This window comes from Triturus cristatus, chromosome 8, assembly GCF_964204655.1.
Source record: "Triturus cristatus chromosome 8, aTriCri1.1, whole genome shotgun sequence".
NCBI classification, from domain to species: Eukaryota; Metazoa; Chordata; class Amphibia; order Caudata; family Salamandridae; genus Triturus; species Triturus cristatus.
This window is the reverse complement of record NC_140591.1, coordinates 596,670,089-596,742,177: the sequence shown is the minus strand read 5'-3', so window position 1 is coordinate 596,742,177 and position 72,089 is coordinate 596,670,089.

Sequence of the window (72,089 nt, the reverse complement as noted above, 5' to 3'; positions counted from 1 at the left end):
TAACATTTCCTAACTACTTTGGATAGCTAAAGGAATATGCTAAGCCTGATGGCTCAGTGGACTAATTCACCCACGTCTGGAATCTGTGTGTCACCTCTTGGTCACATGTTTGAATCATCCCAACAGGTTCACTAATGTTTTCATCCTTTCAATCTTCATAAAATGGTTTCCACTGAGATGGGTAACAATAAACATCTTTTGTTTGTGTGCACCTGCCAACATACACTTCAGCGTGAACATGAGCTTTACAAATGCTGATGTTATGTTAATAAGAACAATGCTTAAAATGAATTATAAAATGGGACAAGGGAACCAGGAGATATGCATTTTTAAACTTTAAGATGCAATGCTCCTACAAAAAATAGGGCACTATTAAAATATGTCAATCAAGAAAGGAGACACTGTTCCAAAGAAGTAGAGGAAAGGAAACCGGGAAAAGAAGGTCCTAGGCTATATGAGACCCAAGGGTTGGGAGGGGAAGCAGAGCTTTTCTCTTGTTGCCCTCACACACCCCGGGAGGTGTCATGCTTCATCATCGGGCATTTTGCTCCTCGTCGGGCCGGCGCTGCATTGCCCTACGGGTCCCCCGAAGGGTCACTTTAGCGGAGATCTTTTTAGAGAAAACGCCGTCTGGTGCATGCGGGTGTGTGATTTGGGTGCTAAAACAAATAGTGGTGCAGGAGTGTGTGTAACGTGATATATTAAAATTGTCTAAGGGTTGCTCAAAGGGAATTATTTAATAGAAAAGAGGGAATGGCACCCTTGACAGGCTAAAAAACCCGTAGGTTGGACTTTACCTTAGTGGGCTTAATGTTCCAATAGGTAACTACAGTCTGGTCAATGTGGTCGACATGTTTCGTGCCCCTGCTGTCCAACCGGATCCGTGGCGCTTCCTCAGGACCAACTACAAAGTGAAGTGTGCATGAATGTGATCTGGGGAGTAATACCCACAGTGTATATCCGGGCGTGCAAGGCCAAAATGGCCCTGCTGTCAGTTCTGTCAGATTTTTAAGGTCGCTCCTGGATATATGCCTAGGTAAACATAAAAACAGAAGAAAAAGACAAAAGGACGATATGTCAAGGTTTTTTGGGGTGCAGGGAAAGGTAACCTTGCCCCAAATCTGTCCTTAAACGAAACACAAATAGATAAAAACTGAGTACGAGACAGCGGTGTGCAAGAAACATAAATTCCCCTCAAGAGAGGATGGGATGTGGGGTCTCAACGACAAGCAAACAGGGCGACTATCCACAGGATATAAGCATCCTGGTGTGGGTGGCCTCCCGCCGCCAATCGGAGTCACCCACTGATCCCAAGGTTCTCCCGTGGAGGGTATGATAATATCCAAAGCACCCAACATTGTCATACAGGTGAGTAGTAAGTGGCGATTGAGTAGGGGTGATGGCAACTCACCCCCCATTAATATCGCTGAGCCAAACTGCGGAAACCCCACATGTGCACATCACAACACTCACCTAAGTTTAAAAAGTAAGTTGCTCCATAGACTAGGGGATGAGCGTTCACACCTTCTTGGGCTGAGTGAGGAATAAATGGATGCCCCAGTAAGTATCGACATATGGATAGTTTTAGACCCTGTGGTCTAAAAATTGGTAAAGTCAAAGACTTGTGCCCTAAATTCAGCCTCAGGTGCAGTGCTACTTACAGTTTTGCTCTAGTGTGGCCTCTTCCGAACCTACCCCTACCGTCCTCCTGTCTGGAATGGAACCGCGTCTTGATACAGGCTCCATTTGTAGTCCCGATGAGTTCCGTTAAGGCGGTACCAGTATCCGGTGACGATCTTCAGCAGGTGTGTGTACGGGTGTCTTGCGATAGTGCGCATGCGCGATGCCCAGACAAACGGTCTTCGCGCCTGCGTGGCAAGCGTGTGTATGCGTGTTCTCGGGTCTACCTCCTTAATAAAGTATAGTTATACAGTCAATTCAAAATGTTAAAATACAAGGAGGAGGGGAAGAAAACCAAGGGAAGTTCAACTCGAGCAGATGTACGGTGTCATATCAATCTTGTTTGGAACGTATTGTCTGATCGTATAGAATGCTCCCAATTATGCGCATGTGTGATGCCCAGGTCTCCGGTTTTTAGCGTATGCGCGGTAAGCGCACGCGTGTATGTGCCCTTGTTTGCTTGAAATAAAGTTGCATATTTCAATCAAAATACTACGGAGGAATGGGGTATGTGGAGGAGGGCAAGTGTAGGGAGAAAGGAAGGTGTGAGTGTATTGGCAAAATACAGAGTAAAATGTATCGAAAAACCACAGCATGCAACTCTTTACTCCATGCTAATAGTGCCCACCCAAAGAGTCAAATCAATGCCATACCATTTGGTGAAATGCTGCGGGCTCGCAGAAATTGCAGTAGAAATGAGGACTTTCATGGACAGGTGAAGGATATCGCGTGCAGATTACTTGCTAGGGGGTACTCACCTAAAACTATTGATAGGGCGAAGAATAGGGCTATGCGACTTACTAGGTCTGATACCCTAAAGAGCACCCCTTATAAAGACAGAAAAGAAACCGAATCCTTAGTAAGATTAGTGACTAATTGTTAGAAATGGGGGTCTCTAGTTGGCAATGGCTGGCCACTGTCCAAGTAGAGACCCTTCTTCCTAAGTCAGAGTAAGCAGCCTACACCCTTTGACAACCCCTGCTCAACCCTGTGGTAACGTAGCACGAGCAGCTAGGCTTATCTCAGAGGCAGTGTGTGAAGCAGTTATGACCATACACAGTAATATAATGAGGAACACTACAAATGGACACCACTCAAGTAGTTATGAAAAATAGGTATTTTTATATAGACTTAATCACAAGACCAATAACAGTAAAAATCCACAATACTATAAAAATATAATTACTTTAGAAATGCTGCAAGGAAAAATAGTTCAGGATGCACAAAATGATGTTTAGTTCAAGGCAGGGGTCTCTGCGACCCTTTTACTCACAAAGTATCTGGTTCCTGGAGCAAAGCAACAAAAATGTCGCTAAGGCGTTGTAGCGATAAAGTTCCTCACGCTAACCAGCGATGCGTTGAATCCTTACCGCAAGGGAGGATGATGCGCTGGGTTGCGGGCAGGACAAAGCGACAAACTTTCTCACGCTAAGCCGGTGATGCGATGAAATCCTTGCCGCGAAGGGAGGATGATGCACCGAGCTTGTTGCGTGTGCGATCTTGCTGCGTTGACAAAGATGGCGCTCCGCGAGGAAGCGACGATCCGGATTCGATGCGGGAAAAAATGGCGAATGCTCGGCGTCCGCGCTGCGATGATCCTGTTGCGATGATTTCCAGATAGCGGGCGTTTCCAGGCCCGCAGACAGGTGCTGCGACGATCTTCGGATAGCGGGCGTTTTCAGGCCCGCAGACAGGTGCTGCGACGATCTTCGGGGTTAGCGAGCACTCGGCGACAGCGGAGCGGCGATTTTTCTCACGCTCACCAGCTGCAGCGGCTCGCTAACGGAGGTTAGCGACGATTTTCAGCGCTCTCTTCTCAGCAGTAGAGATAGAGGTCCTGGAACACACAGGAGCCTCACCTGCAGATAGTAATCCTCGATGGGAGGAAACAGGAGGCTGATGGTGGAGTCTGATGTGCCTTAGACTCCTGCAGGAGGCTAGCTCTCTCCTAGCCCTTGGGTAGTTGCTGTAGCAAAAGAAATAAAAGTCCAATCAAAGTTCTTTTCCTCTTCTTGAAGTCCAGTAGTAACAGCTGCAGGCCAGTCCCAGAAACAGCACACAAGCACAAGGACGGTCCTTCTCCTGCAGATTCTTGTAGTCCCACGGACAGAGGTTCTTCTTGTTATCCAGGAGCAATACCATTTGTAGGGGTTGGTGCACAAATATTTATACCCCCAAAGTCTTTGTTCTTAGGGGTCCCAAGTCTCTGAACCCAGCCAGAACCAGTTCTGCCCAGCCCTGGAGCACTTTGTTGATCAGGCTGCATCCTTCCTTTCAGAAAGAGGGGGTCTGCCTCAGACGCACAGTGGGAGGTGGAGCCAGCATTCACCTTGCCAGGCACAGTCCTATTCAAGTGCAGGAGCTACCCCTCCCCTCACACCAAGGCAGGTCGCTCTATTCAACCCAGGTCTGACTCAGCCTGCCCTGTCCCTCCAAAACCAGACAGCCAATACACATCATAGCAGAGCAAACTGGAAGGCTTAGGCAAGAAAGTACCTATACTCTAAAAGTGGTAGTTTCAAACACAGAATATAAAAATAACCTTCACTAAAAGATGTATTTTAATATTCTGAGCTCAGGCATACTAGATTCGTTTTTCTACCATGTTCTGTGGGTCAGTTAGGACTATAGAATGTAATAGCCCAGACCTCCCATTCTGGCCAATGGAGAACAGGTAGCCTTACAGTAGTGAAAAACGAAATGGGGTGTAATTCACTACTAGGACGTGCTACATACATCAGGGCATGTCCTACCTTACACATACAATGCACCCTATCATAAGGGGGGCTTACAGGATGCCAAGGGAAGGTTTAGGGGCTGGAAAGTGGGTGCACTTCACAGCCAAGATGGCAGTTCTGGACTGCACGCAGACACTGCAGTGGCAGGTCTGAGACATACTTTACATGCTGCTTCTGTGGGTGGCACAAACCAGTGCTGCAGGCCCACCAGCAGCATTCGGTTTACCAGCCCTGGGCACACACAGGCCACGCTACTAGGGACTAACAGGTAAACCAAATAAGCCAATCATGGATGTACCAATTCATATGTCATCTTTACAAAGGGAGCATTCGCGCTGTGGCACTGAATGGCAGTGGCACAGCGCCCAGAGCATCTATAACCAGCAAAAACAGAGGAGACACAGCGAGAAAATGGAAGGGAGACTCACGCCAATGGTGCCAGGTCTAACACACGTCCCCTCCAGCTGAAATGTGGGGAGAACTACCCATCCCCTGGGATGTTCTCATCACTAAGGCGGAAAAATCTGGACAGACCATCAGCATTGGCGTGTTCTGTACCAGGGCGGTGTTCCACCGTAAAGTCCATACCCTGTAGGGAAATGGACCACCTTAACAACTTGGGATTCTCACCCCTCATCTGCATTAACCACCTGAGGGGCCTGTGGTCGGTCTGAACCCGGAAGTGAGTCCCAAACAGGTATGGTCTCAGCTTCTTCAGCGCCCAGACCACAGCAAATGCCTCTCGCTCGATCGCACTCCACCTCTGTTCCCGTGGAAGTAACCTCCTACTGATGAAGGCTACAGGTTGGTCTAGTCCCTCCTCATTCATCTGTGACAGAACAGCCCCCACCCCATGCTCTGAAGCGTCTGTCTGGACAATAAATTCCTTAGCAAAGTTGGGCGCCTGGAGTACGGGTGCTGTACACATGGCAGTCTTGAGAGCATCAAAAGCTTTCTGACAGGTGTCAGTCCAGTTCACAATCTTGGGCTGCTTCTTGGAAGTCAGCTCAGTCAAGGGGGCAACAATGCTGCCATACCCCTTGACAAACCTCCTGTAATAACCCGTGAGTCCTAAGAAGGCCCTCACCTGGGTCTGGGTCCTGGGGGGCTCCCAAGCCAGGACGGTCTCAATCTTGGGCTGTAGAGGGGCCACCTGGCCACTCCCTACCTGGTGTCCTAAGTATACCACCGAACCCTGCCCAATCTGGCACTTACTGGCCTTGATTGTGAGGCCTGCTCTGCGCAGCCCCATCAACACTTCCCAGAGGTGGCGTAAGTGGTCCTCCTATGAGGAACTAAATACGGCAATGTCGTCCAGGTAGGTGCACTGAAATCCTCCAGCCCAGCCAACACCTGGTTGACCAACCTCTGAAAGGTGGCAGGGGCATTCTTCATCCCAAAGGGCATCACACAGAACTGGTAGTGCCCATCTGGGGTGGAGAATGCGGACCTCTCCTTTGCCCAATCAGTTAAGGCGATCTGCCAGTACCCAGACGTTAGATCAAACGTGCTGAGGTACCGGGCAGCCCCCAACCGTTCTATGAGCTCATCAGCTCTGGGGATGGGGTGCGCGTCGGTCCTCGTGACCGAATTGAGACCTCGGTAGTCCACACAGAACCTAAGTTCTGGCGTGTCACCAGGTGCTGCAGCCTTTGGCACCAAGACCACGGGGCTGGACCAAGGGCTGCTAAAGGACTCAATCACCCCCAGGGCAAACATTTTGGAGACCTCCTCCTTAATGCAGGCCCTTACCCTGTCGGTCACCCTGTAAGCCTTGTGCTTGACAGGAGGACTGTCCCCGGTGTCTACCTCATGGACGCACCAGTCAGTGACACCAGGTACCAGGGAAAATAAATCTGGGAATTGCCCCAACAGTTGGTGGCAATCTCTCTGCTGTTCTGGGGTCAGTGTGGTGGAGAGGACCACACCCTCCACTGACCCATCTTTCTCTCCCGCACACAGGAGGTCAGGAAGAGGCTCACTCTCCTCCTCCATCCCTGCATCTGTGGCGAGGAGCATGCCCACTTCAGACCTCGCAAAGTGGGGCTTTAGGCGATTCACATGCAGGACCCGCAGGGGGTTCCTGGGAGATTTAAAGTCCACCAAATAGGTAACTTGACTTTTTCGCTCCACCACCTCGAATGGACCGGTCCACTTATCTTGGAGTGCACAGGGCTCCACTGGGGCCAGTACCCAAACCTTTTGACCAGGTTGAAACTCGACCAGAGTGGCATTCTGGTCGTGCCAACGTTTCATCTTCTCCTGGCTGGCTTCCAGATTTGCCTCAGCAATGTTTCTGAAACGCCGAGTTTGGTTCCTGAAGGCCAGGATGTAGCTAAACACATCCTGGGGAGGTTTCCTGGGAGATTGCTCCCAGCCTTCCTTGACCAAACTCAGAGGCCCTCTTACCGGATGGCCATAGAGCAGTTCAAAGGGGCTGAACCCTAAGGACTTCTGTGGCACTTCACGGTATGCAAACAACAGGCATGGCAAGAGGACGTCCCACTTATGCCTCAGGGGCTCCTCTAGGCCCATGATCATGCCCTTAAAGGTCCGGTTGAATCTCTCAACCAGACCGTTACCCTGGGGGTGGTAAGGAGTGGTGAACTTTTAAGTCACCCCACACTCCTTCCACAGAGACTTCATATACTGGGAGATGAAGTTGGTCCCCCTGTCGCTCACCACCTCTCTGGGGAACCCCACACGGGAGAAGATCCCCATCAGTGCACGTCCCACCACGGGGGCCGTCACTGTCCTGAGCGGGATGGCTTCAGGGTACCGTGGGGCATGGTCCACCAAGACCAGGATGTACCTGTTGCCCATGGCTGTCTTGGGGTTCAGAGGCCCCACAATGTCAATGCCCACTCGCTCGAATGGGGTGCTAACAACTGGGAAGGGTTGGAGTGGGGCTTTGATCTTCCCCCCACTCTTCCCACTTGCCTGGCAAGTCTCACAGGTCCTACAATACGTATCTGAACTCTTGCGCATCTGGGGCCAATAAAAGTGGGTGACCAGCCTTTCAAAGGTCTTGGTCTGCCCCAGATGTCCTGCCAATGGAATGTCATGAGCCAACCCCAGTAGGAAGGTTCTGAAGCACTCGGGTACCACCAGCACACGGGCTGACCCCGGCTCAGCAACCTTAGGCTCGCTATACAGGAGACTGTTCTCCCAATAAATCAGATGTGAACCGGACATATCACCTGCTGCCTGGGCTGCAGCCTGTTGCCGCACACCCTCAAGAGAGGGGCAAGTTCTCTGCTGTTCACAAAACTCCTCCCTGGTGGGCCCCCCTTCCTGCTGCCACTGGGTCAGCTCAGGCAGGTCCCCCAGGTCGGTACTCTGCTCTCCGGTAGGCTCCAGGGCATCCCCCTCAGGGTCTGCTCCCTCCTGGGCCGTGGGAACCAAGGGGGCCGGTTTCCCGCGCCCCCTGCCCTCTCCCTCTAAGGCAGGGACCTGGGCCATATTCTCAGGCTCCAGGTCTTTCTCAACACTCTCTTTGGCTGCTATGGACCGAGTGGTAGCACATGCCCACTCAGGCAGTCCCAACATTTGCAAGTAAGCTCTCCTCTCTACTGTAGCCCACGGTGAGTTCACTAAATCATTGCCCAACAGACAGTCCACAGGCATGGCGGGCCTCACAGCCACCTGAAGAGTTCCTGACCCCCCCCCCCACTCAAAGGGAACCTGAGCCACCTCACATTGGCTCTCTGTGTTGTCTGCAGACACTACTGGGTAGAATGAGTGGGGCACAACCTGCTCTTTGGACACCAACCGGGAGCTGACAGCAGTTACACTGGCTCCTGTGTCCCTCAGAGCCTCCACTCTATGGCCATTGATGGTTACCCACTGCCTGTATTTTTTAGTGTTATCAGGCAGTGCAGGCTTAGGAACCATTTCAAAGTCTCCTAGTGAGACAAGGGTCAACTCTACGGGGTCCCACCCACCTGGGGCACCCATCTCCTCCTCCCCCAGGGCTACACTAGCAAGCTGGCGGGGCGGTGCACGGGGTGGTGCAGGAGTATCCTTTTGGGGACACTGGGGGTCAAAGTATCTGTGGCCCACCTGGCCACACTTAAAACAAGTAGGGGGCCTCCTTGGAACAGGATTACCTGTTGGAGGCACTGGCTTCTTCTCTGGGGGAGGCTGGGATACCACTGCCTGGTTCCCTTGGGAATTATCTTGGGGCCCTCGGTGGAACTCCCTTGGTTTACCCCTGTCCCCCCACCTCTCTGCTGGGGACCCTGCCCACCTTTGGCGAAGTCTCCCACTGGACCCTTGCGAACCTGGGTGCTCACCCAGCGGTCCGCCTCCTCAGCAAGCTTCCTAGGGTTAGTCAGCTTGCAATCTATCAGATGCTGGCGTAGCTCAGGAAAACAGTTACTAGAAAAATGCTCCCATGCAATCAAGTCATACAGTTGCTCAAAAGTTTCTACTTTGCTGCCTTTTACCCAGCGCTCCATTGCTCTGCCAAAAAAAGACACATATTCTACCCACGTGGTACCCTCTATCTTCTTGCAGGTTCTAAATCTCTGCCTGTACATTTCAGGGGTCAAACCATAGCAGGTAATCAAAGCTTCCTTCATGTGGGCATAAATCATCCTACTTTCTGGGGGTATGTCCAACAAGGTATCCCTCCCCTCACTCACTAAGCGTCCCCACAACCCCGCTCCCCAATCCTTCTCAGGGACCCGGTGGGACACCATAGCTAATTCATAAGCGGCAAACCATTGCCCAATATCCTCACTTTTATGAAAATCCTTAATAACATCTTTAGGGATATATACTCTACTCTCAGTATGCACTACTGGTATGCTGCCACCAGAGGGGGAGATCTCAATACTCTTGGCCTTAATCTCCAATTCCCTCAAAATTCTCTCATGTTCAAATTTCATCTTCATTATCTCAACTTCCAACTTCTTATTCTCTAGGTCCTTCTGACCATCCAATTTAAGTTTGGCCATCTCCATATTATGCCGCCTATCTCTCTCCCTGTCCTCCATCTCTTCTGGAGTCAGGCCCCTTGAGGACACACTAGTGCCCGGGCTGGAAACTGCTTTATCCCCTACCAAATCTACAATTTCGTCCTGCGGCTCTCCTGCATTCTCTCCCCCCTCCACAGGCTCTTCCACATTCCTAGGGGCATCCATGGCTTCTAACCAGGCCTTCAGCGCCTTGTAATACTCTTCCCTTCTAGTGAGACCTGTGATAGGGACTGTGAAGCGTTTGCAAAAATATTTGAGCTGCTTGGCATTGTAGGTGTCTAATTTCTCTTCTTCCCAGGAGAGATCCTCAGAGGCATTGGATCTGGGCTTGCCCATTGTGGCAATAACTGGCAATAGCGATCAAAAATAGAATCAAAAAATCTCAACGACGTACATGGTTATGTTATGGTCTGCACTCACTAGTAGTGTACACTATAATTACTGTATGCAATCATAAATGCAAGTCCAGTTCCTCACCGCTGACCATCAATGTTAGAAATGGGGGTCTCTAGTTGGCAATGGCTGGCCACTGTCCAAGTAGGGACCCTTCTTCCTAAGTCAGAGTAAGCAGCCTACACCCTTTGACAACCCCTGCTCAACCCTGTGGTAACGTAGCACGAGCAGCTAGGCTTATCTCAGAGGCAGTGTGTGAAGCATTTATGACCATACACAGTAATATAATGAGGAACACTACAAATGGACACCACTCAAGTAGTTATGAAAAATAGGTATTTTTATATAGACTTAATCACAAGACCAATAACAGTAAAAATCCACAATACTATAAAAATATAATTACTTTAGAAATGCTGCAAGGAAAAATAGTTCAGGATGCACAAAATGATGTTTAGTTCAAGGCAGGGGTCTCTGCGACCCTTTTACTCACAAAGTATCTGGTTCCTGGAGCAAAGCAACAAAAATGACGCTAAGGCGTTGTAGCGATAAATTTCCTCACGCTAACCAGCGATGCGTTGAATCCTTACCGCAAGGGAGGATGATGCGCTGGGTTGCGGGCAGGACAAAGCGACAAACTTCCTCACGCTAAGCCGGTGATGCGATGAAATCCTTGCCGCGAAGGGAGGATGATGCACCAAGCCTGTTGCGTGTGCGATCTTGCTGCGTTGACAAAGATGGCACTCCGCGAGGAAGCGACGATCCGGATTCGATGCGGGAAAAAATGGCAAACGCTCGGCGTCCGCGCTGCGATGATCCTGTTGCGATGATTTCCAGATAGCGGGCGTTTCCAGGCCCGCAGACAGGTGCTGCGACGATCTTCGGATAGCGGGCGTTTTCAGGCCCGCAGACAGGTGCTGCGACGATCTTCGGGGTTAGCGAGCACTCGGCGACAGCGGAGCGGCGATTTTTCTCACGCTCACCAGCTGCAGCGGCTCGCTAACGGAGGTTAGCGACGATTTTCAGCGCTCTCTTCTCAGCAGTAGAGATAGAGGTCCTGGAACACACAGGAGCCTCACCTGCAGATAGTAATCCTCGCTGGGAGGAAACAGGAGGCTGATGGTGGAGTCTGATGTGCCTGAGACTCCAGCAGGAGGCTAGCTCTCTCCTAGCCCTTGGGTAGTTGCTGTAGCAAAAGAAATAAAAGTCCAATCAAAGTTCTTTTCCTCTTCTTGAAGTCCAGTAGTAACAGCTGCAGGCCAGTCCCAGAAACAGCACACAAGCACAAGGACAGTCCTTCTCCTGCAGATTCTTGTAGTCCCACGGACAGAGGTTCTTCTTGTTATCCAGGAGCAATACAATTTGTAGGGGTTGGTGCACAAATATTTATACCCCCAAAGTCTTTGTTCTTAGGGGTCCCAAGTCTCTGAACCCAGCCAGAACCAGTTCTGCCCAGCCCTGGAGCACTTTGTTGATCAGGCTGCATCCTTCCTTTCAGAAAGAGGGGGTCTGCCTCAGACGCACAGTGGGAGGTGGAGCCAGCATTCACCTTGCCAGGCACAGTCCTATTCAAGTGCAGGAGCTACCCCTCCTCTCACACCAAGGCAGGTCGCTCTATTCATCCCAGGTCTGACTCAGCCTGCCCTGTCCCTCCAAAACCAGACAGCCAATACACATCATAGCAGAGCAAACTGGAAGGCTTAGGCAAGAAAGTACCTATACTCTAAAAGTGGTAGTTTCAAACACAGAATATAAAAATAACCGTCACTAAAAGATGTATTTTAATATTCTGAGCTCAGGCATACTAGCTTCGTTTTTCTACCATGTTCTGTGGGTCAGTTAGGACTATAGAATGTAATAGCCCAGACCTCCCATTCTGGCCAATGGAGAACAGGTAGCCTTACAGTAGTGAAAAACGAAATGGGGTGTAATTCACTACTAGGACATGCTACATACATCAGGGCATGTCCTACCTTACACATACAATGCGCCCTATCATAAGGGGGGCTTACAGGATGCCAAGGGAAGGTTTAGGGGCTGGAAAGTGGGTGCACTTCACAGCCAAGATGGCAGTTCTGGACTGCACGCAGACACTGCAGTGGCAGGTCTGAGACATACTTTACAAGCTGCTTCTGTGGGTGGCACAAACCAGTGCTGCAGGCCCACCAGCAGCATTCGGTTTACCAGCCCTGGGCACACACAGGCCACGCTACTAGGGACTAACAGGTAAACCAAATAAGCCAATCATGGATGTACCAATTCATATGTCATCCTTACAAAGGGAGCATTCGCGCTGTGGCACTGAATGGCAGTGGCACAGCGCCCAGAGCATCTATAACCAGCAAAAACAGAGGAGACACAGCGAAAAATGGAAGGGAGACTCACGCCAATGGTGCCAGGTCTAACACTAATTACCACTCTTGGTCACATAAATTATATGCGATTTTTAAAGACAACTGGCACTTACTAACTGCGGACAAGGGATTGGAACACTATATCTCTAGATCTCCTAATATAACCTATAGGAGAGGGAAGACTATTCAGAGTATCATTAGTCCAAGCTATCCCAAACAGATGCCAACTAAATCAACATGGCTTTGCCAACTCAATATTGGATCTTACACATGCGGTAACTGTAGCATGTGTAAGTTTACTAAAAAGGGAATAAAAGACTTTGAATACAATGGATCACGTAGATTTCGAATCTACCATCATATTGATTGTTTGACCAAGTATGTTGTATACGTGATCCTGTGTAAGTGCAGCATGATTTACGTAGGTAGTACCATCCGTCCTCTTAAGGAACGGATGGCAGAACATTTCCGTGCTCTGAAAAATCTGGACATTAGGTACCCTATAGGCAACCATGCTTCTATATGCCGAGAAAGAGGATCCTCATTGGGATTCCTCTTTCATGGAATTGAAATTGTAAAAATTGATCCCAGAGGTGGCAACAGGGAATTAAGGTTATGCCAGTGTGAGGCACGATGGATTTTGAAACTTCGTGCAGTCGATCTGGGTATCAATATCGATCACGAATTACATTATTTTCTGGATATGTGATTTGTTTTGTGATATGTCTGACAACTCTTATGTTAATGACTATACTACCTATTTTCCCTTGTATATGATTGTCATCATATATTGCATCATATGGTATTGCCTAATGATCATGTTTGAACTGCTTTTCTGGATAGATAATTTTATACTGTTTATTCAGTTTGCTGTTTACTTGAACTTATCATTAATTATGTTTGATTGCAATTATGTATTTCATGTTAGTATCATCTACTTGCAACTTGTTGGGTTTGCTAAACATGGAGGATATGCAAAATATTTTCTCTTTATTCTTGTTTCTATATGCACTTATCATTGATGCCGTTTTTAATTGATTACTTTCCAAGCCTTACTGGCCTTAATGATGTAGCCTGATTTTCATTCATGTTTACATGCTGCACTGTGAACACCTTTTCACTTTCTGTGCTTTTTGTGGAATTTTTCAGATGACAAGTCTGCTCCTTCCTCCTCTGGTACATTTGGCCTTTAAATCTGAACACAGATGCTTCTCCTCCTGACCAATTAATATCTCTCCTTCCTACTCTGTCTTCTATATGTCTGCCATTGTGACTTTTTTTGACTTGGACTAGATTTTCTTTATACCCAATTTGTGTATAGCCTAATGATGAAGGCTTCTTGGTTACTGTATCGTTTCTATTCTCGATTCTTATATCTATTTCATATTTGCGACACATTATGGTCCTCTAGGAATTCGGCTTTCCAGGAATTCGAGATCCACTTTAAAAACTGACGAACGCATATATGCGGTAAAATTATTAAAACTTAGAATTTACATCTTACATATCTTTAAGATGGCGACTCCGATATTACATTAGTAATGGAGATCTTATGGTTATTGGATCGTTTTTAATTGTATTTGGGCTTAATTTACTTACTTTATATTTGTGACATATGATGGGCTTTTAGCAATTTGATAGTCATTTCATATCTTGACAAACACATATATGAGATAATATTAATTTAGTTTAGTGCGTGATACCCTATACCTCTTCAAGATGGCGACCTTGATAATACACGCTTTACCTATAGTCCTTTTTCGAATCTCTTACGAATGACGTTATTACCGAGGACCGGGCCTCGTATATATTGAGGACTACTATGGCGCCTGCTCATTTACTTGCACCTGAGCTTGGATACCAATCGGAGTACTCTCCGCGCGACGGGTATGTTACTGTTTGTCCGACCGTAATGTTCGTATAGAGTTAACTCGTACTTTGGAGCCTTCGAGCTTTGGTGTTATTATCTACTGTGGCCTTATATCATAAGCAATTGAATCCAAAGTAACATAACAATGTTGGATTTTACCATTTGACTCCGTAGCCCTGTGTGTGTGCTCGTATTCTCGCTTGAGCCCCTCTTTTTTTTGCTTATACTGAATCGTTATACGCATTACTTGCATAGGAGTTTATCAACAGGAATTTTATGTGTGATCCACGGTTTGAGTCTAGATTTCTCTGAATATTCTATTTATTGCTTGTTTACAGAATTTCTATTACTGCTGACCTTTAAATTTGATTGTGATATACTCCCGGAATCTTACTAGAGGTAACTCAACTACTTTTTTCTTTTATTTGTTGGTACATGTCTTACGGATTAGTGCCATAGAGGTTATTCTCCTAGAAGCAACTTTTATACATTGGGAGTTTACGATATATAATTACCGTATTCGTTAACGAGATTGTGATAAGTCTGTTATTATTATTAAAAAATAGGACTTTAGAATATACTTACCTATATTGGCTTACATTGACCTTGCAAATTATTCTCAGTATTACCAGATATCACCTTGAGGAACCTCTGATTAAATTATTTGTCTCTATTTGTGAGATTTATTTCCTGCCCTACACGTCACCAGATCGAAAATATATTGCTAATGGTGAGTGTTATTTTTCGCCTATTCTTAGACAAGTTCGCTTGCTGATATTCTCCTTGTGTGTATGTTTGTACATATGTAGATCCCAGTATGTTGACCTAGGGGACTCTAAGCAGTTATTTGTTGAATCTTTGTGCTCGCTTCGACAAGTTATAGTGTATCTTAATTCTTGAGGTGTGATTTCAGTGGCTTATCTCGGTATGAGTTATATTCCTCAAATTTCTTTTCCGCGTATTTATTACTTGGTCCTGAAACACTCCTCTTATTATTAATTTCACCTTTTTCTCCTTTCTTATTCACACGTATTCTGATCTTATTACCACACTGACCACCTATTTTATTTTTGCTACTTACTTATATTTCTTTGTCGTTTTGGTGGATGTCCTCTATATGCACTTCAGCGTCTATAGTGTGACACAATTGTTTTTGACTTTAATCAACTATTCACCGTTATTATTCTTCCTCCCTTTTTTTCTGGGTTTTTTTCTGGGTTGTTCTTTGACCTATGTTGCGGCTTTTATTATGGTCATCTGTTCTGAGATGTTATGACTGAGTTATACTCATGATAAAATTGTAACAAAGTTGTATGATCAGTACTTTTTCATCACTTTGTAGCCCTGAGGAAGTCTTTTGGGCTTTCCGCCCTTTGACGAAACACGTGTTGGCTGCAAACATCTATGAATCAACTTGCCATTACGATTTATTCTTAACATCTACAACAACGGAAACAATAAAGAAGACAATCCACTTACTCATGGATGGGACTCTCTTTTTTGTAAATTATTATACTTTGGACTAATCATCATCACTATTGTCTGCTCGGGAATAACTCAGTGTTTGTATCCCACAAAGTAGGTTCCTGGCGGTTAGTCTTGGATCGTGGCCTGGTATTGATCAATTGGTCACGTAAGTTTGTGGTTCTTTTGAAAGCAAATCTGGCCCGTTCTATCGTCAGATCACCCGTGTTAAGAATCTTCCAGTTGCGATTCACAATGTTCTTGATTTTATTAGATAATGGTGTGAAAGTTTTCATGCATGTGATGATGTTGTCGGGTTCTTTGATCCTATCCTTCAACAGTGTTTGGCGATTATTGTTCCTAGCTCGTTTACGTGCTTGCTTCACAATAGTTTTCGGGTAGTTCCTCTGCTCGAGGTTCTTCATCAAAGTGTTGGCCTGGGTGTCATATTCACAGATGTTGCTACAATTACGGCGGGTTCTGAGAAATTGTCCATAGGGTAAGTTTTCCCTCAGTGCTTTGGGATGTTGGCAATGGAACCTCAAAAGGCTATTACGGTCAGTGGCCTTTCCGTAGATGGTGGTATGGAGCTTTCCTTCCTCCAAGGAGATGAGGAAATCCAGGAAGGGGATTTCCTTCTCACTCTCTGTTTTATTGAAGCTTAAGTGGGGGTTCAGGTTGTTTATCCACTCGTAAAATTCTTGGCAGGTGTCAACATCCCCTTTCCACAGGATGAGCACAACATCGATGTACCGTTTCCTGGTAACCATTTCTTCTTTTTAGGGTTTGTTGTCCGTGAAGATGTTACTGGCCTTAAAGTGTGCCATGTACAGTCCCGCCAGGCTCAGCGCGAAGGTACTCCCCATGCTGTTCCCTTGTATCTGATGGTAGATGGTAGTTTTGTATATGAAGAAATTATTCTTAAGGGCTATCGTGATAAGTTCCGTGGTGAATTCCGCTGGAGTGTTGGTAGGGAGGTCAGTCTCGTGGAGTAGTTGTTCTACCACTTCAATAGTTGCGTCCTGGGGGATGTTCGTGTATAATGCCTCCACATCCAAGGTCAGGAGGAGATTGATGGTCTCTGTGTTGTTGTCGTTGATCTCCTGTATGAGATTGAGGACATCTCTGGTGTCTTTCAGGTAAGCTGGAGTGGCTTGAACTAAAGGGCGTAGGAAAAAATCGCTAAACTTGCTAAGCGGTTGCAGTAGGTAGCCTATGCCAGAGACAATAGGACGTCCGGGAGGTGGGATGATGCCCTTGTGAATTTTGGGTAAGAGGTAGAAATACGGCATCCTGGGGTCCTTATTAATCAAGAATGCCGCTTCATGAGGTGTGATCCAGCCTTCATTTGTTGCTTCGTTGACCAAGATCCGTATACGTGAAAGTAGACTATCAGAAGAATCTGTCTCCAGTTTTTTGTAGTATTCGGTATTACCGAGTTGTTTGGAGCAATTTATATGAGATCAACGTAAACACACAAACTGTAACACCAAGAATTGTGTTTATCTTATTACCTGTCCGTGCTCACTCCGCTATGTTGGGATGACTACACGACAAAATGAGGATCAGTGAACACAGAAGTACGATCAGGAGGGCAGAACGGCCACAAGACTAACCAATCATTACATTGAGAAGGGACATTCGTGTGACGACTAGGGGTGGGCGGAATTTGCGGAATTAACCTTCGCAAATTATCGCGAAAATGTTTAAAATTATCGCAAACAAGCAGAAATATCGCGAAGATGCGGAAGTTTTTTTCCGGCATGTTCGCGAGATTTTCTGCATGGTTGCGGGTCGCCAACTTACCCATGTGGTTGCTTGCGGGCGCGGCCATCTTGTTTTGAGTTGTTCTCGCGGTGCATGATCGCAAGAAGAAAGACGTGATCGCGCGACGCATGACGTCACTGCGGGCGCGAACTGTCGCGAGACAGTGCAAATGGCTAAAAACAATACAACATCTCATGGAGAACGCGACCGGATCAAGAAAACTTGTCGGCGAACGCAGGGATTCAGGTAAGGCGATCGCGCGCGTGCGAGAATGTATTATTTTACAGCGCGAGCAAGAAACAAATTATCGCCAAGCTGCGGAAACCGGAATTTTTGACATTTTCGCGCTCTCCGCGGAACGCGAAAATGTCAAATTATCGCAATTTCCGCGAACGGAACGAAATTTTTGCCCAGGCCTAGTGACGACAACAGATGGATAATACTGGAAAGTAACCAGCTGTGGAGTAATACCTCTTTACTACGCCGAGAACAACGATGGGTACACTGCTTACGAACAAATGAACAAGGTCTCAATGATGAGATACCATGGACTGAACTATAAATCAATCACACACTTAAGACATCATTCAGCTGATATGCCATCTATATACATCTCTGGCCACGAACATCACATACGAGCCATATTCCCCACTCCTGAGTAACACATAAGACCTCCCTTTACTCCTCTCTGAACATACCCCTGGATGCAAGTCTCTAGAATTGCATACTCAACATGAGGACATTACCTTGCCCCGCTCCTGGACCCAGGTCATTTACATCTACCAGCATCATATGACCGGGAGCAGTGTACACGCACAGACATTGTGTCTCGAACAAGACCACACATTTGCCCCACACTCACACCTTCCTTTCTCCCTACACTTGCCCTCCTCCACATACCCCATTCCTCCGTGGTATTTTGATTGAAATATGCAACTTTATTTCAAGCAAACGAGGGCACATGCACGCGTGCGCTTACCGCGCATGCGTTAATAACCGGAGGCCTGGGCATCACACATGCGCATAATTGGGAGCATTCTTTACGATCAGACAATACGTTCCAAACAAGATTGATATGACACCGTACATCTGCTCGAGTTGAACTTCCCTTGTTTTTCTTCCCCCCTCTCCTTGTATTTTCACATTTTGAATTGACTGTATAACTATACTTTATTAAGGAGGTAGACCCGAGAACACGCATACACACGCTTGCCACGCATGCGCGAAGACCATTTGTCTGGGCATCGCGCATGTGCACTATCGCAAGACACCCGTACACACACCTGATCCAGATCGTCACCGGATACTGGTACCGCCTTAACGGAACTCATCGGGACTACAAATGGAGCCTGTATCAAGACGCGGTTCCATTCCAGACAGGAGGACGGTAGGGGTAGGTTCGGAAGAGGCCACACCAGAGCAAAACTCTAGGTAGCACTGCACCTGAGGCTGAATTTAGGGCACCAGTCTTTGACTTTACCAATTTTTAGACCACAGGGTCTAAAACTATCCATATGTCGATACTTACTGGGGCTTCCATTTATTCCTCACTCAGCCCAAGAAGGTGTGAACGCTCATCCCCTAGTCTATGGAGCAACTTACTTTTTAAACTTAGGTGAGTGCTGTGATGTGCACATGTGGGGTTTCCGCAGTTTGGCTCAGCGATATTAATGGGGGGTGAGTTGCCATCACCCCTACTCAATCGCCACTTACTACTCACCTGTATGACAATGTTGGGTGCTTTGGATATTATCATACCCTCCACGGGAGAACCTTGGGATCAGTGGGTGACTCCGATTGGCGGCGGGAGGCCACCCACACCAGGATGCTTATATCCTGTGGATAGTCGCCCTGTTTGCTTGTCGTTGAGACCCCACATCCCATCCTCTCTTGAGGGGAATTTATGTTTCTTGCACACCGCTGTCTCGTACTCAGTTTTTATCTATTTGTGTTTAGTTTAAAGACAGATTTGGGGCAAGGTTACCTTTCCCTGCATCCCAAAAAACCTTGACATATCGTACTTTTGTCTTTTTCTTCTGTTTTTATGTTTACCTAGGCATATATCCAGGAGCGACCTTAAAAATCTGACAGAACAGAGAGCAGGGCCATTTTGACCTTGCACGCCCGGATATACACTGTGGGTATTACTCCCCAGATCACATTCATGCACACTTCACTTTGTAGTTGGTCCTGAGGAAGCGCCACGGATCCGGTTGGACCGCAGGGGCGTGAAACATGTCGACCACATTGACCAGACTGTAGTTACCTATTGGGACATTAAGCCCACTAAGGTAACACCCAACCTACAGGTTTTTTAGTCTGTCAAGGGTGCCATTCTCTCTTTTCTATTAAATAATTCCCTTTGAGCAACCCTTAGACAATTTTAATATATCACGTTACACACACTCCTGCACCACTATTTGTTTTAGGACCCAAATCACACACCCGCATGCACCAGACGGCGTTTTCTCTAAAAAGATCTCCGCTAAAGTGACCCTTCGGGGGACCCGTAGGGCAATGCAGCGCCGGCCCGACGAGGAGCAAAATGCCCGATGATGAAGCATGACACCTCCCGGGGTGTGTGAGGGCAACAAGAGAAAAGCTCTGCTTCCCCTCCCAACCCTTGGGTCTCATATAGCCTACGACCTTCTTTTCCCGGTTTCCTTTCCTCTACTTCTTTGGAACAGTGTCTCCTTTCTTGATTGACATAGACGATACACGGAGCACAGACACTGGACCATAACAAGCTCCTGGTCCCCCCTCTTTCTTCATATAGACACTTTTAAAATATACCAGTTTGTGGTTGAATGGGACCTATGTATGATTGGAGTCCTTATTGGAGCAAAGATCATATACATCAAGCTCACCTTTCTGGTTTTTACATTGTGCCTTAGTCTACAGTTTGTAGTTCAAAATCTTCCGGCGGAGCAAGGTCCAAGGCCAAAGATAGTGATGATCCCTCAAAGTCAGATCCACTCCTACTGAAGCCATTTAGCAGCAAAGGTTCTGTGCAAAGCTGGATTTTGTCATCACTAAAAGTCGCTTTGCTACTTAGAGACATTATCCACCATATCTTGGTTCAAAGTTTTTCATTGAGTCTTATGCACTTTTTTGATTCTCAAAATCCTTCAGGATAGCAGGGCTGGAAACTATAGTAGCACAAGGTTCCATGAGGCTGAATATCTTTACCACAACATCACAATGAACATGTTGGCAGCATGACAAAAAGTTCAGAGCAGGACAATCCAGATTTTCTTTCCTGCCTAGGGTGTGACATTCCTGGGCAAACCTCAACACTTTTTACCGGTCCCACCTTTCTCCCACTGCTAGGAAAGTTCTTTCTGGTCATTCCTGCAGCACCCATGTTTTCCTGCAAGTTTTTCTTAAGCCAGGGCTTCTACAGGGTATGACCTACAGTGGTGAAGTGATCCTTCTTGGAATCGGAAGTCCTGCTTTTTATATTAATAAAAATGCAAGAAAGAGGCCAACCACTTGACCATTACAAAGCAGTTCTAGTCCCTTGGTGCCAGCAGGATTTAGGAGTCTAGAGCCTTTTTTCTTCCAGCAGGGCCCTCTTCTTCAGATTTAGGGCCTTATTATGAGTTTGGAGGGCCAACCGCCGTAGAAACACATCCATCTCGGACAACAGCCCACGGTGCTGGTGGTCCAAAGTCCTCTGTATTACAAGTTGACCATGGGGCCTGCGGTGTGGAGGTGGGGTTTTTGCGGTAGTGAGTACTTTTTCCAAATATATCAATTCCTGTGTGTGCATTTACTACCTATGTGTAGGATGCACAGATATGCATGATATAGATAGAACAGTACCATATACCCATTACCCGGATTCGGCCCATATGTGGGCAGTCCTGCCAATGGGTATATGGTACATAAAAGACTCACCTGCATATCGCCGCACACAGGGTCATAAGCCTTGGGGTGAAGATCTTGCTGTGAAGGGGGACATGGAGACAGAGATCCATGTCGGACTGTGCCTGGAAGAATTAAAAAGAGGTGAGTACACACCCCAAATCCTTTTCCACGGCCACCTTGCAATTGAACCACTGTGGTCTGCTCATAGATCAGGCAACTTGTAGTATGCATGGCGGTGCAGCTCCCCCATACCACCCTATAGCGGCTGCCTTTTCCCGATCACAAACCTGGCAGGCTACTGTTGGTCTCGGCGGTCCAGCAGCGGTCTTCCCAAAGCCAATCCGCCCTATTCATAATACAGCGGTCGTACTGCTGATCTCTCTATGCTGGAACTGCCACTGCCAAAGTGGCAGTCCATGGGACAGCCAAACTTGTAATAAGGCCCTTAGTCCTCCCAGATTCAGGAATGATCTGAGGATGCGGTGGAGTAGTGCCAGTCTTAGCCTGTGTACTAGCCAGTGATTTTTCTCTACACAATCTGGTCTACTTTTTGACCCTATCTCGATGTAGGGTTTATAGTGAAAACAGGAAGCTTGGCGCTCAGGCTAATATGCGTAATGTATGTTATGCTGAAAGTAAGCACGGTGCTACCAGGTCGGGGGAAATAACCCCCGTAAATTTAAGAGCCGTAAAACCCACACCAGTAAATGAGAACACAGTCCTGGGCACACGTTACGAGGATATAACACTGGTAGAAATGTCTTGTTTTATACCAATTTAAGTGGTCGACACCAGTATATTTGTTTGAAAGTATTTAATGATGCAACAACACAGAAACAACCAGCCGACAAGTGTTTCGTCATATGTGGGAAGTATCCTGTGACTCTTCAGGGCACGAGGCCGGTGGAGGATTAAAGCCGGCCAGGGGGTCAAAGGACCACGCGGTCCAAGTCGGAATTCTTTATGGGGGCGGCCTGAAACAGTGTGATGCCAAAGAAAGCAAGGTGTGCCTATTTGGAGCTCGAGACACGTCTCGGTGTGACGTGAAGGGAAGGAGGTAGAGTCCCCAGGGGGGTGTGAGACGCCTTGGGAGAAGTGTGTGCTTCTTAAGTCCAGGTGAAGGAGGAGGCAATTGGGCGGGTGTGCCCTATTGCAAGGGAGAGCAAGATGCCAGAGTGGACAGTGTTCAGACAGTCCAGTGTCTGGAGTGGGCAAAGGGCGGGTATGCCGGCCAACTCGAGTAGGTCGGAAAGGAATGTCAGACACTGGGTCCGTGACGATATCCGGATGCTTTCCGACCCTACACCCACCTCCTTTTGCAGCACTTCTGTTAGATCTGGGGGTCTCTAGTTGGCAGGGTAGGTACCACTGTCCAAGTAGGGACCCTTGCTTCTAGTCAGGGAAAGGGGGATACACTGTTAAGATAACCCCTGCTCACCCTCTAGGTAGCTTGGCCTGAGCAGTCTAGGCTATCAAAGGCAATGTGTAAAATATTTGTACCCACACTCACAGTAACACAGTGAAAACACCACAGATTTACTCCACACCAGTTTTAGAAAAATAAGGTATCTTTACTAAAAACTTCACAAGACCAAATACTACAGACAAACCAACATATAATTCAAAAAGGTTACTTTAAAGATAGTTCAAGAGTTTGCAGAAAGTACTCCAGGATGTAAAAGTCAGTGTCTTGCACAATGCGACTCTCAATGCACGAAATGCGAGACTCTCGTGCCCAACAGTACCTGTAGTTGCGATAAGGTTCCCAAAAGCTATAACAAGGAAGATGGCAAAGGCGATGCGATACTCCTGAGATCCTGGGGAGGCTTTGCAGCAGCCCTGCTTCACGCAGCAGAGGTGGATGCGCCGGCTCCGATCTGTAGGGGGAGGATGCGATGACTTTGGCTTTCGTTGCGTAGGTTTCTTAGGGGGAAGCTTCACGCACAGGTTCGATGCGACACGCTTCGATGTGGCACGATGCGCGGTGCAGCGTTGACTTCCGGCGCCGCAACTCTCGATGCGCCACGGAACGGGACTCTGCGTCGACGCACACGATGACTGGAGACTTTCACGCACCGGCAGTGGTGCGGCTCGCAAACTGGTTCTGCGACGACCCTCGCAATGTCAGGAATCTTCACGCTTCGGGACGATACCCTGCGTGTTGCGATGGTGCCGCGATTAAATTTTCCACGCACTCTCGTTCTTGCAACACGCAATCGGATGATGCGTTGGGTACCAGTTACTCTTTTCACGCTTCTGCTTCCCAGCTCCCAAACACAGCAAAACGACCTCCTGAGGCCCCGAGACTGGGCAAGCACTCCAAGGCAGGTCAGAACTCCTTCAGCAGAGTTCCAGGGGAGCTGGTGGTGAAGTCCTTTTGTTCCTGGGACTTCTTAACAGGGAGCCAGCTCTTCTCAGGCCCTTGGAGATCAGAATCAAAAGAAGGGGACACAGCAAAGTCCTTCCCCTCTCCTTGGCAGAAAAGCAAAACAGCAAGCAGGCAGTCTTCTCCTCTTCAGTCCTTTTCAGCTTTCTCCTTGGCAGAGGTTTCTTCTTAGTTCCAAAGTGATCTAAAGTTTAGGTGTCTGGGGTCCTCTTCTTATACCCCCTCCAAGTCTTTGTCTCTCTTTGTTCCAGTGGGGGGATTCCCCTGCTCAAACCGGTTCCTGGGTGTGCTCTGCTCTGGAGCACCTGGTTCCTTTCAGAGTGAGGGGCAGGGTCGTTAGACGCTCAGCAGGAGGTGGAGCCTTCTTTGTGCCAGCAGAGGCAGAGTCCTCAGCCTGGCCAGCAGGGGGTGGAGCCAGCTTTGTGCTGGCAGGGGCAGCCCTATTCAAACCCAGGGACTACTCCTCCCACCCATCTAAAGCAGATCTCCCTATTCACCCTGCTGCTGACTCATCCAGGCTCCTGGAGCCACCTGGCCCATCACATGATACCAGTCAGCCAACCAGCACACAGGCACACAGGAAGGTTAAACAGGAGAATAGCTACTTTCTAAAAAGTGCTATTCTCACACAGTGAATTTAAAAACCATCTTGCTAAAAAGATGTATAATTAAATTCTGAACACAGAGATACCAAACTTGGATTTTCTATCTTGCCCTTATGGGAAGATAGGCATGTAAACAGCCTTCCCCATTCTATCCTATAAGCAAGATAGCCTCTCAGCAGTGAAAAAACGAAAATGGCTGTAATTCACTACCAGGGCATGTTACACACCTCAGTACATGGCCTACCTTTCAGATACACTGCACCCAGCCCAGGGGGGTACCTAGGGCCACCATAGGGATGCCTGACATGTACAGAAAGGGAAGGATAAGGCCTGGTCAGTGGGTGCACTGGCCAGGTCGACATGGCAGTCCTGGACTGCACATAGGCACTGCAAGCAGGCCTAAGACATCATTTTAGCGCTACTCCTGTGGGTGGCACAATCAGTGCTGCAGCCCACTAGTAGCATTTGAATCACCAGCCCTGGCACACGCAGTGCACTTTACTAGGGGCTAACAGGTGAAACAAATATACCAATCATGGATAACCAATCAATATAACAATTTATACAGAGAGCATATGCACTTTAGCACTGATCAGCAGTGGTAAAGTGCCCAGAGTCCTATTGCCAACAACCACGGGTCAGAAAAAATAAAGGAGGAAGAAGCAAAAAGTTTGGGGATAACCCTGCAAAAAGGGCCGTTTTCAACAACTTCCTTTTCACATTACTGTGAACATTTCCAGAAGCCACAAAAGGGCTCTGTCTCTCACTGAGAAACTCTGCAGTTTAGATGATATCTCCACCCTATGACAGGGTCGAGTATTGTTCCTCCCCTGATGGAACTTGACCGTAGAGGCTAGAAAGGCCCCTGGAATAAATAGAAACCAATTATTTCAGGTCATTTTACATTTCCAATTCCAAAGCGGCAGTGTGAAGGTTTGCTTTTAACTTTTCGTGTTCCCCACCCAGATGGCTAATTACAGCTAAGTGGGGATTTCTAACTACACCCCTGCCTTTTTTGGCAAAAAATACCAGGCTGCTGTCCTCTGTAGGGCAGGGTTGTTAACAAGAGCAAGAAATGTCTATCGGACCTCTAAGAGAGAGACAAGTGGCAAAATTGCTTCTGAATGAGTACATTTTTATAAAGTTGTGTTTCAACTGAAGTTATCACACATCGACTTTCACCCGGAATTTAGATTTTTAAAATGTAGTAGATTTTTTTTTTCCTTTCATTTTCTTAGTATTTGCTCAGGCAAATATATACATTAAGGGTTTTAATTATACCTAGGCCTGGTCATGGAGGATCTACCCTGACCTACACTGGGGAAAACAGCGTTTATTTAGATATTAAGGGCCATATGTAGAAAGGCAAATTGCGATCGCAAATGCAGAAATTCGCAGAATTTCAGCGTTTGCGATCGCAATTTGGGCAGTATGCTATGTAGGGAACAACAACCCACATGCAGAATAAGGAATCGCAAAATTTGCGATTCCTTATTTTGCAAATGCATTTAAGGAATCCCAAATAGCGATTCCTTAAATGCAATGTAGAAAGCACCCAAGTTGTGCTATTTTGGCTTAAGGAATCGCAAATTACCACCAACTTCAGGTTGATGGTAATTTGCGATTTCTTTTAATAATGCAGTTTTTTGCATTATTCAAAGTGCCATGTGGCACACATACATGCCCTTAGGGCATGTATGTGCGCCACATGTGCACCCATGCTCATTACAGGGGTGCAAAAGGGTGTCATGTTGACACCCTTGCACCCTTGAAATTGCATTCTCAATTTGCGATTCTCTAATTGAGAATCTCAAATTGAGAATGTCTTCCTATTCATTCCTATGGGCCTTTTAGCCCATAGGAATGAATGGCAAGGTATTCCTTATTTGCGATTCTCAATTAGAGAATCGCAAATAAGGAATAGGTGGGATTCGCAAAAAAAATTGCTAATCCTACCTACATAGCGTTTTGCTATTCTCTAATTGCGATTCCCTAAAAATTGCAATTAGAGAATCGCAAAACACAGCCTACCAACATATGGCCCTTAATCACTGTGATGGTACACTTTTTCTAATATGCACTTACCCACTTTTTATTTATTTATTAAGCATCCAGCGCTGTGGGCTTACATGGCATACTTTAGCAATGACTTATAAATAAATAAAAATAGTTTTTGATGCACTGCATATACACTTTTCTTGTCCAGCTGTTACTGTAGTTCTTTAAATGCAGTCCTGCAAGAGCAAAATTTGTGCTCCTAACAGCTAATCATTTTTTTCAACATGTGCGTGTTGAAACTACACATTGCAGCCACATATTACATTGGACTTCCACACCACTGATGCAGTTTCTTCAACGCATATCATGACCTAACAGGAAAAGAAAATAGACCAACTTGGTACAACAAATTTTGATGGCACCATTCAAGGACCAGAGTGCCCACGCTGTAGCACTATATAGCAGTGTCACAATGCCAATAAAAATTGGATCCAGAAAAATGGCGAACTATCCAGGGTGAGTTTGCAGAAAAGGCTACTTTGCTACAGCCAGTTTCTGGGTGGCCTATCTTTTCTGCCTTTCTGAGTAGCGTCATAACAATTACTTATGTTCCCTAATGGCTTAGACCTTCCACCACAGATTGTCCTCCAACTATTATTTAGTTTTCACTTTAATTTTTTTCAAAATATTCACCAAACTGTGAAAGTGGCAGCAGATGTCAGACATACACTATGCATGGAATAAATGACCACTGAATTTTTTTATTTTATTTTAATCTCTTTTTACAAAGCTGCTTTCCAAAGTGGAGTTCTGACACAGTATAAAAAGGTCACTTTTATCCAGCTGTGAGAAAGAAGCGACCTTTGTTGTCTGACAAAAAAGCCTGTCAAAGGCTTGTTTTGAGCACCAGTAGCGTCCCAAGCCATAATACCCATTTGTTCTCCTAGATCAAAGATAGTCATGTCTGCAAAAAGAGTAAAGAAAGGACAGCATTTGCAAATATTGGGGATATGGCGCCGTCTTCAGGAAGGCAGGAGAATTATAACAACACAACAGGGTACCCTGTCCCGTATGTTTTAGAGTTACAGAGTTTAATAATAACAACGTTGATTGGAATTGGCTCAAGATATGTTTATCTGATTTTTCATTTTTTTAAATTGTGAACTAATACATAAACTCATTGGTTCAGCGCTGATGTTGCCTTAGCTCGAGAGCCTTAGATGGGATTTTTTTATTATCACCTTGTTAATTAGCCTGAATAGATGGGTCTCAAATGAGCAACTAGTTACTATGAAAATGGGACACATGAGTAGTATGGGGCAGCTTCAGTGAAATGGAGCACCCTGCTCAATACCCCATGTCATCCTGAAGGTGGCAGACACCTCAGAAACCAACGACAGTGATTCAGGGTATTGCGGGCAAGTAGACAAAACATCTCAGACTTTACAGTTGTGGAGACATCTGGGAGGAGGGAGAAATTAAATGCACAGGACGACTGCAATGGCGTCCAATTGTATTTTTGCAAATGTTTTAAATGTACTAAAACAGGAGAGAATTATATTTTATATACGTTTGATCAAGTTGACAGAAGGTTAGTTAGACGAAGAGAAAACCTCCTACCAGCTTCAGAGAAAACCACTCAATTGTTGTAAGTTGATAGTAAATCGCTGTTAGAAAGGGTAGACGGACCGGGAGGGTCGGCCGGGGTCAGGAGGAGAGGTCTCCGGGGAGAGCCGTCTCCAGCGATCGTACAGACAAGTAACTTCCCCCCCACAGACAGATACCACGCACGGATAAGGTTCAGTGTTCTTTATAAGCACTTCTTAAGGTACGGTTGAATGGTACAAGGAGGTCTGGACCCAGGGGTCCCCTCGATTCAAGTCTCTCAAAGCAGGGTAAGGGGTAGCGGGACAGTCTGTCTACCAGTCAGGTAGTTCGGATGAGATGATGACTAGCTCACAATCCTCGAGCTTGGTGGTTTAGTTGGTACGGGCCGCGGCAGCGCCAGCAGGTCCCGGTTGAGATGGTCGGTACACGGTCCGCGGCAGCGCCAGCAGGTCCCGGAAAGGTTGTCGATGTACGGTCCGCGGCAGCGCCAGCAGGTCCCGGTGAGGATGGTCGTTACAACGGGCCGCGGCAGCGCCAGCAGGTCCCGACGAGGATGGTCGTTACAACGGGCCGCGGCAGCGCCAGCAGGTCCCGACGAGGATGGATGTTGCAGAAGGCCGCGGCAGCGCCAGCAGGCAGGAAGATGGTTCACAAGAGCGGGCTACGGCAGCGCCAGTAGTCCGTCAAGGCTGAGTTCTCTCGGTGTCTCTTGACTCCAGGATACAACTGCCTTCCTGCTCCGGAGTTGCCCCAGTTATAGGGCAGGCGCCCTTTGATGTCCGGACCCTCGCACTTGGAGGTCGGAGGGCCCGGGATGAAGGTGTCCAGACACCCAGCAGGGGGTGGAGCCAGCGCCTGGGGGAGCTGGAGGCGATCGGCACCTGGCGGGGGGAAGAGCTCTTGACACTTCGTTCTCCCATTGACCTGCCAAGTGGTCCGCTCACCTCCTGGGTGGAGGGTGGTGCCGGGATGTCGGGGCCGGCCAGGCCCGGGGTTAGGGTCGGGCCGAGGCCACGCGGCCTCGTGGTGCAGGGCCCAAGATGGCAGCTTGAACCGGCCGGGGGAGCCGGTGGGGCTGGGCCCCGTGATGAGTAGAGGTCCGAGGGCAGAAGATCCGTCGGGAGACGGGGTACAGGTGCTTTTCGTGGGTTATGCCTGGTGGGCCGGAGCTCGGGCCCTGTCGTGCGGGGAGGGAGCAAGCCCTTCGTGTGGCCTGTCCAACATGCGTCCCCCCCAGCTGAAGGCGGGGAGAGTCACCCATCTCCTTGGGGACTCTCTTCGTCGAGGCGGAAAAAGCGGGACAGGCCATCCGCGTTGGCGTGGTCTTGGCCTGGTCGGTGCTCCACAGTGAAGTCCATTCCCTGCAGGGAAATGGACCAGCGCAAGAGTTTTGGGTTCTCCCCCCGCATCTGCATCAGCCACTGCAGGGGTCGATGGTCGGTTTGTACCCGGAAGTGGGTACCGAAGAGATAGGGCCGGAGCTTTTTGAGGGCCCACACCACTGCGAAGGCCTCCCTCTCGATGGTGCTCCAGCGCTGTTCTCGGGCCAGGAGACGTCGACTGATGAAGGCCACCGGCTGGTCATGACCCTCGGGGTTTAACTGAGAAAGGACGGCCCCGATGCCGTGGTCGGAGGCGTCGGTCTGTACCACGAATTCCTGACTGTAATCGGGGGCCTGGAGCACAGGGGTGGTGCACAGGGCGGCCTTCAGCTTCTCGAAGGCCGCTTGACAATCGGGGGTCCAGTTAATCCGCTTCGGCTGGTTCTTGGACGTGAGACCCGTGAGGGGCCCCACGATGCTGCCGTAGTCTTTCACGAACCGCCGGTAGTAGCCGGTGAGCCCCAAGAAGGCTCGGACCTCGGTCTGGGTGACGGGGGGCTGCCAGGACTGGATGGCAGCAATCTTAAGTTGTAGCGGGGCCACCAGCCCGCTTCCCACTTGGTGCCCAAGGTAGGTCACAGACCCTTGGCCAATTTGGCACTTGCCGGCCTTAATTGTGAGGCCGGCCCGCTGGAGGGCCTGTAGGACCTCTTGGAGGTGTCGGAGGTGGTCGGGCCAGTGGCGGCTGTATACAGCGATATCGTCCAGGTAGGCAGCGCTGAACTCTTCGAGCCCCGCCAAGACCTGGTTCACGAGGCGTTGAAACGTGGCGGGGGCATTCTTCATGCCGAAGGGCATGACCTTGAATTGGTAGTGGCCATCGGGGGTAGAGAAGGCTGACCGTTCCTGAGCCCTGGGTGTGAGGCCGATCTGCCAGTAGCCCGCTGTTAGGTCGAAGATACTAAGGTAGCGGGCGGCCCCCAGCCGGTCGATCAGCTCGTCTGCTCGGGGAATCGGATGAGCGTCGGTCCGGGTGACAGCGTTCAAGCCCCGGTAGTCGACGCAGAATCTCAGTTCAGGTGTGGTGCCGGGGGCAGCGGCTTTGGGAACCAATACAACCGGACTGGCCCAGGGACTGTCTGAGGGCTCGATGACCCCGATTGTGAGCATCTTGGCCACTTCCTCCTGTATGCAGGCCCGTACCCGATCTGGTACGCGGTAGGCCCGGTGTCGGACAGGGGGACTGTCCCCGGTGTCCACGTCGTGCAAACACCAAGAGGTGACCCCGGGGGTGAGGGAGAACAGGGTAGCGAACTGCAGCAGGAGGTTCCGGCAGCCCTGGCGTTGCTCCGAAGTGAGGGCGTCAGAGAGCCGGACCCCGTCCACGGAGCCGTCATTCTCCTGAGTTTTCAGAAGATCCGGGAGGGGTTCAGAGTCTTCCTCTGCCCCACTGTCCGTAGCCATCAGGAGGCTGAGTTCTGAGCGCACAAAGTGTGGTTTGAGTCGGTTGGTGTGGAGGACCCGGAGGGGGTTCCGGGAGGTCCCCAGGTCGATGAGGTAAGTGACGGGGCTTTTGCGCTCGACCACTTTGAAGGGCCCCGTCCACTTATCTTGCAAGGCACATGGTTCGGTGGGGGACATCACCCATACTTGTTGTCCAGGCTCGAACTCAACGGAGGAGGCATTGTGATCATACCACCTCTTCATGTCCTCCTGGCTGGCCTCGAGGTTCGCCTTGGCCATCTCTCTGAAGCGCCGGGTCTGATTGCGTAGGGCCAGGATGTATTTGAAGACGTCTGGAGGGGTCTTTAGGGGGGCCATCTCCCAACCTTCTTTTACTAGGCTGAGGGGCCCTCGCACAGGGTGCCCGTACAGGAGTTCGAAAGGGCTAAAACCGAGGGACTTCTGGGGAACTTCTCGGTAGGCGAAGAGGAGGCACGGGAGTAGTACATCCCACTGGCGACGGAGGGGCTCTTCCAATCCCCCAATCATCCCCTTGAGAGTGCGGTTAAACCGCTCCACTAGTCCGTTCCCTTGGGGGTGATAGGGGGTCGTGAATCTGTAGGTGACCCCGCATTGTTGCCAGAGGGACTTCATGTATTTGGATATAAAGTTCGTGCCTCGGTCGCTGACGACTTCTCGGGGGAAGCCTACCCGGGAGAAGATCCCCATTAGGGCCCGGCCAACCACCGGAGCTGTCACGGTCCGTAGGGGCACCGCCTCGGGGTAGCGGGTGGCATGGTCCACCAGTACTAAGATGAACCTGTGTCCTTGTGCCGTGCGGGGGTCCAGAGGCCCCACAATGTCTATCCCCACCCTCTCGAATGGGGTGGTGACCACAGGGAAGGGTTGCAGAGGGGCTTTCAGCTTCCGACCACTCTTCCCGCTGGCTTGGCATGTGGGGCAAGATCGGCAGTGGTTCAGGACGTCGTTCCTCATTTTCGGCCAGAAAAAGTGGGTCACTAGGCGGCTGTACGTTTTGTCCTGGCCCAGGTGTCCAGCCAGGGGGACATCGTGTGCCAGGTTGAGCAGAAAGTCCCTGAAGCGGAGAGGTACCACCAGTACTCGACCGGCCCCCAGCTCGGCGATTCTTTGCTCGCTGTATAGCAGGTCGTTATCCCAGTAGACCCAGTGAGTTCCGGTGGAGTCCCCTGCGTTCTGGGCGCTGGCTTGTTGGCGGAGTCCCTCGAGGGAGGGACAGGTCTTTTGTTCCTGGCGGAACTGTTCTTGGGTGGGCCCCCCTTCTTGACGCCACTGAGCCAGGTCAGGAAGGTCCTGGGGTTGCGCGTCCCCTTCGGTCGTCGGGTCTGGGAGGCTGGCCTTGTCGTTGTCTTCTACTGGGGCGACCGGGGGCGGAGGTGCCGGCCATTCCGGTTCTTCTGATCGAGGGACGGCACGGGCGGCCATGGACCGGGTGGTTATGCAGGCCCAGTCCGGGAGGCCCAGCATCCCCAGGTGCTCTCTTCTCTCAACGGTGGCCCACGGGGAACTCTCGAGGTCATTCCCCAGGAGGCAGTCCACGGGGGCATCGTCCCGGACCGTCACCTTCAACAGGCCGGAGACCCCTCCCCATTCGAATGGGACGCAGGCCATTTGACACATACTTTCAAAGTTGTCTGCCGAGCGGACGGGGCAGAGAATGTTCGGCAGGATCTGCTCGGGCTTCACCAGGTGACAGCGGACGGCCGTCACACTGGCGCCTGTGTCACGCAAGGCCTCGGCTCGCTGTCCATTAATGGTCACCCACTGACCGAATTTCCTGGTGTTAGCGGGTAGGGGAGCCCGCGGGACCATGTCTCTTCCCCCTAAGCACGCCAGGACCATGGCGGCCGGTTCCCACTCTTGCTGGGCCGGCTCATACTCTTCTGGTTCCTCCGATGATCGCTCTTCCCCCAGGGCGGCGGCAGCTACCTGGCGGGGCTTGGGTGTTTGGTTCTGCGGGCAGCTCGGGTCATTGGCGTAGTGGCCGACTCGCTGGCATCGGTGGCACGTGACGTTGGCTCGGACCCCAGGACGCCACGGGGGGTTGCCCCGGCCGGCCGGAGGCGGGGTGCTGGCCACGGGTGTTGCTGGCAAGGCGTCTCTCCCTCGCCCCTGGCCCCCTCCTCCTCCCCGAGGACGGTGCTGGCCTGGGTTGCTTCTGTTCTGTTCGTGTGGCCCCCTCCGGCCCACTCGGGTGCTTTCCCATCGGTCAGCTTCGGCGGCGAGCTGCCGGGGGTCAGTCAGCTTACAGTCGAGGAGGTGCTGCCTGAGCCCGACGAAACAGTTGTTCGACAGGTGCTCCCATACCATAAGGTTAAAGAGTTGTTCGTAGGTGGTGACATGGCTCCCCTTTATCCAACCCTCGAAGGCACGGCTGAAATAGTTCACGTATTCTACCCAAGTTGTACCTGGGATCCGGGTGCAATCTCTGAACCTCTGGCGGTACATCTCGGGTGTGAGGCCGTAGCGGGTGAGGAGGGCAGCCTTCATGTGGTCGTAGGACGACATTTGGTGATCTGGGAGCTGCAGTAGGGCATCGCGACCCTCGTTGATAAACCTCCCCCAAAGTCCGGCTCCCCAATCACTCCGGTCGATCCGGTGGGAGGTCATGGCGATCTCGTAGGCTTTAAACCACTGTTGTATGTCGTCTTCTCGGACATACTCGCGGACAACATCCTTGGGGATGTGGACTTTTTTCTCGATTGGCCCCGGGGTGTGTGGTCGCTCAGGCACCCCCAGTTCTTTATTTTGTTTCCGAAGTTCTATCTCCGCTAGTTGGCGCTCGTGCTCGAGCGTTATTTTTTTCTCCTCCAGCTCTCTCTGTCTCTGCTTCTCTTCTCGTTCATCTCGGAGCCGCATATGCTCGAGGTTGAGTTTCTGTTCAGCTAACTTGAGTTCCCCATCCATCTTGAGTCGTGCCATTTCCAACTCGTGCAATCTGGTTCTTTCTCTTTCTCGGATCTCCTCCTGCGAGAGGCCCGTTCCCCGCTCCTCGGGAGCCGTGGCGTTCCCCTCTGGTGTGATGCTGCTTTGGTCGGAGGGTCCGGCGACCCCAGTTTCTGTCCACGACTCTAGGGCGTGCTTTAGATCATCCTTGGTACTCAGGCCGGTGGTAGCAATGCCAAGTTCTATGCAGAATTGTCTCAGTTCGCGGTGGTTGTATTCTTCTAATTTATCCATTTGGAAATTCTCGGTGGAGCTGCTATCTTTGGCTGACATCGTGTTTTTGTCGTGGGGTGAGCTACTCTCTGTACGATTACGCGTTGATTCGGATCGCGCCGCTGGCCACCAATGTTAGAAAGGGTAGACGGACCGGGAGGGTCGGCCGGGGTCAGGAGGAGAGGTCTCCGGGGAGAGCCGTCTCCAGCGATCGTACAGACAAGTAACTTCCCCCCCACAGACAGATACCACACACGGATAAGGTTCAGTGTTCTTTATAAGCACTTCTTAAGGTACGGTTGAATGGTACAAGGAGGTCTGGACCCAGGGGTCCCCTCGATTCAAGTCTCTCAAAGCAGGGTAAGGGGTAGCGGGACAGTCTGTCTACCAGTCAGGTAGTTCGGATGAGATGATGACTAGCTCACAATCCTCGAGCTTGGTGGTTTAGTTGGTACGGGCCGCGGCAGCGCCAGCAGGTCCCGGTTGAGATGGTCGGTACACGGTCCGCGGCAGCGCCAGCAGGTCCCGGAAAGGTGGTCGATGTTCGGTCCGCGGCAGCGCCAGCAGGTCCCGGTGAGGATGGTCGTTACAACGGGCCGCGGCAGCGCCAGGAGGTCCCGACGAGGATGGTCGTTACAACGGGCCGCGGCAGCGCCAGCAGGTCCCGACGAGGATGGATGTTGCAGAAGGCCGCGGCAGCGCCAGCAGGCAGGACGATGGTTCACAAGAGCGGGCTACGGCAGCGCCAGTAGTCCGTCAAGGCTGAGTTCTCTCGGTGTCTCTCGACTCCAGGATACAACTGCCTTCCTGCTCCGGAGTTGCCCCAGTTATAGGGCAGGCGCCCTTTGATGTCCGGACCCTCGCACTTGGAGGTCGGAGGGCCCGGGATGAAGGTGTCCAGACACCCAGCAGGGGGTGGAGCCAGCGCCTGGGGGAGCTGGAGGCGATCGGCACCTGGCGGGGGGAAGAGCTCTTGACACTTCGTTCTCCCATTGACCTGCCAAGTGGTCCGCTCACCTCCTGGGTGGAGGGTGGTGCCGGGATGTCGGGGCCGGCCAGGCCCGGGGTTAGGGTCGGGCCGAGGCCACGCGGCCTCGTGGTGCAGGGCCCAAGATGGCGGCTTGAACCGGCCGGGGGAGCCGGTGGGGCTGGGCCCCGTGATGAGTAGAGGTCCGAGGGCAGAAGATCCGTCGGGAGACGGGGTACAGGTGCTTTTCGTGGGTTATGCCTGGTGGGCCGGAGCTCGGGCCCTGTCGTGCGGGGAGGGAGCAAGCCCTTCGTGTGGCCTGTCCAACAATCGCAAATGAGAATTCAGTGGGAATAATTGAACTATCCTGTGATTTTGCCAATCCTACTTGCTCTAAAAAACAAGCAGCCCAAATGGTGGTGAAATATGCTATTGGCTAGGAAACATGCTTGAACCTTTCACTAATCCTGCTGCCACCCTTTCAATGTAGTGCTAAACAGTTTGCTATCAACATCGTGAAGATAACTTGTGTGGCCCAGGAAAGCAGACATTGTTGATTGAATATTGCTTGATAGAGTTGGGGAAAAGAGCAATCTGACATATTCCCCGGCCAGTGGAATAATCTGGGGGCATATTATCAACAGCCAGCAATAATTATCGCTGGCCGTTCTTAGCGTGAGAATTGTTATCACCGGCTATCGCTGATAATTATCGCCATGCTAGCGCTGTATTAACAACGCATAGCGCAATGGCGATAATTATTCCAGCGATAGCGTTGTTTTCCATAGAACATCGCTGGTTTTCCAGCGATGTTCCATGGAAAACGGCGATAAACTTGCTGATACGACCCTGTGGTCGTATCAGCATAATCCTCCTTCAATATAAAGTATAGGTAAGTCAGCATTTTTGCGGACGTTAGTTTTTGGCAGAAACCGCGGTTTTCGCCAAAAACGAACGTCTGCAAAAATGCCTGGGCCTCCTTGTAAATATCGCGATGTGCACATCAGCGATATTTACAAGGTTGTTCTGCCCAGTGACGGCCACTTTGCATCTCATTAGAGGCGTCGGGTAAAAGGGTGCTAACATGCGCTAATGCGTGTTATCACCCTCTTGGTAATAGAGCAAAAACATTATCTCTGCTTTTTTGGCTTTTAAAGCCAAAAAAGCGGAGATAAGGCCCTTGATAATATGCCCCCTGGTGTTTTAAGTGGCCCAAGCTTGCCTTTCTGTTTGGTGTTTAGGTAGCTGGAAGTGCCAACTAAAGCATGGTAGATACACGCACAGTCCTTCAGACCAAGAGGTTTCAGACATGACATTAAAGAAAATTATTGCAAAGAAACTAAAGTGTGTACTTGAAGCACAGATGTCACATTTAAGTGTTATACTCAAAATCTCAAGTGGAACTGAACATTGACACAATATCAGTGACACGCATTGTAAAAAGCACTCAGACATACCATACATAACTTTTCATAGGTTTGTGCTTTCTGTAAGGCTGACTTCCACAAGACCCCCAAACATTTTGGCAGATTTAGTAAATTAAACAATTCGTACAGTTCACTAATCACTGAGGGAACTTCCTTATACATCCTTCAGACTTGCAACTTCCACCGCCAGTAGTCTGCAATTAATGTTGCTCCATTGCTTGGGTTTTTCCCATTTGAATTGATTTGCCACATGCAAAGTCAGCACGAGCTAAACAAATTAAGCTTCTCTGAAGAGTATTAATGAAATTGAAAGTCATGATGTCAGGAAAGAAATTCACTGAAAACTAAAATACACAACATTTTCAAATTAATATATTATTGCAAATTCATCATTGTTTTAAGTCTAAAAGGAGAATATGAAAATATCAATATCAGTTATTACCATGCATACATTTATAACACATATAATACAATGTGCTAACCTTTACAATCTTTATATTGCATTGCTGTTCTGTTACCCTGCAATACTGGTGGTAAGTATATATATATATATATATATATTATCTACTGGCGGGCGCCAGTAGATAGTTATAGTTAGGACCGTGTTTCCATAGGAAATCCGCAACATTCTATTTTGAATAACTTTGGTGCCGATTGACGAATCCTCGCGAAATTTTCAAAATAGGTGGGGCGCTCCGCTCCGCTCCTTCCCTGAAAGTGTTGGGGGGATTCGTCAAGTGGGGGCTGAGAAAAAGGGGGGGTCCCAAAACGCGTTTTCCCCATGCATTTTTCCATAGGACCTTTAGTCCAAGCTGCAGCCCGAACGGCTGAACAGAATTACTTGAAATTTGGCAGAGAGGTAGTCCTCAGGTCAGGGATGTGCCTTTTGCAGGTCTGGTGTAAATCTGTTCAGTATTTTCTGAGAAAATAGCGTTTAAATCAATATATATATCTGTGGGCGCGCTCCGAGCGCGTACCGTAAGCTTACCGTACGCGCACGCTGCCGTGCGCGAGCGTGATTCTGATTGGTTGTTAGATCTTAGTAAACATTCGAATCGGTCGAAACCAGGAAGTGTCTGCCGCCATTTTGTCTCTCGCAGTCTGAGGGGGTGAAAATCAAAGGTGGATAACGTGAAAAGGGGGCAGGCTGGACAGTTCCTGACCCCCTAGCCTTGGTCAGGGGGTCCCAGAAGGACCCCCAAGGGCAAAAATGTATTTTAATTTTTTTAAGAAAAATCGCCGAATGCGCGTAGTGTACGCGCACGGTAGAAAGGGAAAAATTCCGCGAACTACGTAACGTGGGCGCGCGGTGCGCAAAGCGCACCGCGTGCGTACGGTACGCGCACGGTGAAAAAACTTTAAATAAATAAATAAATAAATAAATTAGCATTTAAAAAACCGTACAAATTCACTGAAAAAACCATAGGTTTCACACACCTTATAGTTAGGAATTAGCATTTAAAAAACCTTGCAAATTCACTTAAAAAACCATAGGTTTCACACATGTTATAGTTAGCTGGGCATTTCACTCGTGAAAAACCAATGAAATTCCCCCGTTATAGTTAGGTCAGATAACTATAACTCACGCGCCCGCAATCCAGTGCTCATGACGTCACATATTACATCACTCATGACATGGTCAGTGGCATTACTCATGACATCACCGATGACATCATACTTGTGATAGAGTGGCGGTCGCGCGAGTTATAGTTATCTGACCTAACTATAACGGGGGAATTTCATTGGTTTTTCACGAGTGAAATGCCCAGCTAACTATAACATGTGTGAAACCTATGGTTTTTTAAGTGAATTTGCAAGGTTTTTTAAATGCTAATTCCTAACTATAACGTGTGTGAAACCTATGGTTTTTTCAGTGAATATATATATATATATATATATATATATATATATTTTTTTTTTAAACAAAGGTGCCCTGAAGCATTAAGAGGTCACTCGACCGTGTTCTCCCAATTGGGTTTCAAATGCAGCTTCAGGGCACCTTTGTTTCAAAAATATATATATATATATATATTCACTTAAAAAACCATAGGTTTCACACACGTTATAGTTAGGAATTAGCATTTAAAAAACCTTGCAAATTCACTTAAAAAACCATAGGTTTCACACATGTTATAGTTAGGTGGACATTTCACTCGTAAAAAACCATTGAAATTCCCCCGTTATAGTTAGTTCAGATAACTATAACTCGCGCGACCGCCACTCTATCACAAGGATGATGTCATCAGTGATGTCATGAGTGATGCCGCTGACCATGTCATGAGTGATGTAATATGTGACGTCATCAGCAGTGGATTGCGATCGCTTGAGTTATAGTTATCTGAACTAACTATAACGGGGAAATTTCAATGGTTTTTTACGACTGAAATGTCCACCTAACTATAACATGTGTGAAACCTATGGTTTTTTAAGTGAATATATATATATATATATATACATATATATATATATGCAAAGGACTTGGGGCCTCATGTAGGTAGCCAAATACCGGTCGGTAACGGCCGATTTTCGGTAAATATGCCGTTACCGACCGGTATTCAGACAAGTGAGATGTAGGAGTCCAAAAACGACTTTTCGGTAAATATGAGGCGGTAAATACCGAATCATATTTACCGAATTCCAAAATACCGAATCAGATTTACCGAATACATACTTAACGAATCGGTAAATATGAAGTGGTAAATATGAAGTGGTAAAAATTAAAATGACATGTAGGAGCACTCGGTAATTAAGAAATCCAAGAAAATCGGTAAATAAGAGTCGGTAATTAACACGGATTGAAAGCAGGTTGTAACCATCAACAGTGCATATAAGCAATCCCAAAATGCAACAGCGTGGACAACATGGCCGCTATGTATGTCATTGCAAGGCGCCTACGTCTACAGGCAGCAGGACTGAGGGCTTGGCGACGGGAGGAACGCATCTACAGACAGCGCATCACACTATTCCAGCTGACTGATGCAGAGATACATGAGAGGTACAGGCTACACCCCGAAACCATCATGGACTTAATCAGGGACCTTCACCCACTCCTGGACCAGCCAATAAGAAGGGCGCACGCCATACCCCCACATGTGCAGGTGCTCTGCAGCCTACATCTGCTGGCATCCGGCAGTTATCAGGTGGTGATAGCTGCGGTGGGTGGTGTATCCCAGAGTTGCCTGTCACGTTTCCTCAGGAAGTTCCTGGATGCCATGATGCAGAGAATGCACCACTACATCAGCTTCCCCAACACACAGGCTGCACTGCAGAAAACAAAAACAGACTTTTATCACATGGCACAGTTCCCCCATGTCATCGGCTGTATTGAGGGTACACACATCCCAATCTGTCCACCAGCTGACACAGAGCACATCTACAGGAACAGGAAGTCCACCCACTCCATCAATGTGCAGGTGATCTGTGATGCAGGGAACATCATCACAGATATTGTTGCAAAGTTTCCTGGGAGCACCCACGACTCGTACATCTTCCAGAATAGTGGGATCTACACACGACTGAGTGCCGGAGAATTTGGAGAGGGATACCTGCTAGGTGAGTAACAGTGACGCCCCTTGCAACCTGCAAATCATAGTGTAAAGAGGCATGTGACTGATGTTTCCCTTTTACTCATCTAGGCGACAGTGCATATGCATGCCGGTCATTCATCCTCACTCCCTACCTACACCCAGCAACCCAGAGTGAGAGACGATACAACGTGGCACACAAAACAACACGCAATGTGGTGGAGCGCACGTTTGGACTACTGAAGAGCAGGTTCCGCTGCCTCCACAAGAGCGGAGGCGCACGCCAGTACACACCCATCACCTGCTGCAAGATTATTGCCACTTGTGCAATGCTGCACAACCTTGCCACGAAAAAAGGTACAGATGTGGAACTAACATATTTTCAGGACAACGAGGATGAGTCAGGCCAGCCACAGGGCAACGCAGCTAGAGTGCCAACTGCAATCGATGGGAGAGAGAGACGGACAGAGATCACATGCAACTATTTCTGAGTAAGTAAGGGGACACAGCCAGTTGTGATTAGTCATGACGTAGTTTTAATGTGGCACCACGCCATGAACACATGAACAAGCCAATCTGGCAATATACCATCTATACAAGGAGTATGTCCAGGGTTACGTCACCCATTGGGAAGTGGCTAAGCAGGGCCACATCAATGTTTGCGCATACGCGCTGCAGTGGTGGATGGCACGGCCTGTGCATCCTCACTAGAGCCAACCCCAAGCCGCCTGCTGCTCCTGCGTCCTTCTGGGACGGGGGGTGTGATGCTGCTCCTGCTGCTGGTGTCGATGCTCTCCGCAGCATCCCCTGCAGCAGTTGTCGACGCCTGACTAGTTAATAGCACCCCTAGTGCACTTGTCACCTGCACCATCCCCCGAGACAGGTCGCTGCAGCAGTGTGTTAGGCCCTCCTGCATCGTCACAGAGCACCGGCACAGTAGAGAAGTCGCAGTTGCCAGACGGTTGAGTGCCCTGTTGGTAGTGTCCCTTCTCTGCCGTTCCCGGCGCCGTGCTTCGATGTCAGCATCTAATTTGCTGCACAACTGCTGGATTGACTGGGACATGTCCCGAATGCCCGCAGCCATGCCGCTGATGTTATTGTCCATGTTGACTAATGTAGTTTTCATCACCCGCATGTGCCTCTGGACTGACATGACTGCCTTTGTTTGCAGGCGCTGTTGTTTCAACATTTGGCCCTCGAGACCCAAGAAGACACCATGGCCGTCAATGGGTGCTGGTGGACTCTGGACACGCGACCTGCGGCGCCCTCTTGCTCCCGTCTGTGCTGCCTGTGAGGTGTGGGGCACAGTGGCATGGCTCCCTTCCTGGGGCCTGGTGAGTTCTTCAGGGCCCATGCTGTCGTCTGACGAGGTGTCTAAGGCTCGTAGCCTGGCTGCTGGACGCCTCCTCATTCCCACACCTGCAAGCGGAGATGTGGCCGGTGATTCAAACATGAGTGGCGATGCTGGCTCTGGGTGAGGTGATGCTGGCTCTGGGTGAGGTGATGCTGGCTCTGGCTGCGGCGAGGCTGCCTGTGTTGGTGGTGCGGCTGCCAGTGGGCCTGCTCCCTGGTCTGAACTTGTGCTGGCTAGAGGTGATATTTGTGGCCGGTGTGCCGTCTCTCCTGCAGCATGCCCTGTCCTGCATGATGTCACATCTGTGGACAGAAATACAACATTGGCTCAGTGTCCCCGAAGGGCTGCATTGAAAGCGTCACAATAAATCATTTCACATTCCAAAATGTCCTCTGTCTCCTTGTGCCTCGAGTGCGTGACATGCCTTGTTGCCCTGTAACATTTACGTCATGGTTGGTGTTTCCCTGACTACATCTCCCGGAATGCATTGCCTGTCTGCACTGACACGTGTGGACTGCAGTGTGATTCTCGTTTCACAATGGGGGATGTGGGATAGGGATAGGGGGTGCTACATTGCTGTGCTTTCGTCTTACCTTGTTGTGTGGCGGCTCTGGCAGAGCTGTCGGCGTCCCCAAGACCCACGACGCTCTCTTGCTCGATTGTGGCCCCCACCAGCTCCTCCAGTTCGGTGAGGGCAGGTGCCCTGTTGGTTCCACCTCCAGTCTGGCTGGCCTCCTTCTGGATGTCGCCCATCTTCCTCTTGGTTACAATCCTCAGGTCATACCAGCGCTTCTTTAGGACCTCTATGTCCCTGTGGGTCACTCCCACAGCATTCACCTGGGCCTGGATGGCCAGCCATATGTTGCGCTTTTCAGCCTCAGGCACTTGCAGGGATTGCCTTCCAAACAGCTTCTGGTGCTGCTTCACCACCTCCTCCACCAGCACCTGGAGTTCCTTGGGGCTAAATTTCAGCTTCCTCCTCCTTTCCCCTCCGTCTCTCTGTGTTCTCTGGCTGGACATGATGTTCGTTTTCCCGCTCGCACAGGCACCGGCTCCCTGCCTCTCCTCTGCACTCCAAGCCTCTCCAGGGTCGGCTAATTATGTACACCTGCCTGGGTGTGGCCACTTCCTGGTTGGGTGGGCTGTGGTTGCACAGGATTAGCTGTTTCGTCAAGTCATGTGATTTTATTTACCGATTCCGTACATACCGATTCGGTATTTTCCGATTCGGTAAATACCACCTCGGTATTTTCCGATTCGGTAAATACCACCTCGGTATTTACCGATTCGGTGAATTCCGATTCGTGATTACCGAATGTTACCGAATCGGTAACTGTTACCGAATTTTTACCTACATATAACTTACCGATTCTAATTTACCGATTCGGTACGGCTCGGTATTTAAGAAACGGTAAAATTTATTTACCTACATGAGGCCCTTGATCTCCAACTCGCAAAAATCATCATGCAAAGACGAACATGGACCCATTGATTGGTGCAACCTATTTATTCAGTCCAACAATAACGCACCTCCGCCATGACGCGTTTCGGCCTACTGGAGGCCTTGATCACATGTCACTGTTGGTGGAAGCCTGATTTTTTAAAGTGCCAGTGCAATATCTCGTGCCCGGAGAGGCAAACAGACATAGAAAAAATTCCAAAACCAAATTTTGTACAAAGTTTGTAACTGCATTAATGCAGAAAATTCTGGACATTTGTGAACTCGAAATGGCCCATATTTGTAGCATATTTACACAAATGACTTTAAACAAATTACTTGTGAGAAATATACTCAGGTTAAAAGGGAACATACCGATATATATATTAAAAATCTATAAATGCTTAAAAATATAAATATTTAGATCTGTGTGTTTGAGGCATCTGCCTTAAAAATTCAATCAAATCTGGCAACAACATCATAGAGCTAAAATCTTGCGTGTTATGCATACACAAATTTTGAGCACCACTGCGTTTAGTGTATAATTAACTTAAGACAGATAACAACAACAATACGTCCAACTGTATAATCAATACTAGTTATACGTCATTGGCAGACATAAATTGAACCTACTAACCCGTGAAGGTAAAACACTGTTACAAAAGACATGTAGTGTCTAGATTTCATCTATTTTACCTATGGTACCTATGTCCAAAGATACCTAATGAAACCCAAGCGGGTATATGTTGCCATATGAAATGAATCATGCTGGACCGGGTTAGGGTTTGCATGTGTCGCTATGTGCCTAGATGTAAACGTAGTTGACCTCTTAGAAGAATTTGTTTGTATATATGCTACTTTGATGTATTGCTATATACCCTAGGCTACCCAGGGTTGCACACAAAAGAAACCTACCAAAAACAAATATATATATATATATATTACCTACTGGCGGTCGCCAGTAGGTAGTTATAGTTAGGACCCTGTTTCCATAGGAAAACCGCAACATTCTATTTTGAATAACTTTGGCGCCGGTCGATGAATCCTCGCGAAATTTTCAAAATAGGTGGGGCGCTGCGCTCCACTCCTACCCTGAAAGTCTCGGGGTGATTCGTCAAGCGGGGGCTGAGATAAAAGGGGGGTCCCAAAACACGTTTTTCCCATGCATTTTTCCATAGGACCTTTAGACACAGCTACAGCCCGAACGGCTGAACAGAATTCCTTGAAATTTGGCAGAGAGGTAGCCATAAGGTCAAGGAAGTGCCTTTTGCAGGTCTGGTGTAAATCTGTTCAGTATTTCCTGAGAAAATAGCATTTAAAAGCATATATATATGTGGGCGGAGCCTAACCACACATCTCGTCCTGAGATCTGATTGGCTGTCAGCACTTCATCCAAGAAGTGTTGGCAGCCATCTTGGGACCAATATACATGATAGCACCTCATTAAAAAGCATTGCAGTTAATAGAAGGTTTTAAGACTTTAGTTACATTATAAATCATTTGTTGATGGTACCATACTCATTTTAGGAATTGTGGTATGTTCTAAGGTGATTTCACCATGTGAAAAAGCCTTCTGCTGGGATATCATGATTGAGAGAAAAATATTTACTCATGCTTTTACCACAGAGGTTTGGAAGGTGATCTATAAGCTAAACTGAGAGCTTATTTTCTGTAAATTCACATTATCTTTCTCAGTCATGTGAGAATGAAGTCTGACATTCTCAGTAAAACATGTACATCCAACAAGGGCAGAGACTGTCAGTTGATTCCTTTGTGTTCTACTGCAGCTTCCCAGAGTGTTCAAAGAACTACTAGAGCGCTAACAGCCCTACTTATGATAAACGTATGGCACACCTGAAGCCATCTTGCTTGGATTAAAGTGGTAACTCTTAAAACATTTAATTTAAAAAGGAACAAAATGAGGGGGTTCATTTTTCCATAAAAAGTATGATTAGTGCTGCAGAAAGAAAAATTAGGGCACATTTTGAGTGACTTCTCAAATCCTCTTCTATTTCATTAAAAAATTCTGACATGCAGACTGAAACATGCATTTTCAATACCAGCAGCAGTTTTCCCTGGTGAGCAGTAGCTTTACTACAGTGATCTAATGAGCAAAAAGAGTGCTAACATTCTGAATTTATGGCAAATGTGTGACACATCTGAATGCCTTCTTGATGGAATCAAAGTAAAAAACTGAAAGTATTTCCTACTGAGGAGACTGCAGTAAATGAGGAAATTAGGAAACTTCATAACAAAGAAGTCTCCCAAGATGGCCACCAGAGACAAAAGAGCCCAAATGTAGCCCAAATATCACCCAGATGTAGCCCAAGTATAGCCCAATGACAGAATGTCCCAGAATGTTCTTAAAAACAACTAGAGCGCTTACTGTCTTCATTATGACAAAAGTATGGCACACCTGAAGCCATCTTGATTGGAATAAACTGGTAACACTTAAAACATTTAATTTAAAAAGGAACACAATGAGGGGGTTCATTTTGCCATAGAAATTATGATTAATGCTGAAGAAAGAAAATGAGGGCACATTTTGAGTGACTTCTCAAATCCTCTTCTATTTCATTAAAAAATTCTGACATGCAGACTGAAACATGCACATTTAATACCAGGAGCAGTCTTCCATGGTGAACAGTAGTTTTACTACAGTGATCTAATGAGCAACTAGAGTGCTAACATTCAGAATGTATGGCAAATGTGTGACATATCTGAATACCTTCATGATGGAATCAAAGTAAAAAACTGAAAGCATTTCCTACTGAGGAGACTGCAGTACATGAGGAAATTAGGAAACTTCATAACAAATAAATCTCCCAAGATGGCCACCGGAGACAAAAGAGCCCAAATGTAGCCCAAAATCACCCAGATGTAGCCCAAATATAGCCCAATGACAGAAGTGTGCAAAACACTTATTATTTTGTGTTTTTGCAGTGTTATATAGTGCAGACTTGTCAGGTATTGGAGTGCTTTACATGAGCATTGGTTACATCACACAAGAACAAATTCATTTTGGTTGTAGACATGGGGAAACTAAGTGATTTGACCAGAATCACAGAATGTCGAGCTGAAGCAGAAACATCAACCTGGTTCCCCAGTTGCAAAGTCTGCAGTTCTGGAAGTAACACCACATCCTCTCCCCTAAGTGCAACATTTAATCAAGTGGTCAACTGGATAAAAAAACATAAAGATAACAAATAATTTAAAAGTGCTTTGTCGCTATTTGAAAACTCAGAAAATATGTCCTTATTTTAGTCTTTTAGAGCACTAACCATAATTTTGATGCCAATAAGACCTTCTCATATATGTAATTTCTAAAGGAAATGCTCTAGGTATTACAGTTTTGATTACATCAAGATGATGTCAGGCGTTCCACACTTTTGTAATAAATATAGAATGTTAGCAATCCAGTTGTGCATTAGGATACTGTTGAGAGGCAGAGGCCAGGGACACGGACTCTGAAAATTGAAGGCAGGTAGGAGGGTGCAAAGGCAACAATTTAACCACACTGAGCAGGCAGGAAGGGCCGTGGAAGCACAACAGACTATGGAGGGCAGTGGAAAGGGGGGCAGGGGCAACAAACCAACAATACAGGACTTGCAAGAGAGGCTGTTGGAGGGAAGATCCATTACGGGTCAAGGAAGCTAGGGGCGGTCCCCAGAGCCCCGGGAGCCACCACAGAACTGAGCAGGAGAGTGAGTCAGGGACAAAAGGGGCACCTTAATTTGAGCCGGGGTGCCTAGGAACGCTTGCTCCAAAAATGAAGAAAACAGACATATGAGACATGGAATTGGAGGCAGAATACAATGGCAGTTTAATGAGAAGATGCAACTTCAAAGAAACCGCAGAATAGAGACATAAAGTACAAAATACAGAATCCAGATAATCATACAGCTGTCATGATATTCTCTGTATCTCAATTAATGTACTGACAGAGAGAGAGAGAAAACACATCTATAAATGCATCATGAGAAACAAGTTACACCAAGGAAAATGTTACCTAGGAACACTCACGTTTACTCTTAGAGCAAGCATTCCTGCAATTACAATACAAAATCTTTTAAATGCAAAAGTAAAGAGAACAATGGTTAAACATAACATGACATTTCATATAGGTAAAATAGAATAAGATACTTCAAGCAAAGCAGAGCAAGACATTTTAAGCAGAGGAAGACAAGAGCTCCCAGCTCTTGGGGAAAACCTGCACAGCCTGTTAACCTACATACAGACGGCGAGGTAGTCCCTCGATATCTGTGGGTGCTCCCTTTTTATATCATTTTGTGGGCTCCTTTGCACGCTACATCTACCTACGTATGCTACCCAAAAGCTTCGTCTGCAGATTTTACCAGACATTTCGTCATTTACCTACTTAATGCTGACAATGGACTGGGTGAAAAGGTCAGTCTCTCAGGCCAATCGCTTATCGTAAGTTCCATAGAGCAAGCAGAAAATAATGGGTATTGTACGGGAATTCAATATATTCATGTATAAAATCTTCTCAGTTCTCCTAACTTGACGCTCTGCGGTTGCCACTTCCTTAAAAGCGGGAAACCTGCCCAGGAAGCAAGTACCAGTCCAGGATGCAGCCTACTGTATATCGACAGCTTCAGGGGGATGTTGAACTTTGATACCGAGCACGGAGCACTCGGGTAGGGTGGGGGCTACTAGTTTGGAGCAGAAGGCCTCGCATACCTGCCTTCAGACTGCTATACACTAAAATTGCAGAGCTATGGTCAATTTAACAAAGAGGCCTACATATTGAACAAAAGGGCCTACACAGGGGTTTTATGCTGGCTGAGTGGTAAGGATGTCTCAGGATAATTATATAGCAACACAGGACCCGCTGGTCAATTTAATACGGCCTACAAATGCGGCTGGCAGGGCAAGGACAAGGGTCTCATACTTCAGGTGTGGACAGAACGGGCCAGGGGCCCCCTGTGATACAAAATCTACCCTCCTTCAAGGCTGTGGCAATGTAATAGACCATTGTGGGCAGAAGGAAGAGGCAATGGTAGTACAACCATACATGCCAACAGACCCGATTCAGCCAGGAAACGTCCAATGTTTTTAAGCTCAAATGGGCTTTATTTGACTGTCTCCTGTCTACAATATCCTCTTTTTCAATGTAACTCAAAGGGGAAAATCAATACCCCAGTTTTTTTTCAAAATCTCCCTCTTACCAAGTTCAAAATGTTTGCAAGTATGGTACATTGGATCATGGAAGGAAATGGGATAGGGACATGGACTTGGATAACAGAGGACAGGAGGGACATGGAGAGGTGCACCAAACTGATCCTGCAGGGCAGGCATCAGGGTTTGCAGCAGCACAATACACCACACAGGGCATGCAGGACGGGAGTGCAGCACAACCATCCATAGAAAGCAAGAGGGAGGGGACAGGACCATGGACATGGACAACAGAGAACAGAGGGGCAAGAGGCAATGGTAGCTAGCTGACCATAATGGACAGACAGGAGAGAAAGCTGCAGCATAACAGAACATAAAGGGCAGGAGGGACGGATCAGGGGCATTACAATGGAACAGACAAGCCAGGAGGGAGGGAGTAGGGGTCTGCACATGTAAACAGAGGGCTGGGGGCAAGGGGGCAGGGCAGGAGCAGCAAGATAGCCATGGAGGTCAGGCAGGATGGGCACTAGAAGCAAGACACACCATGAAGAGCAACAGTGAGACTGTGATGGCATTCACACAGACCATGGAGGGAAGGTGGGAGGGGGTCAGGGGCAGCTAACTGACCACACAGGGAAGGTGGGAGGGGCCATGGCAGCACAGAAGACCATGCATGGCAAGTGGGAGGGTTAGTGGCAGCACAATGGCTATGATGGGCAAGAAGGAGGGTGCAGGGGCATGCACAAAGGACGATGGAGGATAGAAGGGAGGGTCAGGACCTGTGCACAGACAAGAAAGTTCAGGGGAAGGGACCTCACAACAGACCACACGGGGCAGGCAGGAGGAGCAGTTGCAGCACAACAGACCAGGGAGGGCAGAAGGGTGTGGCAGTGCAATGGACCATGTAGGACAGGAGGAAGAGGATAGGGGCATGGCATGTGGACAGGCAGGGTGGAGGTGGCAGGGACAGGTTACAGTCATCTGACAATGCTAGGCAGGTGGGAGGGGAGTGGCAGCTCAACAGAACACTCACAGTAGATAGGAGTGGCAGGTCCATGGAACATGGTGGGCAAAAAGGATGGAGCAGGGGCATGCACAAAGACATCGGAGGGCAGGGGGAAGGAGAATAGGGGCAGCAAGCTAAGCACAGAGTTTAAGCAGGAGGTCAATGATGGGGCATAGAATTGGGCAATGGAGGGCAGGAGGAGTGGACTGGTACATCATACTAAATTGAGGGCAGTGGCAGCACATTAGACCATGCATGGCAGGAGGGAGGAGGCTAGTTCATGGATTCACACAACAGAGGATAGGGAGGAGGGGGATGAGGCAGCAAGCTAACTGTTCAGAGAAGGCGGGTATTAGGAACTTTATTGGTTTTAAAACATTGTGTCTGTGCGAACTACTTAAAATATGAACAAGTATGCAGCATAATCTCACTTTTATTCAGGAAGAAGAGGACGTTTGTGACTGTGACTCCGGGCTCACTTGGGAGAAACACCCCCTGACCCTCCACCCCCTATCGCAAAATGTAATGCCCGTGAAAAGGGTAGGTGAACACAGTGTTATATAGAACATAGTCCTGAGAGCACGATTGAAAATGAAAACTAGATATAGTTTATGGTATAAACTATGCACCAAAAAGTGTGATATAAGATGAACCGGGCGTGAAATATAATATGCAATACATTGTGCGCAATGACAGATTCATTGGAGAGCGCGAGATAGCACAGGCACTAGCGCGTGCTATGCGATATGCGCCTTGGAGTGTAATATGCACAGGGCAGTGTTGTGTAACCTAACTAGTCTCTAAAGTTGTAATATAAAATATGTGCTGGGGAGTGTAACGTTGCATATGCACTGTGACAAAGATATGGATCCCAGATTGTAATATGTATGACATAGCACTGTGCGTTATAACATAGGCATCGAGGAAGGCACGTTAGATGGGGCAATATAACCCGTGCGAAGACAAGTGTGGCATGACATATTCACGGGGTGGTGTTACAGTGCACATGGGCTAGAGAGTGTCATAGCATATGCACTAGCTAGTGGAATACAACACAGAGGTGTGTGGCACTCGGCAGGCAATGGTGGGTGTAACACAGCATTGGGCTCTGTCAGGATCGCGCTGTGACTCTCAAGTGATGTTCATCCCCTTTCCAGAGAGTAAAATAAAAAGTATTACACATCCGGCAGTGGATGTGTGTTTTATTAACCGTGAGGGGGGTTTCTTACATAGTTTTGGTCGAATTTTTGTCGAATCCTCTTTGAATGGCTTGGTGTGCATGTGTATTAAATGTGCCCGTCAATAGCTACCCATGTTTGTATAAATAAACGACAAGGGTGTCTACCGGCATTAGGCACGGTAGGGCATCAGACATGTCAGAGCTTTACTAGTGGTGTAAATACATTCCACGTGGATTCATTGCATGCATAGTCGCCTTTTAATGAATATCACGCAAATCGTCATGGTGATAGGTACGTACGGTTTGTCCAGCATGTCCTAGGTGTGTCTATAAATATATATTTTTTAAAAATAATAAAAAACAGTGGCCGGCCCTGGGGATTGGGGTCAAAAAAATATAATTAGGAGACAGGCCCTGGGGGATGGGGTCATCAGGGCCTATAAATTAGAATAAGAAGGGGAACCACACAGCCCCCTTCTTAAAAAATTAAAATAAATAAAAGACTGGCGTTGTGCCGGAGGCCATACCCCCTCCGTGCAGCACTCTGCAAACGCGCCCCCAATAGGCATCTCCAGTATGCGCCAGGGAGCTGCGCTGCAGACAGGTGTTCTGAGGCCAAGCCCCTATTTACACCTCTCTGCAACGCAGCTCTGTGGCGCTTACTGGAGGTACCTAGTGGTCTAGTTTGACCCTAGGGACCCTTAGGATTCAAGGGGACTTAATCTCTCAAATTAGAACAGCCACAGGGCGCGTTTACACAGTGGTGAAGGGAGGGGACGGGGCCTGAGGTGACGTGTGCAAACACGCACTATGGCACGTTTTAAATTGGGGATATAATTTCCCTTCAATACTGAGGGCCCCTGGGGGCTAACTAGCCCACCAAGTGCTTCCAGTAAGCGCCACTCAGCTGCATTGCAGAGAGGTGGTCCAGGCCGTGCCACTTTTTACACCTCTCTGCAACGCAGCTCTGTGGCACTTACTGTAGGTACCTAGTGGGCTAGTTGGACCCTAGGGACCCTCAGGATTCAAATGAACTTAATCTCCCAACTAAAATTGGACACAGGGCGTGTTTACAGAGTGGTGAAGGGAGGGGACGGGGCCTGAGTTAACGTGTACAAAAATGCCCTGTGGCCTGTTTTAAGAGGTAGTTTTAATCCCCATGCCCTATTATATACTAGGGGCTTACAGAGGAGGTCATGCTAATCACAGGGTGACCCCAACGCATAATGTTCCCTTGTGTATGTAGGTGTTTTCACTGTATTCTGAGTGTCTTTTAACATAGCACTGGCTCTAGGACTGGTTAGTCAGACTCAGTTACCACCAGTATCCGTCTGAAAAAGTTGAGGGTACAGGATGATTTTGCAACAAGGCTTCTTTCTGCTCTTCTTTTTGTTCTTTCTGCACGTTATCCTTCTTCCTGCACTTATCTTCGTATTTGAGGACTTCTGTTGCTTCTTTCTGCACTTCTTTTGTTTCTTTCTGTGCATTTTTTCTTCTTTCTTCACATGTCCTATCTCTGTAGGCATAGTTAGAAATTAGCATTTAAAAAACCTTTGAAATTCACAGAAAAAACCATAGGTTTCAGGCACGTTATAGTTAGGAATTAGCATTTAAAAAACCTCAGAAATTCACTGAAAAAACCATAGGTTTCAGGGGTGTTATAGTTAGCTGGACTTTTCACTTGTACAAAACCATTGAAATTCCCCCGTTATAGTTAGTTCAGCTAACTATAACTCGCGCGCCCGCAATGCACTGCTGATGACGTCACATATTACATCACTCATGACATGGTCAGTGACATCACTCATGACATCACTGATGACATCTCAAATGACATCACTGATGACATCATCCTTGTGATAGAGTGGCAGACCTCCTCTCACCCTAATATAACCTTTGACACACACATTCAAAAATAGAGACTAAAATTTTCAAAACAATGGACATACCAATACCAGTTACAACAACCTCTTCAGTAATTCTAAGATCCACATACACATCCACTCATTCACCAACAGTCCTATACAGTCACTCATACATGTACTCACTCATCATATGTACTCATACACCTATACATCCTGTTACACAATGCCACTCATCCATAGAGTTACTCACACACATAGTCACTCATGCTAATAAAGAATCAAACATACATTTACTTGCATATACAGTTATACACACACCACCACACTTACTTCTCCGGAAACTTACACATACTTAGTCTTTTAAACAATCACTTATAGAAACACATACTTATTCATACAGGAACTCTTTCAATCTCTCACTCTCACATATACTCACATATATACACCAATAGTCACATATACTAGTTTAAAACATATGTAGTTACTCATAAAGACACTATTGAGACAGTCATTCACTCACTAACACACCCATACACACACTCATCCACCCATACAGTCCTGCACACATGCTGTGTTCAACACATACAAACAGTGAGTCACTCATTCATGCACCTATGCACTACGTAATACCCCCCACCGAACCATGCAGACACTCAGACTGATACTCAAAAAACCAACTAATAACCTATATAGACACCCATGTAGCTACTCACCAACCCATGCAGCCACTTATACACAAAGTGAGAGACTGATACAGATATTTACATATTTAAACATTACTCACTAAGCCATGTATTCACTATGATACACTTAATCAGTCAGTTACACAATCCATTTTTCAAAAACAAATCATCCATTTAGACACTTATATACCCATTTATTCTTCCATCGACCTTGAGATATACATATATAAAACATATTTAATTTTCAGAAAAACACACATTCACTGGATGATGTCATCAGTGATGTCATCAGTGATGTCATTTGAGATGTCATCAGTGATGTCATGAGTGATGTCACTGACCATGTCATGAGTGATGTAATATGTGACGTCATCAGCAGTGCATTGCGGGCGCGCGAGTTATAGTTAGCTGAACTAACTATAACGGGGGAATTTCAATGGTTTTGTACAAGTGAAAAGTCCAGCTAACTATAACACCCCTGAAACCTATGGTTTTTTCAGTGAATTTCTGAGGTTTTTTAAATGCTAATTCCTAACTATAACGTGCCTGAAACCTATGGTTTTTTCTGTGAATATATATATATATATATATATATATATATATATATATATATATATATATATCGAAGGATTTCAACTCCCACTACTTCCAGCCTGCCAGGCGGCGAAGAAGGAGACGCAGACCCCGCAGTTTTCAGGCAAGATGTTTTATTTATTTAATATCTCCAACCCACGCACGACGCGTTTCGGGCTTCAAGAGCCCTTGTTCACATATATATATATATATATATATAGTTCGGTGGTTGTGTGGCAACTGTTGGTAACTTCAAAGACTTTTTGAAAACACCGAACCGCCGCATCCCCGCAATTCCGCCCCGCCAACTCTGTTTTGGACTGTGACTGCACGGGTGGTTTTGACGCAATACAGTCATTTCCAGGGGCCCAACACGGGAGTGCATGCGGAGGGATGAGGATTACGGTAACCAGCTCGACAGCCACATCAATTACCAAGGAGGCGTGGTGAGCAAGCAGGGCCCAACCCACTGGGGAAGTACCTACGCTAGAGGACCTGCGCTAATTGGACTCGAAGACCTGAGTCCTGACACACCCCCACGTCAGACTGTCACTGATGCCTCAACCAATCGTAGTGAGGCTTTGGGTGTTTAAACTGTGGCTGTGAACTGCACTTGCACTGTTTGGCGGCATCTGAGGAAGTCAGTAATTCACGAAACGCGTCATGCCATGGCCGAAATAAAAGAGCTTGTTACCTGTGATCCGTGAGTGCTTCAGCTTCTTTTTGAGGAGTGTGGTTTTGTGTTTAGATGTGGTCACAAGCATCGAGGAGTACCCATCCCACAAGACAGTTCGGTGGTTGTGTGGCAACTGTTGGTAACTTCAAAGACTTTTTGAAAACACCGAACCGCCGCATTCCCGCAATTCCACCCCGCCAACTCTGTTTTGGACTGTGACTGCACGGGTGGTTTTGACGCGATACAGTCATTTCCAGGGGCCCAACACGGGAGTGCATGCGGAGGGATGAGGATTACGGTAACCAGCTCGACAGCCACATCAATTACCAAGGAGGCGTGGTGAGTAAGCAGGGCCCAACCCACTGGGGAAGTACCTACGCTAGAGGACCTGCACTAATCGGACTCGAAGACCTGAGTCCTGACACACCCCCCACGTCAGACTGTCACCGATGCCTCAACCAATCGTAGTGAGGCTTTGGGTGTTTAAACTGTGGCTGTGAACTGCACTTGCACTGTTTGGCGGCATCTGAGGAAGTCAGTAATTGACGAAACGCGTCATGCCATGGCCGAAATAAAAAAGCTTGTTACCTGTGATCCGTGAGTGCTTCAGCTTCTTTTTGAGGAGTGTGGTTTTGTGTTTAGATGCGGTCACAAGCAACGAGGAGTACCCATCCCACAAGACAGTTCAGTGGTTGTGTGGCAACTGTTGGTAACTTCAAAGACTTTTTGAAAACACCGAACCGCCGCATCCCCGCAATTCCGCCCCGCCAACTCTGTTTTGGACTGTGACTGCACGGGTGGTTTTGACGCGATACAGTCATTTCCAGGGGCCCAACACGGGAGTGCATGCGGAGGGATGAGGATTACGGTAACCAGCTCGACAGCCACATCAATTACCAAGGAGGCGTGGTGAGCAAGCAGGGCCCAACCCACTGGGGAAGTACCTACGCTAGAGGACCTGCGCTAATTGGACTCGAAGACCTGAGTCCTGACACACACCCCACGTCAGACTGTCACCGATGGCTCAACCAATCGTAGTGAGGCTTTGGGTGATTAAACTGTGGCTTTGAACTGCACTTGCACTGTTTGGCGGCATCTGAGGTAGTCAGTAATTGACGAAACGCGTCATGCCATGGCCGAAATAAAAGAGCTTGTTACCTGTGATCCGTGAGTGCTTCAGCTTCTTTTTGAGGAGTGTGGTTTTGTGTTTAGATGTGGTCACAAGCATCGAGGAGTACCCATCCCACAAGACAGTTCGGTGGTTGTGTGGCAACTGTTGGTAACTTCAAAGATTTTTTGAAAACACCGAACCGCCGCATCCCCGCAATTCCACCCTGCCAACTCTGTTTTGGACTGTGACTGCACGGGTGGTTTTGACGCGATACAGTCATTTCCAGGGGCCCAACACGGGAGTGCATGCGGAGTGATGAGGATTACGGTAACCAGCTCGACAGCCACATCAATTACCAACGAGGCGTGGTGAGCAAGCAGGGCCCAACCCACTGGGGAAGTACCTACGCTAGAGGACCTGCGCTAATTGGACTCGAAGACCTGAGTCCTGACACACCCCCCACGTCAGACTGTCACCGATGCCTCAACCAATCGTAGTGAGGCTTTGGGTGTTTAAACTGTGGCTGTGAACTGCACTTGCAGTGTTTGGCGGCATCTGAGGAAGTCAGTAATTCACAAAACGCGTCATGCCATGGCCGAAATAAAAGAGCTTGTTACCTGTGATCCGTGAGTGCTTCAGCTTCTTTTTGAGGAGTGTGGTTTTGTGTTTAGATGCGGTCACACGCATCGAGGAGTACCCATCCCACAAGACAGTTCGGTGGTTGTGTGGCAACTGTTGGTAACTTCAAAGACTTTTTGAAAACACCGAACCGCCGCATCCCCGCAATTCCGCCCCGCCAACTCTGTTTTGGACTGTGACTGCACGGGTGGTTTTGACGCGATACAGTCATTTCCAGGTGCCCAACATGGGAGTGCATGCGGAGGGATGAGGATTACGGTAACCAGCTCGATAGCCACATCAATTACCAAGGAGGCGTGGTGAGCTAGCAGGGCCCAACCCACTGGGGAAGTACCTACGCTAGAGGACCTGCGCTAATTGGACTCGAAGACCTGAGTCCTGACACACCCCCCACGTCAGACTGTCACCGATGCCTCAACCAATCGTAGTGAGGCTTTGGGTGTTTAAACTGTGGCTGTGAACTGCACTTGCACTGTTTGGCGGCATCTGAGGAAGTCAGTAATTGACGAAACGCGTCATGCCATGGCCGAAATAAAAAAGCTTGTTACCTGTGATCCGTGAGTGCTTCAGCTTCTTTTTGAGGAGTGTGGTTTTGTGTTTAGATGCGGTCACAAGCAGCGAGGAGTACCCATCCCACAAGACAGTTCGGTGGTTGTGTGGCAACTGTTGGTAACTTCAAAGACTTTTTGAAAACACCGAACCGCCGCATCCCCGCAATTCCGCCCCGCCAACTCTGTTTTGGACTGTGACTGCACGGGAGGTTTTGACGCGATACAGTCATTTCCAGGGGCCCAACACGGGAGTGCATGCGGAGGGATGAGGATTACGGTAACCAGCTCGACAGCCACATCAATTACCAAGGAGGCGTGGTGAGTAAGCAGGGCCCAACCCACTGGGGAAGTACCTACGCTAGAGGACCTGCACTAATCGGACTCGAAGACCTGAGTCCTGACACACCCCCCACGTCAGACTGTCACCGATGCCTCAACCAATCGTAGTGAGGCTTTGGGTGTTTAAACTGTGGCTGTGAACTGCACTTGCACTGTTTGGCGGCATCTGAGGAAGTCAGTAATTCACAAAACGCGTCATGCCATGGCCGAAATAAAAGAGCTTGTTACCTGTGATCCGTGAGTGCTTCAGCTTCTTTTTGAGGAGTGTGGTTTTGTGTTTAGATGCGGTCACACGCATCGAGGAGTACCCATCCCACAAGACAGTTCGGTGGTTGTGTGGCAACTGTTGGTAACTTCAAAGACTTTTTGAAAACACCGAACCGCCGCATCCCCGCAATTCCGCCCCGCCAACTCTGTTTTGGACTGTGACTGCACGGGTGGTTTTGACGCGATACAGTCATTTCCAGGTGCCCAACATGGGAGTGCATGCGGAGGGATGAGGATTACGGTAACCAGCTCGACAGCCACATCAATTACCAAGGAGGCGTGGTGAGCTAGCAGGGCCCAACCCACTGGGGAAGTACCTACGCTAGAGGACCTGCGCTAATTGGACTCGAAGACCTGAGTCCTGACACACCCCCCACGTCAGACTGTCACCGATGCCTCAACCAATCGTAGTGAGGCTTTGGGTGTTTAAACTGTGGCTGTGAACTGCACTTGCACTGTTTGGCGGCATCTGAGGAAGTCAGTAAATGACGAAACGCGTCATGCCATGGCCGAAATAAAAAAGCTTGTTACCTGTGATCCGTGAGTGCTTCAGCTTCTTTTTGAGGAGTGTGGTTTTGTGTTTAGATGCGGTCACAAGCAACGAGGAGTACCCATCCCACAAGACAGTTCGGTGGTTGTGTGGCAACTGTTGGTAACTTCAAAGACTTTTTGAAAACACCGAACCGCCGCATCCCCGCAATTCCGCCCCGCCAACTCTGTTTTGGACTGTGACTGCACGGGAGGTTTTGACGCGATACAGTCATTTCCAGGGGCCCAACACGGGAGTGCATGCGGAGGGATGAGGATTACGGTAACCAGCTCGACAGCCACATCAATTACCAAGGAGGCGTGGTGAGCAAGCAGGGCCCAACCCACTGGGGAAGTACCTACGCTAGAGGACCTGCGCTAATTGGACTAGAAGACCTGAGTCCTGACACACCCCCCACGTCAGACTGTCACCGATGCCTCAACCAATCGTAGTGAGGCTTTGGGTGATTAAACTGTGGCTTTGAACTGCACTTGCACTGTTTGGCGGCATCTGAGGTAGTCAGTAATTGACGAAACGCGTCATGCCATGGCCGAAATAAAAGAGCTTGTTACCTGTGATCCGTGAGTGCTTCAGCTTCTTTTTGAGGAGTGTGGTTTTGTGTTTAGATGCGGTCACAAGCATCGAGGAGTACCCATCCCACAAGACAGTTCGGTGGTTGTGTGGCAACTGTTGGTAACTTCAAAGATTTTTTGAAAACACCGAACCGCCGCATCCCCGCAATTCCACCCCGCCAACTCTGTTTTGGACTGTGACTGCACGGGTGGTTTTGACGCGATACAGTCATTTCCAGGGGCCCAACACGGGAGTGCATGCGGAGGGATGAGGATTACGGTAACCAGCTCGACAGCCACATCAATTACCAAGGAGGCGTGGTGAGCAAGCAGGGCCCCACCCACTGGGGAAGTACCTACGCTAGAGGACCTGCGCTAATTGGACTCGAAGACCTGAGTCCTGACACACCCCCCACGTCAGACTGTCACCGATGCCTCAACCAATCGTAGTGAGGCTTTGGGTGTTTAAACTGTGGCTGTGAACTGCACTTGCAGTGTTTGGCGGCATCTGAGGAAGTCAGTAATTCACGAAACGCGTCATGCCATGGCCGAAATAAAAGAGCTTGTTACCTGTGATCCGTGAGTGCTTCAGCTTCTTTTTGAGGAGTGTGGTTTTGTGTTTAGATGCGGTCACAAGCATCGAGGAGTACCCATCCCACAAGACAGTTCGGTGGTTGTGTGGCAACTGTTGGTAACTTCAAAGACTTTTTGAAAACACCGAACCGCCGCATCCCCGCAATTCCGCCCCGCCAACTCTGTTTTGGACTGTGACTGCACGGGTGGTTTTGACGCGATACAGTCATTTCCAGGTGCCCAACATGGGAGTGCATGCGGAGGGATGAGGATTACGGTAACCAGCTCGACAGCCACATCAATTACCAAGGAGGCGTGGTGAGCTAGCAGGGCCCAACCCACTGGGGAAGTACCTACGCTAGAGGACCTGCGCTAATTGGACTCGAAGACCTGAGTCCTGACACACCCCCCACGTCAGACTGTCACCGATGCCTCAACCAATCGTAGTGAGGCTTTGGGTGTTTAAACTGTGTCTGTGAACTGCACTTGCACTGTTTGGCGGTATCTGAGGAAGTCAGTAATTGACGAAACGCGTCATGCCATGGCCGAAATAAAAGAGCTTGTTACCTGTGATCTATGAGTGCTTCAGCTTCTTTTTGAGGAGTGTGGTTTTATATATATATATATATATATATATATATATATATATATATATATTCACTGAAAAAACCAGCGGTTTCACACACGTTATAGTTAGCTGGTCATTTTACTCGTAAAAAACCAATGAAATTCCCCTGTTATAGTTAGTTCAGCTAACTATAACTCGCGCGCCCGCAATCCACTGCTGATGACGTCACATATTACATCACTCATGACATGGTCAGTGACATCACTCATGAGATCACTGATGACATCTCAAATGACATCACTGATGACATCACTGATGACATCATCCAATGAGTATGTGTTTTTGAAAAATGTCAATATGTTTAATATATATAGGGAAAGGCCTGTTTAAGAATGAGTAGGTGTACAAGTGTGTAAATGGATGATTTTCTGTGGTGCATAACATGATTCTTTAAGTTAGTCATTAAATGTATCTTACTGCAGACTAGTGACTAAACTGTGTAAATGTGTGTATGTGTCTGTATGTTGGTGTATAAGTGGCTGCATGGTTTTGAAAACAGCTATATGAGTCTCTATATGGGTAATTGATTGGTTGTCTGAGTATCTGTATGGGTTCATGAGTGTTTGTGTGGGTAGGGTGTGTGTCACTCTATGCATAGATGTGTGAGTGGGTGATTCTATTGGTGCATGGTTTTAAGACTGCATCTGTGATGGACTGTATGGTTGAGTGAGTGTTTGTTTGGGTGTGTTAGGGATTGAATGTATATCTCAGTAGTACATTTGTAACTTACTACATATGTGAAAGGCAGTATATGTGCGTGTAAGAGTATATAAGTGAGTAGATATGAGAGTGTGTGATTGTGAAAGTGACTGTATAGATGAGAGTGTGCTTGTATCAATGATTCTATAAGAGTGTAAGAATGTGATACTAATTTTATGAGTAATTGAACTTGAGTGTGTTTCACTGCATAGGTTAGAAAATGGGAGTGTGATTATTTGCATGACTGAGTAGGTGTAACAGTAGGTCTATGGATACTTGTTAGTGTGTGAGTTTCTATATAAGTGTTTAACTGTATATTATAGTTTTGTACAGAGTGACTGTAAGTATGAGTGACTGTACAGGTGAGCAAGTGGAGGTATATGAAGACCAAAGAGTTAATAAGTGGGTATGTAATGATTGCTATTGCAGTATATATGGTTTTGAGAATGGAACTCTCAAATTTTTAGTTAGTGTATTAATGGTTATATTAGGGTGTGTGAAGATGTGGTAATTTTTCACATGGATGACGTCATCAGTGATGTCATCAGTGATGTCATTTGAGATGTCATCAGTGATGTCATGAGTGATGTCACTGACCATGTCATGAGTGATGTAATATGTGACGTCATCAGCAGTGGATTGCGGGCGCGCGAGTTATAGTTAGCTGAACTAACTATAACAGGGGAATTCATTGGTTTTTTACGAGTAAAATGACCAGCTAACTATAACGTGTGTGAAACCTCTGGTTTTTTCAGTGAATTTGCAAGGTTTTTTAAATGCTAATTCCTAACTATAACGTGTGTGAAACCTATGTTTTTTTCAGTGAATTTGCAAGGTTTTTTAAATGCTAATTCCTAACTATAACGTGTGTGAAACCTATGGTTTTTTCATTGAATTTCAAAGGTTTTTTAAATGCTAATTTTTGTATTTTTTAATTATATTTTTTAAATATTTCTTTTTAAAAAATTTCCCTATGTATATATTTATATATTATCTGTATCATTTAATTTGGTATGGCTCATTTTTTTTTTTAACTTTCAATTAGGATAAAGTTGAACAGCATAGTTAATCTCTTCTATTAAGTTATGTCCACTTTTTTTTATATAAATTCCTAGGGTGCGCGCTCAGAGCACGCACCTAGTACGTTTGCGTACGTTTTTCATGAATTCCGGCGTCCGTTATTTACGTACGCATACATACGTTTTAGTGCATGCTCGGAGCGCGCACCCAGTACGCATGCGTACGTACGCATGCGTGCGTGCGTCGTACGTGCTACACGCGGTACACTTCCGTATACGCGTAGAGTACGCGCGCTGACGTTCGTGCATACGCGCGTGCTGCGTATGCGCGTTACGTACGCGCATAGTACGTATGCGCATGTGCGCGTACGCGTTCGCGCATGCGTAATTGCACAGTGTGGGCTCGGAGCTTGTTCAGTGCGCGCACCTCGGGTTATGTTAATAATAAAACAACACTTTTAATTGGTTTTCATTACTTTCAGTTTCAGATTGTTTCAACACCACACCCAATCCCCTCATGGCAAGTCATGTGATGAAGAAACATCACTTTTCATTGGTTCAAAGTACTTTTAGTTCCAGATTCTTCCAAAATCACACAAACCCCCCTCATTGTTAGTTCTGATTCCCTAGGAGAAGGAGCTAATCTGTTTTTGAGATACAATGGCAGAGCAGCAGCCATCTTCTGAGAGTGAACAGGACACTCTTGAGAGACAGAGGCAGAGGAAGCAGAAAGACTCCTTCATATGGCAGTTTTTCACTTTTCCAGAGGGACAAAAGAAGGTGAATGCACCAAAGGTCACCTGCAAACTGTGTCAGCCCGTCTTGTCACGTGGGAATGCTAACAAGAAGTACTCTTTTAGTATTCCTACTATGATGAGGCACGTTGAGGCAATGCATCCAGTGACTTTTCGTCGAGCTTCTGGAGCAAACCCTCCACCTGCTCAGCCGACGACATCTGCAGCAGCTCAGCCGAGCACATCTTCGGCAGCTCAGGCGAGCACTTTTTCTGCAATGGTGCCTTCACCTTCTTCTACACCTCTGGATATTCGTCCTTGTTTTGGGAGGATGAGTACACACTGCATGGATTGTGGTCTTCTTATTTCTTTGGGTGAGAGCAGTATTGATCTCATTCAAAGAAAATTTGAAGAGCATCTTTGCGAAAGGCCATCATTTTCTTTTTTTTTTTTGTTTTTCTCTTCCTCTGTCCCTATATTAACTCAAGGGCTCTTTTTAGAGCCACCTAAAATCAAAACACAAAACCTTGTTTTTTAGAATCTATTTCTCTATTTTTTTTAGATTGCGCGTCTCAGCGCGCACCCAATGGGTTTTTAAAAAAAAAAATCCTTTTTTTCACCTTTAGTAAACCATCAGGGACTCCCTGACAAAGAGAGGGGAGTGGCAAAGTAATTAAAAAAGAGATGGTGTACATTTCACAGATGAAGAGAAGAGAGTCCTCCTATTAAACTTTAAACTCTGCATCAGTATTTATGTATAGGTACCCAAAAAAGATAATAGCTCATTTTAGTGCTGCATTATAATTGCCTGTATTTACAAGGAGAGGAAAAGACACACAAAGAGGCTTATCCTCTCCTTGTAAATATGGAAAAGCACCCTGCGCCACTAGTTCGTTAAGAAAATTGACGTAGTGGTGGCGCAGGTGGCTTGTAAATGTGCCCCAGAGATGTTAAGGAAATTAAGGGTAAAACAGACAAACCAAGAGTGACAGATACAGACACAGAGAGCAAACAACTGAGAAGGAGTAAGGCAGTTAAAAAGACTAAGACATATGCATACAGAAAAAGAAACATGGATGAAAAATTAGTGATGGAGGTAGTAAAGGTAGGGGAGTAGTAGAGAAGGAGTGAGGGAGTTACAAAAGAGTAGTAAAGCAGGAAGAGAGAGTGAGAAGAGAAATGAGAAAAGTAGAGTAAGGAGAGATGAAGAAAATGAAGCATGAAACGAAACCAGTGACACATACAGATATGTTAAACTTACCTGACCATCAAAATAAATAATTTAGAATTAAATGTTTTTATTTAATTGCAAAGATAACTCAATTACATCTTCTAAATTTTCTTTCTAGTTCTGAAAAAAAGAAAAAAGTATTAATATTCAACAATACACTTTATTAAACAGTACATGTTTTTTCATATTTAGCAAAGCAATTTTTTGCCCTTTTTTTGCTGTTTTCAGAATGTTTTGATTTTCACTGAAAATAGTGAAATCACTTGTATTCATCATTTAACAGCGGGCAAAAAAAAAAAACAATCTGAAAGATTGTTTAAAAAAGCCCCAAATGTATCCTCACTAAAACATACCTTAATAGAAATGTCAAAAATACCTTTTAAGAACAATAACAATTTTCAAGAAATAACGTCTGTAAACCTTGTTACAAAAGAACATTTTCCAAAATGATATCTGTCAAAGAAGTCCACAAATGTTTGTTTTACCTTTCCTTGAGGCCAAATGGTAAGTTTAAAATCTCTTTTGAGCGAAATATCCAATTTTAAGCCTTTTAAATTTTAATAATGCTTTCTTCCGATGATGATGTTAGTATTTAAAATTTGGGTTTCAGAAAAATTAGGTAAGAATTGGGTAAATCATAAGGCAAACGTTGCTTGAAAATCAATTGAGACTCATTACACAGTGTCCATCCTTTTTCACATTTAAGATAAACTGTGTAATGACCAGAAGTTATAGAAGGACCATCATGAAAAATTATTGCAACTGCTACAAAAGTTTTTCCAGATATAGATACTTGGTTGCCAACAAACTTCTTTAGTAAAGTTTCCAATTTTGTTCCATCAGCTCTACAACGTTGTACCATTAAAATTACATGCTGTCCATATTTCTTTAAAAATAACGTTGACAACATTTCAGATTTACATTTAGAACATTCCATGTTGTGATTAGCATCTTTAACTAATTTACTAAAAGTCACTGTTTTACTCTCTGGTAATGGTAAATATATGAACCTTTCAGAATCAACATTACTACTGCATGTGTTCATACAGTTATCACAACAATGTTCCCATTTATAAGAGACACCAAATAAATTTTCTACTTCTACCCCTTCATCTTATAGTACCATCAGGATATACATCAAGAATTCCTGTGCATCTTGCTGGACATTTTGTGTAAACTGTGTACGTCCAGAACATACATCTAAAAGATTTCTAACATCAGAAGCACTTTCTATTTTAGTTTTATCATTACTCAGCTTCTCATAAAGGAGACTCAGCAAAGAATAGAATCTTTTTTCATGATTTAGTATTATCTGCTCTTGCAAAAAATCAAGATAAAATACAACATTCAGCACTACATTTGCGTAGCAGTTGACACCAGAGCTATTTTCAAAATGACAACCAACAACCTCTTCCACACTGTCCTTTTTCTTTTTGCTTGCAGTCACATCACTCTCTTTTTGTTTTCTCTTCTGTACATCCTCATTACAGATATTCTCAAATCTCCTTTTCCGACAAACAACACGTTTTTCAAACACAGGATACTGACCTTAATGAGGAGCATAGCTTCTTCTTAATCTATTATACTCCTTTACACAGTTTGCATCAGCATTAACTTTTGAGTCATCAAAGTCTATCATGAATAACCCAGATATTTTTTTCACGCGTGACAAAGCAACATATGCCATACCTTCTTTAAGCACAGTAGATCCAATGTTTACAAAAGCACTATCAACAGTTAATCCTTGAGATTTGTGAATAGTTACAGCATATGCTAGAGAAAACGGAAACTGCTTCCTACGTACATATAAGTCTTTCACAAGCAAGAAACGAACTGAACAACGACAAATGTCTTTAACCTCTTGTATCTGATCAAATTTTATTTTTAAACATTCAATTCCAACTTTTTTCTGGTAATTAACAAAACCCACAACTCTTCCCATAGCTCCATTCACTAAACCTTTCTCTACATCCAAATTACGTCTTAAAATTACTCTACAGTTCATACACACATAAAGATTCTTTTCCAAACCAGCTGTTTTTGAAATGTTTTTCTCCAGAGAATCCAATTTAGTACCCAATTTGCCTGTCAATATAATAGTTATTCGTTCATGTTCTATTTTATCCACAGCTTCCAGTTTTATGATCTCTTCATTTTCCAATTTCAAAAGTTCTTGATTGAATACAGAGCATTCATGTAGTGTTGGCATTAAGCAGATTACAGTATTTTTTTCTGCAATTTTCTTGTATATTTTCTCTGGAACTATTTCTTCTGTTACATAGCAATCGACTCTGTAATGCTTTTCTGCCATGTGCTGTGAGTAGTCCAATTCTTATATCTTTCAGAATACTTGCATAGTCCTCATCATTGGCTTGCCTCATATTGGTAATGAGTTCCTTATACTCAAAATATGTCCAAATATTTACATTGCCTATACTTCCTAACGACTTTTTCGTGTCTTCATGTGTAAGAGTATGGAATACCGGTTGTCCTTTAACTGGAGTAAGTTGCAAAAGATCTCCAAAAACTATGACGTGTTTTCCTCCAAATAACACGTCAAAGTCTGTCTTCAGAATTTGCTGCATTCTTAAATGCACAAAGGCAAGCATCAAGTTTGATACCATGCTAACTTCATCAATAATGAGTACTTTAATTTTCTTCAATACTCTTGAAACTTCCAAGCATGCTTCTCCTGCTAGTTTGTGGTACTGTATTTTGTTCTCGTGCTCTACTGGTAACATTAGCAAATGATGTAAGGTAACTCCTTTGATGTTATACGCTGCTAACCCAGTTGGAGCAGTAACAACACAAGACAAAATGGATTCCATTTTCTTCTGTAGGTAGCTTCTAATTACATTAATTAAGAAACTTTTTCCAGTTCCTGCTTGGCCACTTACATACATTCTCATTGGTTCAAAAGATGTGCATGAGCACTCTTTATTTTCATGTAGTAATCCGTGATCAATTTTTTGTCTGACTTCTTCATAAATTTGTTTTTGTTCTTCATTCAGTTGCTACTCCAAATATGTTAAGTCTACTAAATCTTCCTGAGCTTGATTCATAGCTGTTTCCACTTCGTTCATAGCTATTGCTGCTTCATTTTCGACGATCGGTTGTCCTAGAGGATCTTGACTGAATGTCCCAGAACTTTGACTGTCTTGAGAACTGTCTCTAGCTACTTCAGCTGCAATTGTTGATTCTTGTTCAATTTCTTCATTTAACATTTGAACATAAGTTGTGAAAGTACTGCATTCTATGCTGTCTTTGCTAGCATTGAAGGAATCTTCATAGCTCTGAAATTCTCCAAGTAGTTCGTCCTCTGAATGCCATGGTTTAAACAGCTGCAAAAGTGCCAAGTAGTAAAATTCCTTTTTATCAGGAGTGTCGCAACTCAGCTTCCGGTGATTTATCAAACTTCCTTTTGTTTGCTTCACCAAACATCCTTCCTCACCAATGACTTTATATTTTCCATTGTTGATATCTTCTGTGGCATTCCGTTTAAAAATAAAGTTCTGCAGCACTTCATAGAGACACATGTTCTCAAGGTGATGACTTCTTTGTGGATAATACGTGTCCAACATGTTTGTTCTTAAAATGTCTGTACTTTCTGGTTCGAACTCTGCTAAATATTCAATTTCTCGAATAGATTTCAGTACCCGATTTCGCATTCCTGCAAGACCTAAACTTGCCCAAATTATTCTTCTGGATTTTGAGTACAGACTTGCAGATGATAACCTATCTGAGCATTCGTAGGATCCAATTTCTCGATGCGATAACATCTTTAAACTGAAACTGTATAGCTTCTTACTGACAGTCTTCTCGTGAGAAATCTCTTCCCACATTTCCTTCAATTCCGTTTTCTCAGATTTAGGTGCCGATCACGATCCTGCAAAAACCGGGTACGAACCGTCGGACGGAGCACAATCTCCGCCCGACGCGTACCCGGTCGTCAATTTTTACAAACAAGGAATTACGATTCGCACGGGTACACCATTACCGTACGAATCGTAAAAAAGCCCGACCGAACAAAAAAACACCTACCAATGCGATCCGGGAAAGCGCCGACCTGACGTCGGGACGCTCGCAGCCAGCCATTCACGACCCAGGAATCACGATTCGCACCGACGTCACCCCGCACGGTGAATATTTTGCGGCAGCCAAAAACTGCCGGGAAATCAGGACGACGCGAACAAGGACCACCAGTACGCGACGGACAGACGACGATGCGAACAAGGAGGACCAGTACGTGACGGACACACAGGACGACGCCACCAAGGAGGACCCGTACGCGACAGGACGACGCGATCAAGGAGGACCCGTACGCGACAGGACGACGCGAGCAAGGAGTACCAGTACGCGACGGACAGACATGGACCCGAACCTACGAGTCATCCCTGCCCTCATAGCAGTACACCTCCTCTACAGGTTACGACGCAGACGCCGCAGAAGGTCAGAATAACTAAGGGAGGGGGGAAAGTGGGGTGGGGTGGGGGTGGCAGGACCAGGGCAGGCCACAAAACAACCACATAAGTCACACACCACACATGGCCTGGACATACCTGACTCCCATGCCCTGGTCAGCACGAGGGGGTGGGGGCGTGTCCTGATAAGCCAGCGACCGCCACAACGGAAGTCCGTCACCACGCGAACCGGCAACACAACCAGACAGGTACGTCCCGTACCCACGCCTGAAGAGCGTGGGTACGAGTCGGACCACGCCCACACACGTCACCCCAACAATGGCGGGACGGATCGCACCCACGTGGAAAAGGCCTGGGTACGGGCCGCACAAACATCACATAGCGTGGGGACGGATATGTACGGACCCTACCCCCACCCCGTATGCAAGGAGCGTACCCCCCAGCCCAACAGTGCAAGTACGACCCGTACCCCCACCCGCGTATGCATGGAGCGTACCCCCCATGCCAACAGTGCAAGTACGACGCGAACCCTCACCCGCGTATGCAAGGAGCGTACCCCCCAGCCCAACAGTGTAAGTACGACCCGTACCCCCACCCGCGTATGCAAGGAGCATACCCCCCATGCCAACAGTGTTAGTACGACCCGTACCCCCACCCGCGGACGTACGGAGCGTACCCCCACCCCAACAGTGTAAGTTCGACCCGTACCCTCACCCGCGTATGCATGGAGCGTACCCCCCATGCCAACAGTGTAAGTACGACTCGAACCCTCACCCGCGTATGCAAGGAGCGTACCCCCCAGCCCAACAGTGTAAGTACGACCCGTACCCCCACCCGCGTATGCATGGAGCGTACCCCCCATGCCAACAGTGTAAGTACGACGCGAACCCTCACCCGCGTATGCAAGGAGCGTACCCCCCAGCCCAACAGTGTAAGTACGACCCGTACCCCCACCCGCGGACTCACGGACCGTACCCCCACCCCAACAGTGTAAGTACGACCCGTACTCCCACCCGCGAATGCAAGGAGCGTACCCCCCAGCCCAACAGCGTAAGTACGACCCGTACCCCCACCCGCGAATGCAAGGAGCGTACCCCCCAGCCCAACAGTGTAAGTACGACCCGTACCCCCACCCGCGTATGCAAGGAGCGTACCCCCCATGCCAACAGTGTAAGTACGACCCGTACCCCCACCCGCGTATGCATGGAGCGTACCCCCACCACACCAGTGTAAGTAGACTCGTACCCTCACCTCGAATGCATTGAGCGTACCCCCACCGTGTATGTGCCAAGCGTACATATCCTGAAATCGGAGGTGTGTGTGCAGAGTCCACCCAGCAGTGCCCTGAGACAGGAGGGGTGGGTGCCTATCACTCCCAGCAGTGCCCTGAGACAGGAGGGGTGGGTGCCTATCACTCCCAGCAGTGCCCTGAGACAGGAGGGGTGGGTGTGGAGTCCTCCCAGCTGTGCCCTGAGACAGGAGGGGTGGGTGTGGAGTCCTCCCAGCAGTGCCCTGAGACAGGAGGGGTGTGTGCAGAGTCCTCCCAGCAGTGCCCTGAGACAGGAGGGGTGGATGCCTATCACTCCCAGCAGTGCCCTGAGACAGGAGGGGTGTGTGCAGAGTCCTCCCAGCAGTGCCCTGAGACAGGAGGGGTGGGTGCCTATCACTCCCAGCAGTGCCCTGAGACAGGAGGGGTGTGTGCAGAGTCCTCCCAGCAGTGCCCTGAGACAGGAGGGGTGGGTGCCTATCACTCCCAGCAGTGCCCTGAGACAGGAGGGGTGTGTGCAGAGTCCTCCCAGCAGTGCCCAGACACAGGAGGGGTGTGTGCAGAGTGCTCCCAGCAGTGCCCAGACACAGGAGGGGTGTGTGCAGAGTCCTCCCAGCAGAGCCCAGAGACAGGTGGGGTGCGTGCAGAGTCCTCCCAGCAGTGCCCTGAGACAGGAGGGGTGTGTGCAGAGTCCTCCCAGCAGTGCCCTGAGACAGGAGGGGTAGGTGCCTATCACTCCCAGCAGTGCCCAGACACAGGAGGGGTGTGTGCAGAGTCCTCCCAGCAGTGCCCTGAGACAGGAGGGGTGGGTGCCTATCACTCCCAGCAGTGCCCTGAGACAGCAGGGGTGGGTGTGGAGTCCTCCCACCAGTGCCCTGAGACAGGAGGGGTGTAACACATGTGTGTGAGGCCAGAATTATCCACATGCATACTGGCTACAAGGGAACATGTCCCCATGAACTCATGTCAACAGACTCCACACACAAGTACAGTGATCATCAAGGATGCCACGATTGTTGCAGGTGGAGACATGGCCCTGCATGCATGGCCAAAGTAGAAGGGCTCCGTCACACACACAGCTCATGTAGACACAGCTCTGCGCTAAACATTGGGAACACCCTGCAGGGAAGAAAGCTGGGTACACAGAGGAAGGAATACACCCTGGGACAAGTGCACCATGCAGTAACTGATTACATGAACAAAGAAAGTTAGCCAACACCTTGTGATGGCACACAGATCCCAGGGTCCCACCAATGAGCAGTACACTACTACATATCCCACACACCCAAACCCTTACACACCACCAAAAACCATGTAGCAGCCCCACCAACACCAATACCAGCATAGCAGTAGTGTGATAATGAAAACAAAATTAAGCTTTATTCAGCATGAGCACAATGTCCGTGGATCGCAGGCAGTTCAATCTTCACAAAGCCCATAGGGCAGTCAATGATTCTCAGCTGGATGGGGGACACAGTGGGATGCGTGTCCCCTACCTTGCCTGCACAGTCAAATGGCATCGTCTTCCACACTGGTGAGGGCATCAGGGGGGGGGGAAGCAACAGGCACCGCAGGGACATCAGGGCAAAGGGGCGGCGTTGTGGGTGCAGGGATGGAGGACTCCACCACAGGAGGTGGGTCAGTGCCAAAGGCGGAGGCCAGGATGGCACTACACACCTTTGCAAGGTCCTCCAGGGAGTCCCCTGCACCCGAAGGGACCTCAGGCCCCAAGGAGGGGGGGGGGGTCAGAGGGATGGGTCGCAGCGCCACCGGGGGAGGGTGGAGACAGGGGGGGAGACTCAACCACCCTGACCGTGGACCTCCTTGACCGCTTGCGTGGTGGTGTAACTGTGGGGCTCAGGGACAGAGCGGCCATGAAGGAGTCCTTGGGGGAGATGTGGCCAGGAGAGCTGAGGGGAGGGGATTTGGAGGGAGTGGACTGGGTGGAATGCGGACTCCCACTATGGCTGCGTGTCACACGTTTGCCCCCCGACCCAGTGGGTGTGCCTACCTCACCCTGTGTGTGCGTGTCAGGAGGAGTGCGGTGGACCTTCCCTGCTGGTGTGGTGCCCGTGTCCGTTGATGTGGGTGCATGCCGACGTCTGGGTGTACGTGGGACAGGCATGGGAGTGGGAAGTGTGGATGGGGCAGGGGTAGGTGGGGGGAGGTCGCGCTGCAGGAGACCCACTGCTGCAGTCAGTGTGGAGTCGATGGACCTCAGCAAGTTGCGTTGGTCAGCCTGCGATGAATGAATGCCCTCCAAGAAAGCCTCGATGTTGGTGAGGGTTTTGCCGTGGGCATGGAGGACATTAAGGATCGCAGCCTGACCAACCTGCAGTTGCCGCTGGATGTCCACAGACTCTGCATTGGCGGCAGCAGTGGAGACAGGGGCAGGGGGTGCGGTGCCTGGCAGGAAGGAGACATGCTGTGACCGGGCACGCTGGGAAGGGACACGAGCAAGTGGGAGGCGGCTGGTGGGAACTGAGGGGGCGGTGCGAGGTGTTGTTCCGCTGTCAGCTGCTGGTGCAGCCACCGCCCACTCGGAGACATCCTCCTCGGACCTGTCAGCTTCGTATTCTGACGTGCCAGTCGACAGGTCCTCGGCCGCACTATCCTCCACCTCTGTCCCACTCGATGTGCCAGCCCCGATGTCACGGCTGGCACTGGTGCTCGGTCCCTCCGCCTTGCCTGTGTCCATGTCTCCCTCTGTGTCCCCCGACGATGCTGTGGGCAGGGTGGAGAGACAGAAATTAATCAGACAGCTGTACACATCAGTCACATGAGTCCAATCGACATAGGTAACACTGCATAGCCTGAAAAGGAAGATCCCTAACATCTACTAAACAAGGTACCGATGTAGGGCATGAAACACACAGTTGGTTGAGCCACCATGCCACTGAAATACCATGGAGAGCATGAGACAATAGCTAAACACAGGAAACGGAGTCTGACATAGCACCCAGGCCCTAGGGACAATCCAGCACTGCATCTGCACCACACAGCGTTGGCGAAAATACCGATGACCAGGGACCATATCCATGAACTTGAGACACATGCTGCATAGGTAATGCTGAAAACATGCCCAACATGACTCGGTCACTGCACATTGCGTGTGTGTCCAGACACATCACACACTGCCCAGACCCAGCAAGTAGAAATCAGGATTTGACACATAGGCATTGCCCGCACCAACAAGACCCTACACGAGGCAAATTGTTGAGACACAGGTGGCACCAACATCTCATAGTCTGGCTGATACACACAGGGGCAGGCAAAAAGCAAGAGTGTACGCCAAACAGCCAAGGTGCGCCTGTACAAATAATGAGGTACCAGTGCCCATCCTCAGATGAGTATAACAAGACACACAGGCACTGGCAACTGTGAGTATGTAGAAGGACAATCAGGTCAGGCTGCACAGTGGACACCTGTACAAAATAGCACGTCTATATACATGGTGACAGGGGACAATGGCACAGAGCACAACCTACGCTGTAGACACTGAGATTGTCCACGTTTATGATGACACATACACCACTGAGGAAAAGGTGCCCCAGGGGACAGTAGTGGGCACGCAACTACATGCTACTGAATGGTAATGACTGCAACACACGTCACCATCCCTGCACTATGTGTATCGCACACTCATGCACATCATGTCACAGGCCACTACATAGGACATGCGCGCTGTAAGGCATGACACATGAGAGACCAACTCCCATGTCTGGAGTCAGCATCAGTGCCAACTGACATGGAACCCACATGCAGTGAACTTGACAGTGCACAGGCAAGGTCCCACAACCTGTTACACACCACCCCCACACATGATGCTACAGTCATTGTTCTCGTGGACAAAGCGCCAGCCTACATCACCTTGTGAAGGAGTGACTACACACAGACCAGGGAACACATTGCAAGGAGGGGAAGGGTGGCAGGGGCACAGCGCTATACTGGGGCAAACAGGATCTGCACAGCACCTTTAAACCCTGCCAGTTAATTCACGCT